Below are 66,554 nucleotides of genomic sequence, written 5' to 3'. Positions count from 1 at the left end.
TTTCTTATATCCTTCAAAGGAATAAAATCAACCATGAGAACTGTAAGCTTCTTGAATCCAGTCATGACAGTTTTGTTCATGTGTGTCTAGTACATGGAAAACTCTCAGTACAATCTTCCCTCAGAATCCACAAGGGACTTGCTCTAGGACACCTCCTACCCACACGAATATCAAAATCTGAGGAACCTCAAGTCCCTTATATAAAATAGTGTGAGTGAAAGTAAAAGTCGTTCAGTCGTGTCCAACTCTGCGACCCCAAGGAATTCCCCAGGCCAGAATACTGGAGTGGGTAGCCTTTCCCTTCTCCATGGGATCTTCCCAACCCAGGGATAGAACCCAGGTCTCCTGCGTTGAAGGTGGATTCTTTACCAGCTGAGCCACAATTTGCATATAACCTAAGCACCTCGTCTTGTCAATTTTAAATCATCTGCAGATTACTTATGACACTGAACACAATGTAAATGCTATGTAAATAGTTGACAGTTAGAGGCAGATTCAAGTTTTGCTTTTTGGAACTTTTTGGAATTTTGAGGGATGTGTTGAATCTGCAGATGTGGAACCCACAGATACAGAGCTGACTGCAAATGTTTTTGTTAAATAAATACTGCAATCCCTTAAATTTTCTTTAATTAGTGGCTTACCTGGTGTCTTAGGTGGTAAAGCATCTGCCTGCCATGCAGGAGACCTGGGTTTGATCCCTGGGTCAGGAAGATCCCCTGGAGAAGGGAATGTCTACCCACTCCAGTATTCTTGCCTGGGAAATCCCATGGACAGAGGAGTTCATGGGGTCACAAAGAGTCAGACATGACTAAGCAACTAACACACACACACGTACCTCTCAAACTACCTCCCTCTGTATGTCTATGAGAGGTAAAGTTTTATTAATTAAATCTTTTTCTTCCACTGGTTTGCAATTATTTTCTAGATTTCTCCATGTTTTCTTACTAACAAGATGGTCTGGACCCTAATCATCTTTGTTTGATATCAGTGCTGCACTGCTAAACACAGAAAATGAGAGGAAAATGTCTCTCTCCTGTTGATGCACGAATACGTTCTGTATATAATGTAGGATGGATAGCTAAAATCAGAGCTATAAAATTTCAGTTGGTAAGAAGAGTCTGGTGGAAACAAAAAAACCTGGTCATTGGAAAGGGTGGTGGGATTCAGATGCTAATTTATAACCATTGTCTGCTCTTGTCATTGCTGGAACTACTCAGATAGCCAAACTTGGCTGGGCTCCCTAATGCTACCCAAACCCTCTCCCCACATCCTCTCCCCATCCTTCCCTCGCTGTGGAGCAGGTGCTCCAGGGACTTAAGCAGGCCTGAGAGCAGGGCTGTAAAAAGTGTGGTTCCTTATGGCAATGAACTGCCTCTGACCCTAGCTTCCAGCATGGCAGCTGCCCACTTCAAGGAAAACTTAAACCTCCACCAAAGAAGCCACTTTGATGAATTACAAGCTGCCTCTCACACATTTCCTGAATACTAAAATAACACTTTTCTCTATACCTTGCATGACTCTAAGTTCCATTTTTATCACCAAATCAAAAAATGAAGGTGTACATTTTCTTGTTTAGTCACGAAGTCGTGTCCAACTCTTTTGCAACCCCATGGACTGTGGCTCGCCAGGCTTCTCTGTCCATGGGATTTCCCAGGCAAGAATGCTGATGTGGGTTGTCATTCCCTTTTCCAGAGGATCTTCCCAATTCAGGGATCAAACCCACATCTCCAACATTAGCAGGCAGATCTTTACTCCTGAACTACCAGGAAGACCTTGCTACTCACATATCATGAGTATGATCTGGGAGCTTCATTAGAAATGCAGAATCTCAAGCCTAACCCCTGACCCAGTAGGAGAGAATCTCAATTGTAACAAGATGTCCAGGAGATTTGTATGTAGAGTAAAATGTGAAAATCACTGCCCTAAGAGATATATGAGGGAGGGGGATATTCTCTAAAAGACGAAAACGGCACACTTTGGTGCAAGTCCTTTCTCCAAAATAAATGTCACTTGTTGGGTGCCCAAAGCACCTCTTCTTCGACTCTCTTTCTCTGTGTGTGTGTGATTAGCACACGAGCACCTATTTGACAGACTAGAGTTCAAACCTTTACTATCCTTTATTTTGTCAACTCCCTGTACTGGCTTCGTCTTTCAAATCTTTGGTTACTACCAATTGGTTTCTTCCTTCTGATCCCTACACACCTTTTCACCTCTAGTAAGAGGCAGTTATCAGGATTTCCTTGGTAGTCCAGTGGTTAAGAATATGCCTTGCTATGCAGGAGATGTGGATTCAATCCCTGGCTGGGGACCTAAGATCCCACACGCACAGAGCAACTAAGCACCGCCACCACAGCTACTGAGCTCGCGCGCCGCACAGAGCGAGTCTGTGCGCTGCAGGAAGCGATTCCGCAGGACACAGTGGCTGAGACTCCATGCAGGGAAATAACTACACAAATAAAATAAAAAACCCTCTCACTTCGGGGGAAAAACAAGAGGCAGTTATCTGGGGGATTTCTGCTTACAGATCAGATGTAAAGGGTTACAAGAGACTGTTGTTCTCACCCTAACAATCAAAACAAACCAGGAAAGCCCAAAATAATCATCAATTTTTAAAACCCATCAGAGAAATTGAGGCCACCAATTAACCTAAATGAACTAAACTCAAAATGACAAGCTGTACACAGGAGAGAAGAGACCCAGAGCCATTTTCGCCTCTGGTGAAATGGCAGAAGGAAAAAGAGTTTGTGGTTGGTGGAGATAAGGAGAATTCAGCTGAAGTTTCACCAAACTGGTCACAGCTGCCCATGGACTGAGAAGCTGTAGCCACAAAGCTAATCTACACCTACCTATCTAACCTGTCCCAGGAGACATCACACGGAGATAGAAGTAGTTCACTGAAGCTGGTGGCAGGGAAGAAGGGCTGAGAAGGAATCCCTGAGGCATTTGAGGCTTTCACAGAGATTAGGGAGCTGCTAAGACCTACAGGGAACAAAAAGTCTGGAAGACTTTAGGGGTGCAGAAAGCAGGAGGCAAAAGTCAAAGAGAAATAAAAAAGCTAGCAGTTGGGAAGTAAAGCAAAGAGCGACTTCCCACAAGTCTGAAATCTCCTAACTTGGTTTTGAAGAATAGGCAGGTCTCAAGAATCTTGACAGTGCTCAGATCCCAGGCCCTGATGAAGGGAAAGTCCTATCTTACCCTCAAAACACTTGAAAGTGGTAGTGAAGTGAATCAAAGTAAAGCTACAATTAAGCCCAGATCCTGATCAAGTATAGGTCACACTGACTCAGCCTCTCATATTAGAAAAGAATTGTTTTGGGAGGTCACTATTACTTACTTTGAGGTTTCCCAGGTGGTGCAGAATCTGCCTGCCAATGAAAGAGATCCCAGAGATGCAGGTTCAATCCCTGGGTCGGGGAGATCCCCTGGAGAAGGAAATGGCAACTTGCTCCAGTATTCTTGCCTGGAGAATTACATGGACAGAGGAACCTGGTGGGTGACAATCCATGGGGTCACAGAGTTGAACACGACTCAGCACGCATGCACACACACTCACTTTACTTACTCTGTACTCTTTTTTTTTTTTTCCTATAAATATTCAACGTGCAATAAGAAATTCAAGATCTATGGGAAAATAAGAAAATGCGTCTCATGGTTAATATAGAAGAGAAACAATAGAACCAGAGACAGCTCAGAGGCTGAAATGATCAAACTAGTATTACAGCACAAAATTCCTATGATATAAAACTATCAAAATATCTCATGGAAAGGAAGGCAATGTGCATGAAGAGATGGGGAATTTCATCAGAGTAATGGAAACCAGAAAAAAACAACCACATGGAAATGCTAGAAATGAAAGAGACATAATATCACAAATAAATTCATTACATAAGCTTAGTTGCTGACTCAACAGCAGAGGAAACTGAACATCTGATAACGTTTGGGCTGCTGCTGCTGCTGCTGCTAAGTCGCTTCAGTCATGTCCGACTCTGTGTGACCCCATAAACAGTAGCCCACCAGGCTCCCCCGTCCCTGGGATTCTCCAGGCAAGAACACAGGAGTGGGTTGCCATTTCCTTCTCCAATGCATGAAAATGAAAAGTGAAAGGGAAGTCGCTCAGTCTTGTCCGACTCTTAGCGACCCCATGGACTGTAGCCTACCAGACTTCTCCATCCATGGGATTTTCCAGAAAGAGTACTGGAGTGGGGTGCCACTGCCTTCTCCGAACGTTTGGGCTACTTTCCAACAATTCAACATACATGTAAATAGTGAAAAGAAATAAGAAAAGAAGGACAACGTGGCAGAAGAAATCATTGAAACTTTATTGGCTAACACTCACCCAAACTGGTGAAAAATATCAAGTCACAGAACCAAGAAACTCAGCACACCCCAAGTAGAATAAATATAGAGAAAACCACACCTAAATAAATCTAGCCAGACTGTTGAAAAGTAACAGCAAGTGAAACCTGAAAAGCAGCCAGAGGGGAACAGAAGACATAAATTTTAGGCTAAAGATATAAATAACAGGTGACTCTTGAGTAGAATCAATGGAGGCCAGAAGAAAATAGAACCTCTTTAAAATGCTAAAAGAATAACGCTGTCAAATTCCATATCCAGTGAAAATATATTTCAAATATACTTCAAAAATGAAATAAAGTCATTATCAGAAAGAAAATTTGGGAGAATTCATCTCCAGCAGACCAACACTACAAGAAAAGCTAACATTTGCTTTTCAGAATGAACAGAAAGGAAACCAGAAGGAAACTCATATCTGCAGGAAGAAGTGAAGAGTATCAAAAAGGATAAGTATATGGGTAAATGTCAAAGACCTTTTCAAAGTAATATGTTTTCATCTTTGTCTATCTATCTGTGTACGAAGAATATTTTAGAGGACTGCTGACTGTTTTGGGCTTCCCTGGTGGCTCTGATGGTAAAAGAATCTGCCTGCACTGAGGGAGACCCAAGTTTGATCCCTGGGTCAGGAAGATCCTCTGGAGAAGGGAACGGCTACCCACTCCAGTATTCTTGCCTGAAGAGCCTGGTGGGCTACAGTCCATGAGGTCAAAAACAGTTGGACACGACTGACTGACTGTTTAAAGCAAGTAACAATAGGGACTTCCCTGGCAATTCAGTGGTTAAGACTGTGCCTCTATTGTTGGGGGCATAGGTTCGATCCCTGGTTGGAGAACTAAGAGCCCACATACCACAAGCATGGCCAAAAATCAAACAAACACCAACATTTTGAAATTTATAGCATATTACAGGTAAAATGTAAAATAACAATAGCATAAGGGTCAAGAGGAAGAATAAAAAGAATTGTTATAAGGTTTTTACACAACCATCAAGTTGTATAGAAGCACTTTGTAGTGTATTATTTGAAGGTAGGCTGTGATAACTTCAAGATACAGAGCATAACCTTTAGAGCTGAAATATCTATCTTCAGCATCTGAGAACTTATCAGACATGCAAATTTTGAGCTCAATCACAGACCTACTGAATAAGAAACTTCGGGTATGGCCCAGAAATCTGTGTTTTAATAAGACCTCCAGCTGTTTCTAACACAGGTAAAATTTAAGAACCACTGCTCAACAATAGCCACTAGAATATACCATAAAGAAGTGTACTTAAACACAGAAGATAAGATGGAATGATTAAAAAAATTCAACATATCCAAAGGAGGCAGGAAAATCTGAATAGAAACAAAGCATAAATGAGATAAGCAGAAAACAAGTACCAAGATGGGAGATTTAAACCCAACCATATTAATAATTATCTCAAATATATTAAACACTCCAATCAAAAGGCAGATTGTTAAATTAATATAAAAACAAAATCCAACAATAGGCTGTTTATAAACATACAATTCAATTATAAAGACACAGGTTGAACTTCCCTGGTGGTGCAGTGGAGAAGAATCTGCCTGCCAATGCAGGGGACATGGGTTCGAATCCTGGTCCAGGAAGATTCTACATGCTGTGGGGAACTAAAGCCCATGTGCCACAACTACTGAGCCCCTGTGACACAGCTACTGAAACCCATGAGCTCCAGGGCCCAAACACCACAACTACTGAGCCCCTGTGCTGCAAGTACTGAAGCCCACGTGCCTGGAACCGGTGCTCCACAGCACGAGAAGCCACCACAGTGAGAAGCCTGTGCACAGCAAAAGAGAGTAGCCCCTTTCACTGCCATGAGAGAAACCCAGCATGCAGCAACAAAGACCCAAAGCAGCCAAAAATAAATAACGTGGTTTTTTTTTTAAAAAGACACAGGTTGAAAGCGTAAGGGGAGAAAGAACATACATTATGCCAACACTAAATATAAAAAAACACATAAAGCTATATTAATATCAGAAAAGGCATACTTCAGGACAAGAATATTACTGAAGGGACTTCCCTGGTGGTCCAACAGTTAAGAATCCGCCTTGGAAAGCAGCAAATGTGAGTTTCATCCTTGATTGAGAACTAAGATCCCACATGCCATAGAGCAACTAAGCTTGAGAGCTGCAACTACTGAACCCAAGCACCACAACGAGAGAGAAGGCCACACACCACAATAAAAAATCTCACACGCTGCAACTAAGACCCAAGGTAGCCATGAATAAATATTTTAAAAAGAGTATTACTGAAGAGAAAGAGGGAAACTTTTAATGAGAGAATAAAATTATCAAGAAGACTTATCAATCCAAAATGTGCAGGCAACTATGAACACAGTTCCAAGATGTATAAAGCGGAAGTTGACAGAAATGTACAAATCTACAATTATAGTTGGAGAGATTTTAACACTTCTATTTTGGACAAAAAAATCAGCATAGAGATATCTTTGCAACTCCGTGGACTGTAGCCGGCCAGGCTCCTCAGTCCATGGGATTTTCCAGGCAAGAATACTGGAGTAGGTTGCCATTTCCTTTTCCAGGGAATCGTCCCACCCCAGGGATCAAACCCAGGGCTCCTGCACTGCAGGCTGACTCTTTACCATCTGAGCCACTAGGGAAGCCCTTATTTGAACAGCACTATCAACCAACTTGACCCAAAAGACTTGATAAAGTATTGCACTCAACAACTACAGCATACATATTTTTTCCAAACCCACAGGAAACATTCATCAAGCTAGACTATATGCTCAGCAATGAAAGATAGCTTAATAAATGTCAAAGAATTAAAATCAAATTGAGTATACCTTCTGACTCAAAACTAATAAATTAGAAACCGATATAGAAAGATACCTGGCATTACACACCTATTTGGACAAGCTAAAGTTTAAAACATTAGTTGCTCAGTCGTGTCTGACTCTCTGCAACCTCATGGACTATAGCCCACCAGGCTTTACTGTTCATGGGATTCTCTAGTCAAGGATATTAGAGTGGGTTGCCATTCCCTTCTCCAGGGGATCTTCCCAACCCAGGGATGGAACCCTGGTCTCCTGCATTGCAGGCAGATTCTTTACTATTGGAAGGACTGATTTTGAAGCTGATATAAAGAGCCAACTCACAGGAAAAGACCCTGATGGTGGGAAAGACCGAGGGCAGGAGGAGAAGGGGGCAATAGAGGATGAGATGGTTGGATGGCATCATCGACTCAATGGACATTGAGTTTGAGCAAACTCTGGGAGATAGTAAAGGACCTGGAAGCTTGGCGTGCCGCAGTTCATGGGGTTGCAAAGAGTCAGAGATGACTGGGTGACTGAACAACAAGTTTAAAAAAAAACAATTGTGACAAGACCAAATACTGGTTGGGACACAGAGAAACTAGATCTCTCAAACATTGCAACTGGGAATGTAAAATGGTACAGCTACTCTGGCTAGTAGTTTGTCATTTTCTTAAAAACCAAATGCACATTACTATATGAGGAATTACACTCCTGGGCATTTATCCTAGAGAAGAAAGCTTTTTGTGTCTACCCAAAAGCATGTAGAAAAAGGTTCACAGTAGGTTTATTTCTAATAGCAGGAAAAAATGGAACTCAAATGACCTTGAGGGGATGAATAATTGAATAAATTGTGGCACATCTACAGCATGGAATATCACTCATCAATAACAAGGGAACTTCCTAGTGGGACTTTCTTGGTGGTCCAGTACCTAAGACTCTGTGCTCCCAATTCCTGTGCTCCATTCCTGGTCAGGGAACTAGATTCCACGTGCAGTAACAAAAAGATCCCACATGCCACAACTAAGACTTGGCACAGCCAAAAAAGTAAATGACAAAAAAATATTAAAAAAAAAAAAGAGACTTAATATTGATACACACAACCTCTTGGATGGATCTCAAGAGGCTTACACTGAGCAGAAAAAAATTCAACCTCAAACAGTTACATACCACAGGATTCCATGTTTATAACATTCTTAACATGATATTACAAATAGAGAACATTCTAGTGGTTGCCAGACACTAGGACTGGGAAAAGAGAACAGGTCTGATAACAAAGAGGCAGCAGCTGGGGACTTTGTAGTGATATGACAGTTTTGCATCTTGATGAGTTGGTTGTTACACTAATCAACACGTGTGATAAAATTACATAGAACTCTATACACACACACAAAAGTGAATGCATGGAAAACTGGTAAAAACTGAAAACTCTCTGTAATTTGTATGTATGTTAATTTCCTTGTTTGAATATTGTGTTATAGTTATGTAAGATGTTACCACTGGGGGAAATTGGGTGAAGGATACATGCAATTTCTCTATATTATTTTCATAACTTCCTGTGGCTCTCTAGTTATTTTAAAAGAAAAAGGAAAAAGTTATCTGGAAAATTTACAAATATTTGGGAATTAAACAATACCCTTCTAAATAACCTGTGAATCAAATAAAAGTCACAAAGACTAATATAACATATTTTGACCTGAATGATAAGGAAAACACAAATACTAACTACTGTGGAATGCTGGGAAAACAGGGCTTAGAGGAAATTTTCTAGCTTTGGATATTTATCATAAGAAGACAGGTTTAAGATCAATGATAATATTTTACATCTAAAGAAACTAGAAAAAGTAGAACAAGTTAAATATAAAATAACCAAAAGAAAAGGAATAAGAAAAATAAGAGGAAATTGATAAAATATAAGATAGCAGAGTAAATCAATAAATTCAAAATTCTGGATAATTGCAAAAATTAATATAATTAATTGATAAGTCTCTTGGTAAGATGATCTAGAAAAAAAGAAAAACATTTTAAAAGAAGTAAAAATGATTTGTGACTATAGATTACATAAACATTAAAAGGATAACACTATCCAATATACTGACAACTTTAAAGATAATAGACAAATTTCATGGAAAAAAATTACCAAAGCTGATAAAAGAAGAAATAAAAATGTTAAATAGCCTGAAATCTATTAAAATGTATTCATGGTAAAAGCATTCCCCCCCACAAAAAACCTCTAGGCCCAATGAGCTTCTCCTACTATTTAAGAAAGAAATAGTACCAACCCCACTTAATATCTTTCAGAAAAGAGATAGGATATTTCCCAAATTGTTTTATGAGACTAGCATTATTTTGATGCTAAAACCTGACAAAGATTACAAAAAAAAAAAAAAAGAAAGAAAGAAAAACTCAGGTAATTTCCCTTCACGATCATAGACATGAAAATCCTTAATATATATTATTAGCTAATTAAATCTAACCATAAAAATAAGGGTAACACATTGATCACAATAGGCTTACCTCAGGAATTCAAGGTTGATTGAACACTAAAATTGTAATTCATGATATTAACAGAATGAAAGAGAAAAGCCACATGGCTGTTCTGTTGGATGCAGAAAAAGTATCTGACAAATTCAACATCCTTTTATGATAAACTTTGTGAGCAAACTAACAATAGCAGAAAACTTCCTTAACTGGATGAAGGAACCAACACATAACATGATGCATATCAACAAAACTCTGAATATTTTACTCCTACAATTGAACATAAAGCAAGGATGTCCTGAAAGGAGACACCATTTGAACTCATTCATCTGAATACACCACTGAACTCATCCAGGACCAGCAGCTGTATTTAACATTTCTATAAGTGACGTGGAAGATATGCAAGTGTGTAGGTGCCATTGATGTCTTTCTGGTGGGACAAGACAAAATGTCAGCACTCTCTCAACTGCAGAGCATGTTTCCAAATTGTTGATCAGGATGTATTGATGGATCGAAAACTCAATTTAGTAAGTAAAGGCCAAAATATTCTTTAAAATTTACTAGACAAGACTAGAAAATGTTAGAATGAATATCAAAGAGAAATTATTTTGTAAATGTTTTGTCTGAAATCCATTAGGCTGGCTTTTTCCTAAATGGTGAAATTTTTTCAGCGAGCAATGGCTGCTCAGAGTATGGGAAAGAGAATAGTGGTTGTAAATATTGGTAGTGATCCCAACCAAGCCTTGACTGCCCTGTGTTTCAATATACTTCTGGGAGTGTGTGCAAGTGTTTGTACATGTTGAGTCATGATGTAAAATGTATTTCTTACTGTGAACTGTGGTAGAAAAAAAATTGTGAGACTTCATCAACTTGCAAAAAGTGATGATGTATGTATGTGTGGATATATGCAGGGGTCTGTGGGTTCTAATTGCCTGCTAGGAGGGGCCTGCCTAACTATTTCCAACACACAGCATCAGACCACCAAAATGTTGAGCCTCACTAGTAAAGAAAAATCTTGTCCTTACTTGTCCAAAAATATGATCTCTGCACACTGAGAAGAAACAAAACAGAGGCGAGGGCTACCAACTATCAGGATTACCCAGTGCAGCTGCCCAGTGCTGCCTGGCAACACTGTAGAGGATGCTTTCACACAGACTGCAATGTGAATGGCTCCCCCTGGAGTTGAGCAGTGCACAACCCAAAGAGCCCTACTAGGCAGCCTCAAGTATAGGGATTAAGAGCTCAAGCTTTGGAGTCCAACAAACCTGGGGTTCAATTCCAGATCTAATCTCAGGCTATATAACCTGAGGCAGGTAATTTAACCTCCCTGAGCCTCAAATTCCTCAAGAGGATACATTATATATTCCTGGGCATTGTTCAGTGCCCAGCACATTGTTGTTCTCATTAAATGTGTTAAACAAACATAAAAATGAGCTAATGACGGCCCAATAAGGTGGTGGTGAGAAGTAAATGAACGTGTACAGTGTTTTTACATTCAGTCTAAAAACTAGCACACGGTAAGCACTAAACCAACTATCTACAAAAGATGACAAACTGAAATATTAAGATTCTTCAGGATGAAAAGATGCATGAGGAGAAGGAATTATTTTGTTTATCTCAATAAAAAATAATCATAAGCTTTGAGAGAAGAGAAGCATTAAAAGTAATATAACCTGGTACAGTAGCACTTCAGTAAGGTGGGGATAATCCTTGATGCTTGAGAGTACATTTGGAACGAACAAAACGTAGGAAACGATCCATTTTGCTATTTCCCATTGTAGGTCAGGTAAGGGCAAAAAGTAAAGATAACTTCAAAGCATTCTAGGAATGACACTGAGCTCTGAGCCATGGAATCTGAACTGTTTGGGTTCACTCCTGGTTGGGGGGAGGGGTATGCTGGGGGAGAGTGACCGCTGGGGGGACATGTGTTCCATCCTTCCCCTGTACTTATTTCCTGGGGCAACTGTGGCTCAGACGCAGTCATGACAACTCTTCCTTCACCCCTATTAAATTCTCGCAATGGAGCAGGTCACCCTAGACTGAAAGCACAAACCCAGAACTGACTCCTGTCCCCTCCTGCCTGTGGTCCTGCTTGCCCCCTTCCTGGCAGGAAGCCGCATCACCTCCAGAGAAATGGCTGATAACACAAGCCAGCAAAAGTAAGTTCTAGGACAGAGGGATGCTGAGCCCCCAGGCGAGGTCAGGCCAGTCAGCACTTAGAAAAGGAGGCACTTCTCACACTTGCTAATGAGTTTGACGCTTGCGAAACACAAACAGGAAGTGGGAGCTCTCCAAAGCGACCTGAAGGAAATCCACTCCCAGTTTGGTCAACGTGTGAATCCCAGATCTCTAGGTTGTCAAGGACACTGCCAATTAAGACTGAGCCCACCCCTACCCGCCCCCTCAACTGCACCCGAGGCTGATCTTCACCAGGTTCCAGCACTGACCCCGTTTTGTTGTTGTTGTTGTTGTTTTTTCAATCCTTCCCACAGCCAGGTCACTCGGCAGCAGGGTGACTGACCCGAGGCGCGGTGGGAAAGGCTCACAGTCATCTCTCAACTCCCCGAACTTACAGGGCAGGGCAGCACAGAGGTCAGTGAAATCCCCAGCCAGGCCTTATTTTAGTCATGAATTTCCACTGGCTCCCTCCTCTGACAGCATCAGCGCTGCTCACAGAGCAGGCTTGGAGTTTCAGCTGTTTTCCCTGCTCCAGGCAGAGTTAGAAGGTCACAGAGGCCGGACTTTTCCGGGGGAGTAGGTGGGGGCCTCGGGCGGTCTCAGTGAGATTGCAGAGATCTGGAGCCGCTTGGAGGAGGCCCTTCTGCCCCAGGCTCCGGGCGATGGGTTAACGTCCTCCTCTCCTCCTCTGCCCAGACATTGTGGTTCACATTAAATTTTAAAAAAGAATTTTTTTTAATACCAAAAAAAATTTTTTAAGCCTACACTTTCTATCTTTTCTTCTTCCCTCTCTCTGCCAGCAGCACCGATACAATTTTCCCAGTACTGCCTTCCCTTCATTTCCCAGGGCAAGCCCTTCTCAGAGGCTCCTGTGAATTTAAGAGCGGCATCTGTGTTCGATTCACCTACAGTGTATCTGGCAGCGTATCTAAGCACAACGCCTGGCACAGGGTAGGGGGCTCAACCAATGCTTGTCGAGTGAATGAACACTAAGACGTCGGCGTGATGGGTAGTTTTTCCAAGTCTCTCTTTTCCATCCTGCCCCGGCTGCAGACCGCACAATGCGCTGCAGAAGTCCCCGGCAGGAGGGAGATGGCCGACCCCGACCCCCGGGAGCTCCTGTGCTTGGGGTCTCGGTCCCCGGCCGGGGCACAAGGGCTCGCAGTCAGGACCGCTGCGGCCCAAGCCCAGGCCAGGTGAAGTGTCACGCCCCGCGCTGCCGCAGGGCAAGCGCCGCTGCTGCGGTTGTGTAACGTTGCAGCCCAAGGGGAGGGGACCCGGGCGCCTCTGCTCCAGTGGGGGCAGAGGAGGGAGGAAACGCAGGGCACCGTGCCCGGTCTCTTTCTGTGCTTGATCAGCCTAAGTGTGGCCCGGGGAGGGGGGTGGGGGCACTGGGGCACCCTGGGGGGTGCGCAAGTGGGTGTCCGCCGGCACGCAGACTGTGCCCCGGGACCGCAGCTCCAAAGGAGCCAGGGACCCGCGGCGCACAGCCTAGCGGGTCAGGTGCGCGCAGCGTGCTCCGCGGCGGCCTCGCCTGCCCCTGCGCTTGGCTGCCAGCCCGCTTCCCATGGGGTGACATCCGCCCCGCCCCTCCTCGGCCCCTCCCCACGGCGGGCGATTCCTGGACTCGGGGCCGAGGGGTGGGGGCAGGGAAGCCGGCGCGGAAAGAAACCCCAGCCTCTGGGGAAGGCAGGGGGGCCGGGCGACTCCCTCCGCTGCGCGCTGGTTCCTCTGAGCGGGCCGCGCGGGGGGAGGAGGAGGAAGAGGGCTGGGCTGGAGCGAGCGAGGGGATATTCCTCTCCCGGCTTGAGTCAGACGCGGGCGGATCCGTCCTCCCCCGTTCCCTCCCAGGAGACGGGAACTTACTTCATTTCCCTGGGGCAGGTTCGCCCACGTTACCAACCTCCCCCCACCACCTCCCTGGCCCCCTGGCCCCCTCCAGCTTCCGCGCCCCCCGCCCAGCTAGGCAGGACCCAGACTGCCCTGCCAACCCCCTCTTCGGGGAAAGGCAGCCGCAGACACCTGGGGGCCGGGGCTGGGGGTGGGGGCTCCCTCGCAGCCGCGGGAGCGTTGTCCAACACGTGAGACTCATGTGATGAAGCCGGGGGAGGGCGGGCAGGTCGCTCCTTCCCTCCCCGGCAGCGGCCAGACGTGCCTGGAGTCACAGGGTAGAACACGTAGCTCCAACCCACCCACTCGCTCCCATTTAACCCAGCCCGCAGCCTCTCCATTACTCCTCGGCTCCCCCCCCATCCCCCCCCCCACTCCGCCCTAACCGCCCCCCCCCCCCCCTCGCGCTCCCTCCCGCCTCCCCGCCCGCCCCACTTCTCATTCACTTGGCTCGCACCGCGCAGACGGCACTGGGAGCACACACCGCCAGTCTGTGCGCAGAGCCGGAGCCAGAGGCCGCGGGTACACCATGCACGCCCCCAACTGAAGCAGCACCTCAAAGCCGCAGCTCTTCGCAGCCCAGCGGATTTCAGAGAGCTCTGACTCAGAGGAAACCCTGCGGAGAGACCCCCGAAACCTCCTCCACGACAGTCCTCACCCGACGCTCCACCACTGCAGACAGGAGCGCAGAGTGGCCCCGGCTCGCAGCGCAATGGAGCGGATCCCCAGCGCGCAACCGCCCCCCACTTGCCTGCCCAAAGCGCCAGGACTGGAGCCCGGAGACCTATCAGGGTAAGTTGGTACCCCTGGCCCCTTCAAGCCTCAACTCCAGTCCTGCCTTCTGCGCGGCTTTCAACTCCAAGTAGTTCTGGGTGCATCCGGGGGTTCTTGCCAGTCAGGGTTCCTGCAACCGATGCGCAAGTCATGACCCTTCCTCGTCCCTCTCCCTGCAGGATGGATTTTGCCCATATGTACCAAGTGTACAAGTCGAGGCGGGGAATAAAGCGGAGCGAGGACAGCAAGGTAAGAGCACCGCGCCCCTGTGGACCCCAGGCCCTCGCACGCGCTGAGTTTCCAATAAAAGTTTTCTCACTTTAAGGTTGGAGGGGGCTATGCAAGGTGTGGGCCCTGTGCCTCTACTGAGTGGCTTGGAGGAGAAGGAGCAGATAGGGTTCTGGGTGTGACTCTGCTCCACTGCCGGGACTCCTCTGCCGCGGGGTGGGGAAGGAGAAGCGCTTCTCACCTCCTTCCTCCCGCGCCCACCATCTCTCCGTGCGCTTTGCAGGAGACCTACAAACTGCCGCACCGGCTCATCGAGAAAAAGAGACGTGACCGGATTAATGAGTGCATCGCCCAGCTGAAGGATCTCCTCCCCGAACATCTCAAACTTACAGTAAGTGAGAAGCTGGCCCCTCTCCAAACCAGCTCCTCTGCCCAAAGGGCGGGCGAGGGTCACCCGCCGCCTGCAGGCTCCGCCAGGAACTGCAGACCAGATGGCTGGATCCTAGCTAGTGGCTGGCTCTGTTTGGGGGTACCCGTCTCCAGCCTCAGAATTTTCTGGCAACCTCGTGCAAATGAGATAAGAATCATTTGTACTTGTCCAGCTTGGCACCAACACCAGCCGGCCTTCCTTTGCTAGAGTTTAAGGTGATTCTCAGGGTTCTCCTTTTCCCACATTGGGCAAATCCAGCAACCCACTTTTTTTTTTTTTTTTTTAACCCCCTTCCCCGAATCCCTTTTTAAAATAAGAGGACTTGTTTTGATGTGTCACTTTTTTTTTTTTTTTTTTTACGTCCTGTCCCTTCTTGGCGATCCTCAATAGATTACTAGTGTGGCAGCCTTTGGTTGGGGAAAGAAGAAAAAAGTAGAATTTAGGAGAAAAACTAGTATTTAGGAAGGAACAAAAAAGCGTAGATGAGCTAGAAGTTATGACAGGGTGTCAGGAAAGAAACTAGGGAAAGCCTCTTGGCTGCCAGACACAGTAGAAGTCTCTACTAGGGTTGACACCACTGCAGAGAAATGTTATCTCCGGATTCCCCTGAGTTAAGGTCAGCAACGGCTGCTGGAAAAATTTATCTGTCAAAGCTTTCTCCTGAGCTAGCTGCTGCTTCCAAAATGCATCCAAAGATGGGGGACACTTGTTTGCTGTCCTCTAATCAAAAATATATGCATATATACGTATTTTTAAACATCATCTATAAACTTAAAACTTAATTTAGCCAACCAGGAACAGTTTTTTTATCCTCCTTTAGAGACATTCAGTGGTGGTGGTTTAGTCCCTTAGTAGTGTCCGACTCTTGCGACCCCATGGAGTGTAGCCCAGGCGACTGACAAATCTCATGGCTAATTAGTATCCCAGAGGTGGGACTTCTCTGAGCTCACTGCTGACCGAGGCTCTTTTTATTCCAGACTTTGGGTCACTTGGAAAAAGCAGTGGTTCTTGAACTTACCTTGAAGCATGTGAAAGCATTAACAAACCTAATTGATCAACAACAGCAGAAAATCATTGCCCTGCAGAGCGGTCTGCAAGCTGGTGAGTACCATGTCTGGCTATCATCTCCTTAGAGTTCTAGCACAAATAGAGAGCCTGTGAGCTCAACATCTGGTATAAGAAACATTCCTGCAACAAATTGCCTATGCATGTTAGTTGGGGGAGATGCTGTTTTATCTTTCCTAAAAGGTCAGACTTTTCATTTGGAATGCTGCTGTGTGCCACCTGGCATGAATACATATTAGTCAAATGGTGAAATATTTCTGTGGCATTTTGGCTTAAGAGTTTCTGGGGTTCTGGGAGTCCCCCCCCCACTTTGAAAATGCCAAGGCACCTATAATTTGCATCGTGGGTGTTTTACAGTTGTTTTCCTTAGCCCTGTTTCACTGGAGAATAAATCATGGGTATGCCCCAGTGTTTTAATGTTTCTCCACTTCCTTATCCCTCGGTGTGTGGTATGAACCTGGCAGGATGACAGCAGTAGTTTTTCCTGCATTTCATGTGGTTCCCTGAATAGCCACTAGGTATCTCGGTGAATTACACAATCTAACGAAACCACTGAAGTTTCATCACCCATTTCTACGGACTTCCAGAGAATCACAGTCATCTAACCGTCTGGTCTCACCCATTCCAAATAATCCTGTACAAACGAGGGAGAAATTCCTCTACCCACTCCCTCATTCCTCTCTCCCCTCCTTTCCAAACTAGTACACTGAGAATCACAAAAACCTAGCAAGTCGTTCTGCCAGTTGCCTCATTGAAAACAGAAAGATGATCATACCTAACTTCCTGGGGATCATGGACAGACTATATGAGAAAGACCTAGAAATAGCCTTTAAATATAGCAGCATGACTGCAACTTGTATAAGCCATTGAAAATAAGCATACTTTAGGTGACATGGTTCCTTCATTCTCATTTTTTGGCTGGTCACTGTCCATCTCGCTATGATGATGATGATGTTCTGTAAATTGACTCTGGTTATGAGCACACTAGGATGATTATGGCTGTGTCACTTATAATGAAAACTCAAGAATTCCTTATAAATGCAACAAGAGGGGGAACCATCTGTCTCTATTAAATGTGGTCTATGCCTATGATATTATACGGCCATTACAAATCATATTTTCTCTCTGACAGGTAGAATTATGGATGATTTTTAGTTTATTCTTTATACTTTTTGGTGTAATTCAAATTTCCCCCGATCATATTACTTTTGGAGTTAGAAATACAATCAGCAAATGCTATTAACGAAAAGGAAAGCCCCGGGATCTTTGGAACCTAGGTATCCATGTGAACCACAGAGCCTTCTGAAATGTCTTCCTTTGCATCTGTGTTGATCCAGGTGATCTGTCGGGGAGAAATGTGGAAGCAGGTCAAGAGATGTTCTGCTCAGGTTTCCAGACATGCGCCCGGGAGGTGCTTCAGTACCTGGCCAAGCATGAGAATACTCGGGACCTGAAATCTTCACAGCTTGTCACCCACCTCCACCGTGTGGTCTCCGAGCTTCTACAGGGCGGTACTTCCAGGAAGCCGTCAGACCCAGCCCCCAAAGCAATGGACTTTAAGGAGAAACCCAGCTCCCTGGCCAAAGGCTCCGAAGGCCCAGGCAAAAACTGTGTGCCAGTCATCCAGCGAACTTTCGCCCACTCGAGCGGCGAGCAGAGTGGCAGTGATACGGACACAGACAGCGGCTACGGAGGAGAATCGGAGAAGAGTGAGCTGCGTGTTGAGCAGCCATACTTCAAAAGCGATCATGGACGCAGGTTCACCATGGGAGAAAGGATCAGTGCTATTAAGCAAGAATCCGAAGAACCCCCCATGAAAAAGAGCAGAATGCAGCTCTCTGATGATGAAGGCCCTTTCACTAGCACTGACCTGATCAGCTCCCCGTTCCTGGGCCCACACCCGCACCAGCCTCCCTTCTGCCTGCCCTTCTACCTGATCCCACCGTCAGCAACTGCCTACTTGCCAATGCTGGAGAAGTGCTGGTACCCCACGTCTGTCCCAGTGTTATACCAAGGCCTCAATGCCTCTGCCGCAGCCCTCAGCAGCTTCATGAACCCAGACAAGATCTCGGCCCCCTTGCTCATGCCCCAGAGACTCCCTTCTCCCCTGCCGACCCATCCTGCCATCGACTCTTCTGCCCTGCTCCAAGCTCTGAAGCAGATCCCCCCTTTAAACTTAGAAACCAAAGACTAAACTATTTAGGGGATCCTGCTGCTTTGCTTTCCTTCCTCCCTACTTCCAAAAAAACAAAAAATGTGTTTGTGAGTGCAGCGAGATTGTTCCAGTGTGTATGCCAAGATCATTTGAGGCAGGGAGAGAAGATTCAGGTGTGTGTGTGTGTGTGTGCGTGCGTGTGTGACTATGCATTGTGTGTTGGTATGGGACGTTAAAGCTCCTTTGGGCGTAGGGAACTTGTGAAGGATTGCCTGACATCAGGAGACTTAGAGGGGATTGTCTCAGACCTCTGGGCCTTTCCCCTCCCAGAGAGTAGCCCCTTCTGATACAAAGCAGCTGAATCTCCAAAAGCTGCAAAGTCTTGATCTGTGAGTCAGTCTCCACTTTGGGAGCCGGGTCTGTGGCTTTGAGAAAAAGGTACTTTCAAAAGAGGGCTTTCCAGAGTGCTGTTCCCAGCCAGTTCTGATGACCCCACCCTTCTCCCTTATGTTGTCGCCGTGACTCACCGTATGGGCAGAGGGCAGCCAGACTGAACTTTCTCCAAAGTGGTGAGGTAGCAGACACTGGCATAGCACGGTAGTGGTTTGGGGAGGTTTCCGCAGGTCTGCTCCCCACCCCTGCCTCAGATGAATAAAGAGAATGTAGTTCCCTACTCAGGCTTTCCTAGTGATTTGCTTCCTAAGGAACTGAAAAGAGCCCCCTGGTACAAGCCTAGCTGCCAGAGGAGGAGGGAGGAATCCCCTGGGACTCTGGCACCTGCTTCTAGTCTCACCTGGAAACAAGCCTCGCTGTCCAGGGAACCAAACCAGGGTCTGAGAGATGCAGGCACCTGCTTGCCAAGCACCCTGAAGTGCACAAAAGCATTTCAGCAAGCAAAGCCAGACTCGGTTATCAGCTCTAACCTAAAACTCCTTTTAACCAAGCTTAGCTTCTTAAAAGCCTAACCAGCCCTTGGCACAGCAAGACCCTTTCTGCAGTCTAATTCCCCTCGCCCAATAGTACATGGAGTGTCCTTCCTGATTAAAGGATTCTGTCTCCTTGAAAAGATGTTTTATTTTTGGTCCAGAGTACTTTTCTGACTTGTCCAGCTAGCCCTGCACCAGCTTTTCGAAATGCACTATGCTTAATCGCTGATTGTGTTTTAACTTTTTCTTTTCCTGTTTTTATTTTGGTATAAAGTCATTGCCTTTATTTGTAAAACTGTTATAAATATATATTATATAAATATATTAAAAAGGAAAATGTTTCAGATGTTTATTTGTATAATTACTTGATCTACAAAAGTGAGAAAAATGAATGTATTCCTGTTTTTGAAGAGAAGAATAATTTTTTTTTTCTCTAGGGAGAGGTACAGTGTTTATATTTTGGAGCCTCCTGAAGGTGTGAAATTGTAAATATTTTTATCTATGAGTCAATGTTAAGTAGTTGTTTTAAAATACTTAATAAAATAATCCTTTTCCTGTGGAAGAGAAAGATGGTCTCCTGCATGTTTAAAATAACTCTTAAGGGTGTGATATGGCTATCTCTTGCTCTCCCCTCTTGACTGAAGGCAACAACTAGTTAACCTTGGTGTAATTTCATTCAGCTTTTCCTGTAACTCGCATTCAGACAGAATAAGCTTAGTCAATTTAGTAGGTAAATATTTGTTTCATTGTTTTCTTAAACTAACCCCTGCCAGATGTTCACAATCACCCTACACCTCTTTCCAAAGTTCAGCAAAAAGCTTGTTTCCCCCAGTCTGCTTTTGTCATGGTCCTTAGAACTTGACAGAAAATAAGCGTCTAAAATCATGGGCCTCAATGTCTGGGGAGCTTGCTGGAGGGGTAGGCACATTGAAAGAAGATTTAATGGGTTATTATGCAATAATAATTACTGCTGGGGATAGCACCTCTGCCAAGGAGGTCTAACTTGTTCAAGTTTAGCAAGGTCTAATGGATTTGCCATATCCTGTCCTATTGCTGCTGAAGGCAACATTCCATGATTATTTTCTACATCCTTCCTGGACTTCCTCTCACTGGGTGTGTTTGTGTGTGAATGAATATTGGTGTTCCTTAGTCAAGTGCTCTTAGGAAAAAGAAAAGAAAAAATTCCATGGGAAAAGAAGTGGGAAATGACCAGGTTGGTGAGTGTTTCTGCCTGCCGCTTTCTCCCTCTCAGAGGTGTCCTGATGTTTCCTGATGGCCAGTGCCCGGCTCACCACACTTCAGATCCCCAAGCATCTTCCAGAACCCTCTGGCTGTCTGGAGCCCATGCAGGGAACCTGCCCCCAGGGAGTTCTCAGCCAGGCAGAGACGCCACCTGCCCTTGGTGTCTGTCTGCTTCAAATGTCACCTTCCCTGTCTGCTGATGAGCCAGCAGAGGCGAGTGAGCGTTGCCTGGCTTGAGATGTCCCCAGGCAGCATGTGTCTTGGGAGGAGTCAGGAGATGAGCTGGTGGTCTGATCAATGAACTGGCAGTCTGGCATCTCCCCCCTCACTCCTGTCTTTGATTCACCAAAAAAGGACTCAGCCCCGTCTGACACATCTGTAGCAAGCAAACAGCAAACTCCGCACCGGCCTCTTTCTCCCAGTAACTTAGGGACTAGCGCTCCTGTTCTCCTGCTTATTAAGCTGTGAATTGCCCCGTGAGTTGCTAAGCTCTTCTGGATAGACATTTTGGGTAAAAACCTAAATAAATCAAGTTTATCTTGGGGATGGAGCAGGGGGTTGAAATCAAGGCCAGAATCTTTTTGCCTGTCCCCCTCTCCTCCCCAGTTGGTGACTCAAGGGAATAGCTGTGGGGGCAGAGGGAAGTGGTTGCGGCACCCTGAACTAAAAAGGGTTTGAGGGTTCCATACAGCGTCAACCCAGAATCCCCTGGCTGGAGTCTATCAGACACCCCTCAGAGGGGCAGCCCTCCCTCTGCCTTCTTCTCTGCTTCTAGCTTGCCCTTGACCTTCTTTCCAGGCCGGTGCCAGCAGGTTCCAAGCGGTTCAGAGAGAGATGCGGAAGGAGGGGTTCGCACTCCAAGTCTTTGGCCCCTTCAGGACAAAGAAGACCTCTGTGAAACAGGGGTGTGTGCGCGGGTGAGGGGGTGCAGCTCGGTCTCTGGGGCCGGGGAGCGGACACTGGGGATCTGGCCGCCTTCAGACAGGGCGTGAGCCTCCTCCGGGCTGCCGGGATGGGCTCACCCAGCGCTGACCCGCCTCGCCTGTTGACACAACGTCACGTTTCCGACTGCAGCCCTTTCATGTGCGGCCCGCGGCTAAATGCGGCTGCCGGTTCCTGGAAGCAGACGTGCCTGGCACCGCGTCAGCAGAAACCTGATCCCCGGGGAAGCTTGGCACGGCCACGGGCTCGCTCGGCCCCCAGAATAGGGCCTGGCAGCGGGCGCTGGGCAGCAACCCCCTCAGGCCCTGCAGGAGGGAATCCGAGCACTCTCCCGCGGGGGGAAGGGAGGGCTGGGTGGGGTACGGAGCTGGATTTAAGCAGGGCGTTGGAACAGGAGCCTAATTATCTAGAAGCTCGAAGCTTCCCACGGGTCATCGCTCATTAATGAAGCCTAACAACCGAGAAGTACCATTATGGTTGCTATTATACTTTACATTTTAGAGAGAAGTAAAAACGGGATCAGAGAGGGGAGTTAACTTGCAGACGGTCACACAGCTTCCGAGTCACTAAACCATTATTGGAATGGTGACTGTGTTGGTTTGTGGCTCTTCTTATTCAGAGCCAAAGGAAAGGCTTTCAGAGTCTGGTTGTGAACACTAGTAATAATACCAATACTGTTATTACTAACAGCAAACACTTTGTAGCACTTATTATTTCCCACTCTTCAAATCACTCCCTACACAAAAACTTGATTATCAGGGCAACTCCATGAGGTAGGTTTAATTATTATCTTCCTTATATGGTAGAGAAAAACAGAGAGGCTAAGTAACTTGCATAAAGTCACACAGCTCCAGAAGTGAACTGAAATTTAAAGCTAGGCAATTTGTCTCCAAAGTCTATGTGCTTAACTACTCAACCCCATTGCTCTTCCCTTTAAATAATAGCAATGCCAGCCATAATAATAATAGAAGTAGTGATAACTGTCACACTTACTACCAGATTTTGAGTACTACCCCTAAGCCAGGCAATATATTAAACACTTTATGTGAATTATCTCTACTTCCTATAACAACTGTGAGGGGTAGGTATTAATAAGAAGTGAAAAAACTGGAGCTAAGACAGGAGAAATTTGAGCCTCCTCAGAGGTGACACATTCTGTAAAGGACAGAGCCATGCCCTTTCTCTGGTGTAGAACTACTTCTAAACTGAGCTCTGTGACATGGGCTTGGACATGCAATATCCCATTTAATCCTCAGAATAGTCCCATGGAATAGGTACTAGGATCCCTAGTGCGTGAAGGAGATAACAGGCTCAGGATGAAGTTATTCACCTGAATTTTTATTTGCATCCTTACAAATGTGCCCACATACCATCTCTGATACTTCCCTGGTGGTCCAGTGGCTAAGACACTCTTCTCCCAATGCAGGAGGCCTGGGTTGGATCCCTAGTCAGGGAATTAGATCCCATATGCTGCAACCAAAGATCCTGCACACCGCAACTAGGACTTCATGCAGCCAAATAAATAAATATATTAAAAAAAAATAATTAGCCCCACAGGCAAACTGGGGCATGGTGAGGCGGGTAGGGTGGATGGGTGGGGGCACTTACCAGTTAACTGTGCTGAGAACTAGAATTTGGGTTTGAGGAAATTCTATGTTAAGTTTTCTGGAGTGGGAGGAGGGGGCATTCGTTTTCTCACATCTCTTTTAAGGTTAGGAGAGGGCCAGATAGAAGGGCCTGGGGCAGTAGCTACCTGCAGACCACTTGGGGTGAGACTGGAAGGAGGGAGGGAGGCCATGCTCCCAGCTCTCTTGCTGGAAGGACAACTGTGCCCCCACACCCTGGCTGATCTCTGCGGCCCGTGGTCAGCTCCCCAGTATGTGGCTGGCTAAGGAGGGGTAAGCAAGAGGCCACCTGTCTCTGTAGAAGGGGGCCAGCATCTCAGCTTCCCATGCTGCCAGGTTCCTCCTCAGGCCTTGGAGACCCTTGGAGCTGCCACGAGACAGACTGCGCAGAGCTCCCAAGTGGTTTCATGTAAAGACTCTGTGTTAATGGGATCGGTGTGTTCCCCAGAGACCCAGAACTCCCCAAGTGCCACGTGGCATGGAGGGAGGGAAACCTCTGGCCTTCTCACCCCGTTTTTAGCTGGAGCAGCTTCCTTTTTCTCTGTCCTAAATACCATAAAGGTTTGTTCGAACGAGAATTCCACTGCTAAAAAAAAAATCACAAACTGTTTGGAAGGTACCCAACTACAGCCCCTTCCTCGGGCATGGCCTTCACTTCACCCACTTCTTTCTCCAGCATCCAGGAGGAGGCTGGGGCCACTCAAAGCCCACCCCTCGACCCCCCACCCCCACCAACAGGCCAACACCCCCTGTTTATCCCAAGCCATCTGTTTGGCCCGACTACCACAGCAGAACATGAGCTGGGTGAAGCCTCTCCCATTGGCTATGGCAGCCAGCGACACACTGGGCCATCCAGTCTTGTGATGTGCCTGGACTGGGGCCCGGAAGGTTTCTTCCGCTATAGACGGGGCCCTCCCTTCCCGGAGGAATCTTAGCAAAGACACTGAGGTAGGGCAGCAGGGAATGAGTCACCAGGCTGCTAGGTAGGGGGCGGGGTGGATGGCCTCAGGCTGTGGCCAGAGTGTTAGGGACGGCAGGCCTTGGTTAATCCTAGGAGCCCTGCTCTCCCGCCCTACACCCCACCTGTAAGAGTGAAAAGGAAGATACTTGTGTTTGTTTGTTTGTTTGAAGAGCTAATATGGTTTTCTTGGAAACCCCATTATGGATAGTAGATGGAGGTTGAGATTATGCAGAGATCTTTGAGGAATTAAAGTAGGAGAAAAAGGAGAGAATACTACTCCCCTTCCAGGGGGGGGAAAATGTGTGTTTTTAATAAAATATCTAATATTTGGGTACCCTTTGTTTTTACTAAGGAGAATTTAAAACATCTATGAAAGTAGACAGAAACAAAAAGAAAAATGACCCAATTTTTTAAATGGGCAGAGGACTTGAACAGCCATTTCTCCAAGAAGATGTACAGATGGCCAAGAAGCACATGAAAAGATACTCAACATCATTAGTCATCAGGGAAATGCAAATCAAAACCACAATGAGATGCCACTTCACACCCACTAGGATGGCTGCAATAAAGAAAAAACAAAACAGAAAATAACAAGTGTTGTCGAGGATGTGGAGAAATTGGAACCTTCCTACATTGCTAGTGGGAATGTAAAACGGTTCAGCTGCTGTGAAGACAGTTTAGTGATGTCTCAAAAAGTTAAACATAGAACTACCATCTAACTCTGCCATTGCACTCCTAGGTATATACCTCCAAAATACTGACAACAGGTACTCCAACAAGGACACGTACAAGCACGCTCCTAACAGCACCATTTACAATAGCCCAAAGTGGAAACAGACCAAATGTATGTCAACAGAGGAATGGATAAACATAATGTGGTATATAAACACCATGGACTAAAAGGAAGAATGCGGTACATGCTGTATGCTACAATATGTGTACGTAGAATAATACATGCAATAACATGGATGAGCCTCCAAAACATTATGCTCAGTTAAAGAAGCCAGACACAGGAAGTCACAAATAGTATGATTCTACTGATATGACGTATAAAGAATAGATAAATCCATAGTGACAGAACACAGATGGATGGTTGCCAGGGGCTTGAAGGAGGAGGACATGGAGGAAAATTGCTTAATAGGTACAGGGTTTTAATTTGAAGTGATGGAAATGTTTTGGAATTAGAGGTGGCGGTGGTACAACACTGTAAATGTACTAAAAGCCACTGAATTGTTCACTTTAAAGTGCTTGATTTTATGTGAATTTCACCTCCGTAAATTATTTAAGTAGACAGAAGAGCATCATGAATCCTCTATCAACTTTCCAGCTTTAACAGTCATCAATTCATATCTAATGACTTTCATCTGTAATTTATATACCATTCTGTTTCTGCTGTTTATATATTACTCTGAAGCAAATCTGGACATTATACAATTTCATTTGTAAATATTTCACTCTCTCTCAAAAATAAGTATTCTATAAAAAATTAATAGCATTATCACACCTAAAAAAATTGAACACCAGAAGGCAATGTTTAAAGGTTCATTTTGTGAATAGAAGCACAGCATCATTTCAGAATCTAAAAGCACAAAAAGTGATCAGGGAAAAAAATTACTTTGTCTTAATTCATACTCTTTAATCCTGATCCCTTTGGTCCAGGCAAAATCTCCTGTAAGCTGGCAGGTAGGTACTGTTAGAACTTTTCTTAGAGCTTATCTGTGTTTATATGTGCAACTACAAATGAGGGTTATCATTTGCCTCCCTTTTTCATATAGAAATAGCATGCTACTTACATAATTCTGCACATGTTTTTTATTGAAGTATAGTTGATTTATAATATTCTATTAGTTTCATGTGTACAGCACAGTGATTCAGTATTTTTGCAGATTATACTCCATATTAAGTTATTACAGGGTAATACCTGTAATTCCCTGTGCTATTCAATATATCCTTATTGCTTATCTATTTTATACATAGTAGTTTGCATCTGATAATCCTGTACCTGTAATTTGTCCCTCCCTGCACTTATTTTTTGCACTTATTTTTTTTGGTAATAAAGGGAGAGAAGCCTTCATTTTTAATTTTATACTGAAGTATAGCCAATTCACAACGTTGTGATAGTTTCAACTTCACAACGTTTTTAACTTGCTGTATCTCGGGAAGCTAGTCCCATGAATACATAGAAAAGCTTTTAATTCTTTTTACAACTGCGTATTATTTCACTGTACAGATATACTGTTGTTTATTTGATCAGTTCCTTATTATGGACACTGGGGTTATTGCTGACCTTTCACTATTACCGACAGGGCTTCAATGACTAATTATATATGTATATCATTTTGTGTGTGTATAACATTGTTTATGGGATAAACCCCCCAGAAGCTAGATCATACCATGAGCCTCTGTCATTCTGATGGATATTACCATATTGTCCTCCACGGGACTGTGATAGTTCACATTCCTTTAGCATCCCATGAAGGTTGTCCCTCTGGGAGGCAATTTGCAAGTGATGCCAGAAGGTTTGGTACATGTACATCTTGAGTCCACTTCAAAGAGTTATCATAAGGGAGTAATTTGTCAGATTTTCAAAGATTAAGCTACAAGGATGGACATCTTCATGTCATTCATAGTTAAAAAAAAAACAAAACACTTGAAAGTTAGAAAAATGGGCTACAGGATACTGGTTGAGTAATTTATGGTATGTATAAAGTTTGGAATGCCAAAGAGTCATGAAAAAGGACACAGAATTGTTATTGTTAAGGGGGAGAAAGTAGGACACAAAACAGAATGATCCCATTTTTAAAGCGTAATGCGTATACTTTTAAATACTCTCTCTCTGCCTCAATTTCCGCACCTGTAAAATGAGGGCAATAAATATCAGCTCACTGAGCTGCCATGAGGAATAAATGAGTTAAATTATCTAACGTGCTTAGAACAGTATCTGGTACACAGGAAGCTCCAAGTCAGGGGTAGTTAAAATAAGTGGTAGAGTATTATTATTATTATCACAATTATATTCTAATTGCATAAGAGAAAGTTCTGGCAGACAATACAACAAAATTTTAGCCATCTTAGCAAGACCTGGAGTTACTGTTACTCTGAAAATTTTGCTCTTCTCTCTTCTCTTCTGTCTCTCTCTCTTTTACAATGAGACATGTGTTTCTGTAATATATATTATATCATGAAGTGCAAAAGAAGGGACAAGAATGGAATTCTGATGTAGACTTGGAAATCTGTACTCAGCAGAGCCCCAGGAGATGATGTGGAAAGAAAAGGCAGGAGGCTTTTTTGATCTGGTAGATCAGCCTCGGGCAGGGCCGGTCCTGCACACTAGGAAGAAAATGACTCTTTGGAACAGGCAATTGGAGGGAAGGTGAAGGCTCTCCCTGCCTATATGCACAAGGTTTACAGGGATCTGAACAATTAGAATGATGACAGAAACATTCAAATACAGCCAGTTACCCATGAGGGTCTTAAGATGAGGGGTCTGACTCACTGATCTCTGTGCTCCTAGTCCCCATCCTGAGGCAGGGCAGAAGTTCAATCAGTGTTTCCTGAATGAACGAGGTTCTGCTGTGTGACCTTGGGAGCGTTCTTTCACCTCCCTGAGTCCGTTTCCTCCATCACCAAATGAGAATATTAATGATCTTGCAGAAACTGTTGTGAGGTTAGAAAGAAAAATCTGCACAGAGTAGGTACAGGAGCTTATTCACACTAAAGTGTAAATGACTGACAGTATTTTTTCCTAAAAAGCAGCTTTGTAGGGCAATAAAGGGAGAAGCCAGAAGAGATCTAGTATGTCAGCCAGACTAGGTGCTGAGTGCTGTTCCAGGCACTCTGCATGCATTTATCTTGCGTACTTTCCATGTGACACGTACAGAAATTTAGTCACTTGAGATCAAGTGACTTACCTAAGGTCACACAGCAAGCAGATAGCATAGCCAGGATTTAAGCCAAATATGATTCAAAAAGTCCTTGCCAAAGAGCCCTGAAGGTCAACATGGACAAAGGCATGAGGAGAGAAGACAGTCTGGGGAGGGGGAGTGGGGATCCTTCACAGTCAGACTTTGCACTCTGAATGGTGTGGAATTACCCCATCGGCAGACAAACACATTCTCGGGACACTAGGAAAGCGGTCCCAGTTCCCCTCCCTCTTGCCCCAGACTGTAAAACAATTCCACTTTGATATTTCAAAGGAAAGTATTAAGATAACCTCATGAAGAAAATCAAGCCTGATTGGTTTTCTGTACATATACGTTCAGTGTTTTTTTATTTGCATGTCCTGTGAGGAGGAAGAACCATAATACTAATGTCTCAGGACATTAGGACTTAATTCCCCCTGGGTGGTAGGGCCCCTGCAGACTTTACCCAACTCGTGCTAGGCCAAGCCCCCAAGGAGGGAGGAAAGATAGGGACCTCCACCCTCTACTTGCCTCTGGCTCCTGGGGTTGAATGTGAGTGCTCCCCAGAGCTGTGGCCTCAGCTCCCCTGACCCGTGGCTTCTCACAGACCAGCCTTTCAGACAAGGCACTGACTGTCCAGGCATGTTCCAAGCCACTGACTCGAGTCCCAGCCAGCCCAGGCCTGTTGCAATGAGTCAGCCTTTCACTGGGGAAAAACATGGTGACTGGCCGGCAAGTCACTTTTTCCAACTTGGCCCTTGTCCTGGGCTGGGTCTGGGGAGGCCTTCCTTTTTCCCTTTGGGATTCTACTGGCTATGAGGTGTTCCCCAGGGGTCTTGGGAACCCTGGGGGCTGGAATTGCTTTGTGGGTGGGTAGGTTGAGTGGGTTCAACTGAGACAGATGAAGGTCTCTCGATGTAGCTACCTGGTCTCCTTACCCACACACAGGAGAGTAGAAGCTACAAAAGTTAAAGCTTCATTTCCTACACAGATGAGTGCAGGACCTGACAGTGTCCATGCTGTCACCTTCACAGGCCACGGTGGGACAGCAAACCCAGGTACCTGGAGCCTGGCCCACACTTGGCTCCTCACCAACTAGAGTGGTTTTCTGCAAGATGATGCTCCCTTGGGCCCCCTGAATTTTAAAGCAAGCACTGTTACCTTCTGCAAACCCGCCACCCCTCAGCTCAATGCCAAGGGTCGGGTTTCAGAGCTGTTCAATTTACCGGCCTTTCTGACTCACCTCCAGCTTCCCCAACATTCCTGAGGCCTTCCCTACAAAGCTACGCTGAGCGGATTCTCCCTGTGTGACAGGGTGGAAGGGAAAGCCATGACCATTAGTCAGGGAGTCAGGGGTGTGTGAGGGCAGGGGTTGGGCCCTTGGTGGATGCTGGAGCAAATCCTCTCTCTCCAAAAGGAATACTAATCTTTCTGCCTCTGAGACCCTTGCTTAAAATCGTCTCTTCACTTTTGTGATTAATGAAGATTAATCTGTCCTTCCCCGGTGGCTCAGTGGTAAAAGAACCCATCTGCCAGTGCAGGAGATGCGGGTTTGATCCTTGGGTCGTGAAGATCCCCTGAAGAAGGAAATGGCAACCCACTCCAGTATTGTTGCCTGGGAAATCCCATGGACAGAGGAGCCTGGTGGGCTATAGTCCATGTGGTTACAAAGAGTCAGACATGACTGAGCACATAATATTTCTTGCACATGAAGATTAACTTCTCAATTCTTCATTCATTCAGGCCACAGGCATTCACTGATACTCTTTGTCAATAGTCCAGGGTTTTGGGCTTTGGGGTTGCAGACAGAACAATCACGCTTCTGCTCTTATGAAGGGGAGTCTCTGAAGGCGACACAGGCACTGACCAGATCCTGACACAGCAGATACCAGCTATCCACAACAGATATGAGGGAAGAGCACGCGAGGGCAGACAGCAGGGCTGGGTGTGGTCTGGGGTGTTCAGAGAAGGCTCACCTGAGCTGGCATAGATAAGGAGGATGTCTCTTAGGGTGCAGCAGGGGATGAGAAATGGTGTTTGTTATGGGTGGAATTTGGAGAAGGAAATGGCAATCCACTCCAGTACTCCTGCCTGGAAAATCCCATGGAGAGAGGAGCCCAGCAGTCTACAGTCTATGGGGTCGCAAAGAGTCAAACACATGACTGAGCGCTGGAGCACATGGGTTGAACTGTGTCCTCCACAAAGAGATCTTGTGACCTTATTTGCAATCAGGGGGCCTTCACAGAGGTAAGCAAGTTAACATGAGGTCATGAGGGTGGGCCCTTGTGCCTGGTGTCCTTATAAAAAGGGGACATTTGGACAAGGAGACAGACATGGCACAGGGAGGATGCCCCGTGAAGGTAACGGCAGAGACTGGAGGGATGCAGCCACACGCCAAGGAATCAGAGATCGCTGGCAAACCACCCAAAGCTGGGGGAGAGGCCTGGGACAGACAGACCCAACCCTGAGACACCTTGATCCCAGACTTGCAGCCTCCAGAAATTGAGACCATAAATTTCTGTTGTTTCAGTCACCCAGTTTGTGGTCCTTAGTTACAACAGCCCTAGGAAAGTAATACTGTGTTCCAGGCAGAGGAAATTCCAAGTGCAGAAGCCTTGAAGGTAGGGGTAGGGGGCAGATTTGAGAAAGAAGTGCACCCTGGTCAGAATGCCGAGTCAAAAACTCCTTTATCTCTAATGAGAGGGAAGTGGATCAGTGCGGGTGCCTCCAGCGATGATAGGAATAGCAATAAAAATAATAACCACCTTGAAGACGTATAGAGTGCATAAGATAAGCCTGGGGAGGCAGGAAGTGACTGGGCTACACAGAGGCTTCCTTGTAAGAATGAGGATTGTAGCCTTTAACCCTAAGAGAAATTGCAGGGCAGGTGACCTGGTATCTAGTGTGAGCTGTGTGACCTTGGGCAAGTTGCTTTCTGTCTCTGTGCCTTACTTAGTTCCATGACCACGTAACTCGCAGTGTACTCAAGTTTGCCATCCTGCGTGTGATGGGCAGGGTGAAGGAGGAGAGAAAATGAAAGGAGTGTCCAATGTCCCTTTTTTGTTCTTTGGAGCTTATCATCTACATGGAGAAATGACAAATTTTCGAGATAGGACACAGGAAAAGTATCAAGCGTGGTAAGAGGGCAGCCTCAGACATACTCGCAGGCTGAGGTGGACACTCCCCTCCAGGGTCTTGATAGCTGCATAGGCCCCCAAGTGGCTGTGTCTGTGCTCTGAAACTCCATCTCCCCCTGCTGCCCTCCACCCCCCAGTAGCTGATTGATCCTGGAAATTAACATATGACCCAAGCTAAGCCAATCAGAATCTTCCCCGTAGATTTTTTCTTTTTTTTTTTTTTTTAATCTGGGGAAGAAAATTCAGTTTCTTCTCTAAGGAAACAGGATGCTGTTGGTGGCCACCTTTCCTGCCACCCAGAGGGAGCTGGTTTGAGGGAATGGAGCTGACAGGCAAAAAAGGAGATAAGACAGTGGAGAGAAACAGAGCAAGAGAGTGCATGAGTGAGCCCCTTAGCTGTCCTGAGGCCTTGGCCACACTCAGGCTTTTCCTGTGTGCACACCAGTTACCCCCAGAGTCATCATCTCACATTTCTATTTTTGCTTAGGCTGTTGGAGAGGAGTCTCCGCAGTTTGGAAGTTCTGACTCTGAGTACTGTGTGGAGTGTTTGTTAAGGAAATAACAGAGACCCTGCACTTGGCCTCCAGTGTGTGCTATCCTGTCAGAGACCAAGCAGCTTGCCCTGCCTTCCAAGGAAGCTTTCACTGGGATAGAGAGAGGCCACCCTCACCTTTATCCTATGCAAGGCGTTGGGGGCTCCACAATGCCTCCATGAGCCTTGCCTCATTTGTTTTGCTCTGCAAACCCTAAAAGGCAGAAGTGGCTACCTGTCTTCCCTTTTACTGTTGAGGAAACTGAGGCACAAGGGAAGAGAAATCACTTTGTATGTAAGTGGTAGAACCCTTTGTAAGCCCTCTGGTCCTTAATACAATGCACATGAGACAGAAGTAACCCTGGGCAGTTCAAGCTCTCATCAGGGAAGGAATAATTGTCCTCCTTTGATGAAATTATCAGTAAACATTTTCCTGCAGATAAAGAAGGGAAATGACCAAAGGTTGGTGTGGGGTATAAAGTGTGAGTTCAGGAAGGCAAGTGTTATCTTTTATCTCCATGAGCCTAGTAATAGTTCTACACATAGCATTGTGAAATGTTTAATATATGTTTGCTGAAAAAAGAATGGTATATTATTTATTGAGCACATACTATGTGCTAGGCACTGTTCTGTATGCTTATGGGTAGTCATTCAGCTAACCATCACCAAGCCCAGTGAGGTTGGCATTATTGTGCCCATTTTCTAGGTGAGAAGGCTGAGGTAAAGAGAAAAAGTGGGTCACTTACTGAACTCGCACAGGTGGTAATTGTCAGAACGACCTCCAGCTACCTGGCTGCCACGTGCACTGTTAACCACTGGGCTATCCTGCCTATTTCTGAATGAATGAATGGAAGCACACAAGCTGCTTTCAGACACACACATACACATGTGTTTAAGGAGAGCTTGCAGTGGAACAGAGCAGATAGGGAGGAGAGCCATGCAGTAGTGAAGCTGGGAGAAACCTAAGCTCCAGAAAATTCTCCAAATAAATGGACTGTGAATGAACCTTAAACATGGGTAGGGTTAGGGTTAGGGAATTGCCATACAACCCAGGAATCCCACTGCTGGGCATACAGACTGAGGAAACCAGAAATGAAAGAGAAACGTGTACCCCAATGTTCATTGCAGCACTGTTTACAATAGCCAGGACATGGAAGCAACCTAGATGTCCATTGGCAGATGAATGGATAAGAAAGCTGTGGTACATATACACAATGGAATATTACTCAGCTATTAAAAAGAATGCATTGGAATCAGTTCTAATGAGGTGGATGAAACTGGAGCCTATTATGTAGAGTGAAGTAAGTCAGAAAGAAAAACACCAATACAGTATATTAATGCATATATATGGAATCTAGGAAGATGGTAATGATGACCCTATATGCAAGACAGCAAAAGAGACACAGATGTAAAGAACAGACTGTTGGACTCTGTGGCAGAAGGCGAGGGTGGGATGATTTGAGAGAATAGCATTGAAACATGTATATTATCATATGTGAAATAGATTGCCAGTCCAGGTTCAATGCATGAGGCAGGGTGCTCAGGGCTGGTGCACTGGGATGACCCTGAGGGATGGGATGGGGTGGGAGGTGGGAGGGAGGGTCAGGATGGGGAACACGTGTACACCAATGGCTGATTCATGTGAATGTATGGCAAACCCCACCACAATATTGTAAAGTAATTAGCCTCCAATTAAAATTAAAAATATTAAAAAGTAAATAAATAAAATATAAAAAATAAAAATTAAAAAAAAATGGGTAGGACCTGAATGTCAAAAGAAAGATATGGACACTTAGGTCTGGAATCTCCTTATTTTCCAATCCATGTAATAATTGCCTTAATGAGTTGAGAGCTTTCTCTGTGCCCTGCACCCTATCTACTTCATCTTCTGAATCTTCCCACCCTCTCTATGTCAGAAGCCTCCCTCATCACCCTTCTGTACTGCTCCCTCGCCCTTGCAGTTCAAAGAAAGATTAGTCTTATTGGTCATTCTTTTCAAAACCAAAGTTGATGATGACCAATTGTTGCTAAGGCAACAACTAACCTACACTTATGGCATCTACAGGCCCGAAGAGTTAAGGCCAGAAAGACTGTGTGTGGGTCAAGACCCAGATGTGGACTAGATCCACTGATGAGGGTGAAAGGGCCTCAGTGACGATGGCAGAGCCCAGAGTGCACTTTATCTGCAGCTGCCTTTGCTGGAGAACTATATTTCACTCCCTATCTCTGCTGGAGATCTCGCAAGCACCCACTGCACCCTGGTGCAGAACGGCCTGCTGTGCGCTCTGAGGCCCCATCAACCATGAGACAAGAAAAGACACAGCCTAACTTCAAAGGGCTGCAGATGACAAGGGCGGCCCAGCAGAGCCCAGTGACCCCGCGGTGAATCCAGCTGCATCAGGATCCAGCCGGCGCAAGACAGCCGGCGACAGGGAGTTGCCCTGAAGGCTTCAGGAGTCCTGGCATTGTCCACGGAGATTTGATAGGAATTTATTGTCCACGCAGCCTCACCTTTCAGGAGAACAACCTCTAGGCTCTTTTGGGGGATTCCCAGGGATAAACAAGGGCTTCCTTGTAGTTCAGTTGGTAAGGAATCTGCCTGCAATGCAGGAGACCAGGGTTCGATTCCTGGTTTGGGAAGATCCCCTTGAGAAGGAAATGGCAACCCACTCCAGTGTTCTTGCCAGGAAAATCCCATGGACAGAGGAGCCTATCAGGGTACAGTTCATGGGGTCACAAGAGTTGGACACAACTTAGCAACTAAACCACCAGGAATAAAATTCCTTTGGAGAAAAGTGGCCTTTAAAAAACTGCACCCTCAAAAATAGACTCATAGATACAGAGAACAAACAAGTGGTTGCCTGGAGGGAGGGGTGGAGGTAGGGGAAATAGGTGAAGACATTACAGAGCTACAAACTTCCAGTTACACAATAAGTCGTGTACAGTCCTTATAGGTGAAATCTAAAAGGAAACAATACAAATGAACGTGTCTACAAAATAGAAACAGACTCACAGACTTACAGAATGAACTTATGATTGCCAGAGGGGAAGGAGGGAAGGAAGGGATAGTTGGGGAGTTTGGGATGGACATGTACACACTGCTATATTTAAAATGGATAACCAACAAGGACCTACTATATAGCACAGGGAACTCTGCTGAATGTTAAGCAGCAGTCTGGGTAGGAGGGGAGTTTTGGGGGAGAATGGACACTTATATATGTATGGCTAAGTCCCTTTGCTGTCCACCTGAAATGGTTACAACATTGTTAATCGGTTATATTCCAATATAAAATAAAGTTTAAAATAAATCAGAGATTTAATATGCAACATAAGAAATACGGTCAATGATGTTGAAATAACTTTGCATGAGGATAGATAGTTACTGAACTCATCATGATCATTTCAGAAAGCATGTGAATGTCAAATCTTTATATAAAACACATGGAACTAACAAATGATTATATGTCAACTATATTTTGATTTTGAAGAATTTTAAAGTATTTTTTTTAAATGCATCGTCACTCTTAGGTTTCCCTGGTGGCTCAAACAGTAAAGAATCAGACTAAAGAATCTGCCTGCAGTGCTGGAGACCCGGGTTAGATCCCTGGGTTGGAAAGATCTCCTGGAGAAGGGAACGGCAACACTCCACTATTCTTGCCTGGAGAACCCCCATGGATAGAGGAGCCTGATGGGCTACAGGTCATGGGGTCACAAAGAATCAGACACGACTGAGCAAGTAACACTTCACTTCACACTCTTAGACACAAGAACTTTTAAAACTTTGGAGCCTTTTCTTTGTTCCTGGAGCTATTCCAAGAACTTTGTTTGCACAACCTCACTTAATCCTCAGGACGTCTGGATGCAGAAGCAATGACACCCTTTAGTATAAGTACTGGGGAAACTGAGGCTCAGTGACATCCTCCAGGTTATAGATGTGGCAGAGCCAGAAGTCCAACTCAGCTCTGGCTTCAAATCCCTTGCTTTTCACCCTGATGCTACACATTCACAGAAAACTAGATGTTTGACTCCCATCTGTTCACCCAGCAAATACTTCTTAAGTCCCTACTCTGAGACAGGCACTGTTTTAATAGATGCTGGGGACATCATAGTGCATAAGTGAAATAGGAAAAAACCCCTGCCCTCAGGAAGCGTACAATGCATCAACAAAATCAAAACAGCATCAAAAGGCAGAAATTAGTCTTCATTGTTACTGGTAATGCAGTTGAGATATTACTGTCTGTCTACTCCACAGATCCATTCCTCCACGTTCTGTTATTGGACAAATAGTTGTTGAAATCGTACTAGGGGTCAGGTGCTGTTCCAGGCACAGGGACCTCAGGGGTAAGCCAAATACATGCGGCCCCTCCCTCATGGAATTGACACTCTGTTCCACTGTTCTTTCTAAGCTGTAGCTACTGCTCAGGGAACATGAGCTGTGCTGACTTGAGCCCCAGGGAAGCTGAGGCTGAAGTTGTGAGAAACAACCAAACAGCACAAGCGTAAGGGATCATAGATGTCCTCTGCCCTCTCCCCCACAACACACGGTGACCCCTGACCCACAGGGTGTTCAGAGAAGCTTGAGGGCAGAAGTCAGTAGCTCTGAGTCTTAACTAGCTGTGTGACTGAGCTAGTCATTTCAGCTTTCCCAGCTCCACCTTCCTCATTGTAAAGTGAAAACAGAAGCTCCTGACCTGCTGGCAGATTTGTAAGATGTGATGAATTCAAATGAAATAATGACTCTATGAGCACTTCTGGATTTATCTTCCAAGTCCTATTCTACTTCAGTCTTTCAGTTCTTCACTTCCCGTAACCATAATGCTTCAGAAAGGAGCCCATAAACTCATTCACATGAAGGTATAAATAACAAAGAAACTTGTTAAGCCTTGCTCCTCCCAGGCCTACAGGTTTTCTTGTAAAGAAAAACTGATTCTGGCCAAAATGGAGTAAGAGGCACCAGATTTACTCTCCCACCTGAAATAAAAAGCACCCTAACTGTGTCCTTAGGTAAAACTTGATAATATTCATAAGGTTGAAAAAATTCCAGTGCCCAAGAAGGAAAAATTCCTGATGTCTGTCATACAATCCAAAGAAGTCCCAGCTAGAAATATCTTGGACTAGAATGTAAGCTCCCTTAGGGCAGGAGTTTTTGCCTGCTTTATTCTCTGCTGTATCCCCAGTTCTTACAAGAGTACCTGACACATAGTAGGTACTCAGTAAGTACTTGTTGAGTAATGAATGAATGACTGTGCCTGTCACACATCAGTGAGGGAGAGTGGCAAGTCTGCACAGAGTCTCAGAAACCACCCTGTGCTCAAGGCCTGCCAGATGGATCAATTCCTCAAATCTTGGTAGGGGATGAGACCCTCTAAACAGTGACAGTCTTGAGGGGAGGGAACCCCTAGGACGAGCCCTATTTTCACGTAGGAAGGAAAAGGAAAGCTTGTACTCAGCGATAACCATCGCTGTGAACCACTGCTCCCCACAGCATCCCCTCCCTTCAGCCTGGCCTGTTTACTGGAAGGCGCGACCCTATTTTCTACATCCTGGACATTGAGAGCTTTCATCACTGGCTGAAGGCAAGGCCACGAAGGCTGGATGTCAGGGTCCTGGTGAGAAGTCATGTAGGAGCTGGGTGAATGGAGGTAGGCAGCAGTCGATGTTACCCCATGAGTAAAAGCAATCTGCTCATTCATTTGTTAATCCTCTCATTTCGCACAAAGTGATGTGGATCAGGCCTCACACTTGCATGGGGTCTCTGGAGATGAAAACGAAAATGGTGGTGATTAAAATAATTATAACAAGCTACCGTTTCCTGAGTGATGACTTCAAAAAGCAGTATGCTGGAGCGGCTCAGAGGACGGCTCTCAGCCAGTCTGCTTGGGCTCCTGGTCTTGGCTCTGCTCCTTACCAGGGGTGTGACTAGGCCAGTTACCTAACCTCTCTGATCTTCATTTTCTTGACCCTAAAACAAGCTGCTGTAATGCATTAACACACCTAAAGCACTTAGAACCATATGGGTATTTCTGGGGTTGGTGTCCTGTTAGACACTTTCCAGCTTTAGGCTGAAAAGGAGATGGTACTGTGCTTAAGAGCTCCGATTTGGATCTTGGGCACCCCCTTATTCACTGTGTGACATTGAGCAAATAATTTACCCTCTTTGACCCAAGTAATGCAAAGGAAACCCCATGGAGGTGAGCAATTCTGCTTTGTTCACTCCTCTCCAGGACCATATGCCATGCCTGGCTCCATAAATCTATCTTGAATGTATGAATGAATATATAATAATCAAGACCAGCTGCATCATTTGCAGAGCCCCATGCAAAATGAAAATGCAGGGCCTCATGCTGAAAAAGTATCAAGAATTTCCAGACAGCAATGACTGAATATAAAACCAAGTGTGGGGCCCTTGGAAGCGCGCAGTGGCTCTGCATGACTTCATGGGCCACGTGCTCTCAAAGCCGGCCCGATAACCATCGCTGCTCCATATCGTTCACATGACAGTAAAGTCAACTCCTGCACAGAAAGCAACGAGTGCACCCTTGGCGCAGAGCAGGCTCTGAGTTCATTAACAGCATCCCATCAGGTTTAATATTCACTCATAGCCTGAGGTGAGCAGACAGGTTTTGGCCCATTTCATAGGTGAGGGAAAAGGGGCCCAGAGGGCAATTAAATGACTTGTTCTCCATCCCACTGGTTCTGATGGTGGGGTCTGAGCTCAAGTGGGGCTGGTGCTGACTCCATGGTAAGGGAACTGTGAGTGGAGGAAAGGAGCGGGCCCAGAAGTCTGGGGGCAGCTGGCAAGGCGGAGTCCTGGGCTAAAATGGGGCTCCTTCCTCAGGGCTGATTGTCTGAACCCCCAGGGTCTGTTCCTGTTGTTCACTGGGGAACCCACAGGCTGACAGGCTGTGGAGCTGGAAAATGAGCTCTGCCTGTCCTACTACACACCGTGAGCACAGGGGGCCCCCGGCCGGCCTCTCTCCACACCAAGTCTAGCTCAGAATCAAGGCTGAGGCGAAGAGGGCAAGCCCGGGCTGAGTTTATGGATTTAAATCCAGCCTTTTCCACTGAGGCCCCTCATGCCTCCATTTCTTCCCTGGGGTCTAGAAAGCTGCTGTGACCCAGGCCCGCCTGCTTTCCCGGTGCCCCTCCTCCCACGCTCCTCGCTACTCACCTCTGCCCCTCCTCGGAGCTCTGGTCAACTCACCAGGCCTTTCCCACCCCAGGGGCCTTTGGTCTCCTGCTCAGAGCAAACTTCCCGGGGCTCCTTCTCGCCCATTCAACCCCAGCTCAAACATCATTGTGAAGAAAAGCCTGCCCTCAGCATCTTTTCTAAAACACCCCTTCCTTGGCTTTCTAAGGGTTAGGACTCAGCGCTTTCACTGTGGGGCCCTGTGTCCCATCCCTGATGAGGGAACTAATATACTGCAAGCCATGTGGCACAGCCAAAAGACACCACTATACCCCCAATGATTCTGTATCTCCTTGCCCTGTGTGCTCCCGACCCCAACCTGCAGGCACTGTCCTTGCTGATGCACTTATGTGCTCACAGCAGGACTCCTCCACAAGAACGTCTACCTGTAAATGGGAGGCAGGGACTGTGCTCTGAGCTCCCTCTGCTGCATCCAGGACAGTGGCCACTACACAGCAGGGACCCAGTAAGTAACTGTTGAGTCAGTGGATGAACAAGTAACTCAACAACTCTGGGAAAGTGACTTGTGGGTTCGAGCCTCAATTTTCCCATCTGTAAAATGAGACTAATACCTGCTTCTTCAGGTGGATGTGTTAGAATAAAGCTGCCATTGTGGGAAGGGATGGATTGGGAGTTTGGGATGGACGTATACACACTGCTATGTTTAAAAGAGATAACCAAGAAGGATCTACTGTATAGTGTAGGGAACTCTGCTCAATATTCCGTAATAACCTAAGTAGGAAAAGAATTAGAAAAAGAACAAATACAGGTATATGTATAGCTGAATCACTTTGCTGTACAACTGAAACTAACACATTGTTAATCAACTATATTCCAATACAGTCAATCAGCTCTGTGTGTGCGTGCTTAGTCGCTCAGTCATGTCTGACTCTTTGCAACCCCATGGGCTACAGCCCGCCAGGCTCCTTTGTCCATGTGGATTCTCCAGGCAAGAATACTGGAGAGGGTTGCCAGCTATACTCCAATATGAAATAAAAACTGTAAAAACAAAAAATAAAGTTGCGATCAATTGAGGGCTTACTGTGTGCTGGGTACCCTACTGCATACAGAATTTGCCATCTACAAACGACTTGATTAGTGACAACTACGGAGAAGGCAATGGCACCCCACTCCAGTACTCTTGCCTGGAAAATCCCATGGATGGAGGAGCCTGATGGGCTGCAGTCCATGGGGTAACGAAGAGTCAGATACGACTGGGCGACTTCACTTTCACTTTTCACTTTCATGCATTGGAGAAGGAAATGGCAACCCACTCCAATGTTCTTGCCTGGAGAATCCCAGGGACGCGGGAGTCTGGTGGGCTGCCATCTATGTATGGGGTTGCACAGAGTTGGACACGACTAAAGTGACTTAGCAGCAGCAGCAGCAGCAGCAATGACAACTATTACTTACATTCCTACCATCGCTACTACTACTAAACCACAGAAGTTGCAGTCCCTGAATTGAGGGGCTGGACTCAGAATCCTGAGATGTTCCCCAAGAAGACCCAATGCAGGGAGACAGACCTGGGGCTGGAAGCAAAGGCCACTTCAGAAAAGAAAACTGGCCGGAAACTGTCTGAGGGGTTCCTTCTTCTGGGATTTCTCTGTTCTCTCCTGACCATCCCTTGCCACTCTGTCCCCACGCCGCCCCACCCTCCCAACCACACACCAAGAATAACCCTCATGCCCTGGGAGCCTCGCTGTCATAGCTTCCTGCTGCTACGATCATGGGCTGCTAGGCGGACTCCAAGGGATTTTCCAGCTCAGAGCAATGCTTAGTGGGACCTGAAGCAATGTGACATAAAAGGAGCTGTGATGCAGACCCAGAGGCAGGAAAACCCCAAGCCGGCACCAACTGGGAACTGGAGTGGGGCCCTCAGAGGGCACCTGGGCCACAAGCCCCAGCGAGAGGAACCAGGCCTTCTCTCTGACCTTGCCTGGTGGCCATCCACAGCGGCTTGGTGACAATGAACACTGTCCTGGCCATTGGCCTGGACAAGAAAGTCAACTTCGTGTCTGAAAAGTCTATGGCCAGTAGGTTCTCATTAGTTATCTATTTTGTGTTTAGTAGTGTATATATGTCAATCCCAGTCGCCCAATTCCTACCACCCCCCCCATAAATGATTCACTTTGATGTGCAGCAGAACCTAAACACAACATCATAAAGCAACTATATACTACAATAAAACATTTCAGCTCGGTCCTCTGTGATGAGAGGACCTACCCTAGAGGGGTAGGACGTAGCGGGTGGGAGGGAGGCTGTAGAGGGAGGAGATATATGTATGCTGCTGCTAAGTCCCTTCAGTCATGTCCAACTCTGTGTGACCCCATAGACGGCAGCTCACCAGGCTCCTCTGTCCCTAGGATTCTCCAGGCAAGAATACTGGATATATGTATACTTATGGCTGTTTCACGTTGCCATACAGCACAAACTAACATAACATTAAAGCAATTATCCTCCAATTTAGAAAAAATTCAAAGAAAAAAACTTTAAAAGAAAGTCTATGGCCAGGCTGGATCCAAATGAATTCCAGTTTAGAGACCTGCTTAAGTCCTTGAGGAAGTTCTGTTTCCTCCGCCTGCTCTTCCCTTTCACACAGTCACCTAGGACTCTGTTGTCCTGAACTAACCCTGGGCTGCCTCACTGATACCCATCGCAGTCAGATACCATCCCTAGAGAGTGATCACTCCCTTGGTTTCTCTCTTCTAATCTCCACTTCTGATATCTATCTTTTTCTTCCAAACCTGTTAAGGGACCTGGTTCCTAGTTCTGCCCTGGCTCTGACTTAACTCAATGACATTTGAACAATTTCCAGGCCTTCTCTGAGGCACCGGGGGCCCATCTGTAACACGAGGCCCCAAGGGGTCCCTTTCAACTCTGACATTCTAAGATTCAAGGTTTAGAGATTCTACCGTAGACTCCTTATCAGAAGGCATGCCACCACCCCCTGCTCCCACCCACCCCCAAGACTTGATAGATTCATACACAGCACAATGAGCCTGTCAAGGATTTAGAAAGATCCCTGTTCACCTTCCCTAGCCATGTGACCCTGGCTTGGTCTCTATCAAATGGACAGAGGATAAGATGTTTAGAGGACTGAAAAGGTCAAGTGCCCAACAGTGCATCCTAACACCCAGCAGGTGTGTGTGAACAGGAAGCCACTATGAATTTAGAAGAAGAGAACAAGATGACAGAAAGTCTAAAGGGAAAAAAAAAAAAAAGGGCCAAAGAATTGATTCAGCAAACATTTGGAGCATCTACGTGCACTGGGGTTACAAACACGAATTTTGAGCTCAGGAACTCAGAATTCAAGGTGCTTGAAGAGGATGAGGCAGATTTGTCAGCAAATGTTCTACCGTCTTTTGATTCCTCTGTTCTCAGAGTCCATCCATGGCCATTGTGTACATTTGTACAAGTGGTTAACTGCACAGGGGTTCTGACTCAGAGTTAGTGGGCACCGAAATTCAGACCAGGTTCCATTCTGTAAGCATGTGTCTATAGACCTAAGTCTTTCTTGTGGGGGAAGGGGGTGGGGGTGGATACTTTCTCCTAATTCTCACAAATGTGACACATGAGCTGACCCAGGCCTGCTGCTGCTGCTGCTAAGTCGCTTCAGTCGTGTCTGACTCTGTGCGACCCCATAGACAGCAGCCCATCAGGCTCCTCCGCCCATGGGATTTTCCAGGCAAGAATACTGGAGTGGGTTGTCATTTCCTTCTCCAATGCATGAAAGTGAAAAGTGAAAGTGAAGTTGCTCAGTCGTGTCCGACTCTTCGCGACCCCATGGACTGCAGCCTACCAGGCTCCTATGCCCATGGGATTTTCCAGGCAAGAGTACTGGAGTGGGGTGCTCCGGGCTCAGGCCTGCAGCTTTTGCATTTTCCCTGCTCTGATCCACTCAGCACCCCACAGTAACCAGAGTGATCATTTTAGGTTCCAAAGGACAACATCACCTCCCCTGCCCAAAGACACATTCTTATGAGTTCTCCATCATCCTTGACTTACCCTTCATAATCTACCACCATCTCCTTCCCCCTCGTACTCACATACTCCACGGACAGTACACTGTCCCTCCATTTCCTTCAACAAGTCATGCCTGCCTGGCCTTTGAACACACTGTTCCCTCTGTCTGGAATAATTCCCTTTCCCTGTTTGCACATCAAATACCTCCAATCTCCAGATCTCAGTTTAGATATGATTCTTTCCAAACAGGCTTCTTTGAATCCTGAGTGCTCCCACTTCATCAGATCATGTTTTTTCTCATCTGCCCTCAAAGCCCCAAAGCTTCTCCAAAACACTTGTCAGAATTGTAATTAAATGATTAGTAGTATTAACAGTGGGTGACTGCCTGTCTCCCCTGAGAAATTAGAAGCTCTTGGAGCACGGATACCATGTGTGTTATATGCAGCACATGCCCGTCATGCTATCTATTTGCTCTGTGCTGTAACCCCAGTACATATAGTTGGTGTTCAATAAATCATTATTGAATAAATAAATGACACTTGCTCAATATAATGAAGGCCAGTGGAGAGCTGATGCCACTTGTCTGAGAAAGGAACAGTTGCAAACAGGAAAGACTGTCAACAGAGAAGGTCTCCTTGTTTCAGGGGGAATCTAGTGGGGAAGTGGAGCTCCTAGGGCACACTGGACAAAGGTAGGAGCACTGGCCCCCAGGGACACGCAGAGAGGGGCTACTTCCAGACATGTGGCCATCAAGTGAACATCAGAGGTCTCATCTTTTCCAATTTTCTGGGTGGCCCCGGACACAGGCAGCCACTGTGCCTTTGCTGGTAACATTTATAAAAGATTCCTCAAATCTCCTGACTGGCTGAACGTGAACCACATTCAGTGCCAGATTTCATCATAAAACCGCAGTGTGGCTGCGGGAACCCCGACATGCCATCTTCACTTGGCTGCCTATTTGGGGGCAGACTGTTCTCTTGGATGCAAAGAGGGACCTTGTGGTCCAGGGAGAGCAGACCCAGGAGGCTGTAATGAATGCCTTCTCCAAGTGACCTTAAAATGCTTTCAGCTGTGGGGCAGGCAACGTGCCCCCGTGCCTCTGAGCACACAGCCTGTCTCAGGCCAGTTCATTTATCCCGAATTCACTACTTTGCAAGCATTAAATTTAAACTAGATTTTTACCTGATCACGGACATTTTCAAACACGTTCACAATGGGAGAGAAAGTCTAGAGAACCTCAACTCAGCTTCTAGAACGATCAGTTCATGGACAATTTTGTTTTATTTATAGCCCTCCCCAAACTGGATTAGTTTAAATCAAATTCCAGATGACACAGCAAATTATCTGTAAATGCTTCCATTGGCTACTCCCTTTCAAAACGCCAAGCAATCCATATTCATTACAGGGGGAAAATGTTTTTAATTAAAAAAGAAAGAAAATGACAATCCATTTACTCAGGTGTTGATTTAAATGGAGCAGCTCTATCCAGAGGAGTCATTTAGAATGGGTTGGGATCTCTGCCTTTGCATGACCCTGGACAAAGTGCCTCTCTGAGCCCCAGCTTTCCATGGGTGTAATATGGGTATAAGAACTGTTTGCTTCATCGAGGGCTGTTGCACGGTGGGGAGAGGTGGTTACTGTTGAGTGCAGCCTGGCCCATCGAAGACGCTTATCACAGGCTGGGACAGTAATCCCTGATGGAAGATCCTGCCTGGTCTAAGAAATGCAACGAGCTTGGCACTGGAGCACTGCAGAAAGCACAGCTGCTTCCCCCACGAAATCAGAGCAGAATTGCTCAGGAAGGGAGGCAGCCTCGTGTGGGAGGGAATACTTCTGCTTGCTTGTGGGGGTGTGGAGCCTCAGATCCCTGGGCCATCTTAAATTGCTTCCAGAGGCTGACCTCAGGGCTGGGTTGTTGGCTAATCCACACCACTTGATTAGGTGACTTTTTACCTTAGAATTCCACACCCTTTGCTCAGGAGGGACGGAAGGACAGAAAGGAAAATAAGGCCTAAACACCTCTGCCTTTTACAAATGGGAAACCAGGTCAGGCTGTGAGCCACTGGGACCCAAGAGCTAGTAATGGCAGTGCTAGGGCCTGAGGCCAGGTTTAAACCTTAGTTTTCTCGTCTGTAAAATGGGTAAGGTGAAAGCACAGGCATGCCAACTCTCAGAGGCTGAAGGTCTACCAGGCAGAAGGTCAAGCCCTGGGTGCTGGTCAGAAAGTCAGAAAGCCGCTAAGTTGTTTATTGCATTGGGATGAGGGCAATTTCTAAGAATCGGGGCCATGAGTTTTCTCCCAAGAGAGTTTTGAAAGCAGAGCTTGCAGGGACCCTCTCCTTAGAGACAGGAGGTCACAGCTGAGGTATCTGGCCAGATGCAAACAACTTCCCTCTCTGTTCTTGTGAATGCTGATAAAAGGGCTTCCTTCCGCATTCTTGGGACCAGCGCTTCACCCCTCGCCGACGGCCAGCTCAGCCACCAGACCCCTCTTGTCACACAATCCTCCCACTGCCTCCACCCTCTCACCGACCTGGACCTGACCTTGCCCCAGACTGTCCTTCTGACAGGATTCGGGGCCACTGGCCAGTCCTCACCTCAGCTGGTTCCTTCTCCTCTTTCTTACCCTGGTGGGTTCGTGTTTCACTTCTCCCCCGGGGCAGCGGGTGGAGGCAGGGGTGGCCATACGTCACCTTATTTCTGGCAACTGTGGTGGGCCTCGGGAGCAGGGGGGTATCTAGTTAGGGTTCTGCCGACAGGCGCGCCTCCCCACCTGGCCGGCTCTGGTTTCCTCTTTTGCACCCTGGGGAGAGTCCTGTCTGCTTCAAGGGGTTAAGGGATGGAAACTAGTGATCACAGTTTACATACATTGAGGGTTTCCTCTGTGCCAGGGTCAGCCTGGGATGGATCTCCTTGAAACCTCATGACCACTCTCTTTTACACACAGAAAAACAAGCTCAGAGAGGCCAAGTAACTTGCCCAGGACCACACAGGAAGTAAGGGGTGGAGGCAGGATTTGAATCCAGGTATGGCGCCTCCAGAACAAGAACCCTTAACCACATAACCACACCGTCTTCCTAAAAAGTAACATCTGTACGACGCACCTGGAACTACCCGCCACAGAAGCTGCAGACTTTCCGAACATGAAAGTATCTCCTCCGTGTGCACTTCCCCTCACATATGAGTGACAGCTACAGACTGGATGCCCCCCACCTCCACCCCCAGACAGCTATCTTATTTCATGGCAGGAGGGTGATGTTGTTCCGAGTTTACACTTTTACTGGCCTTCTCCCATTGTACTGATGATGGAAGCGGCAGCTCAGACAGGTTAAGGGAATTGGGAAGGGTCACACAGTCAGTCAGGGGCAGCAGGGAGATTTGAAGGCACAGCTGACTCATTCCGTTATGGAGCATCTACTGGATCCCAGCCTTCGTGTCAAGTGCTGCGGATGCAGCGGGGTCCACAACAGGACTCCCGCCCTCTCAGGGCTTACAACTGAAGGGAGGTGGGTAACAAACTGTTAGGTGACAGTCCTTTCCAGCTAGGCTGATTGCCCTACAAGGCTTTCTCCCCTTGCACTGTTGACCTTGAAATTGCAAACCCTCAGCAGATGGCCAGATCAAATGGAGCCAGGAGAACCACAGGGCTCTGGAGCTGGACTCCGTGGCCACAGGTCATGTGGAGGGAATCTGAATGGCCTGTCAGGCCCCTGCTGCCCTGTTGCTCCTGATAACACCCAGCAGCTGCTGCCAGGCCTGTAGGCAAGAGGCCCCCCGGGGCTGCCAGGGCCCTGGGTGGGGCCCTGACTCACCGCCACCAGCCAACTCTGTCTGAACACTTCCCCTCCAGTGGCCAGAACACCCACTTGGAAACCAAGGTGAAAAGAGGGTGGGGCCCAGGCTGGGATTCGAGCCTGGCATCTGCAATTCTCTCCAGGTCACCTCCTCCTGCTCTCCTCAATAAAGGCACGATCCTTTGAGCACAGCCAACCAGGTGGCTGCCTAAGCCTGAAGCTGCTGACGTCTCACTGGGAATTTTGAAAAATCTGTCACCCCTTGCCTTCTTGGCCCCTTTCTCAGCACATCCTCCTGGGGCTGCCAAGGCCCCTGTTCAGTTTCCCTTCTCCTCTCTCTCCCCTTCTGCTGTGCTTTTCCCACAGTTCTTCACCCACTTTGCTTGGGAGGAGCATCACTCTCTCCCGTCCTCTTAAGAAACAGTTGCCCTCTTTCTTGCCTTCAAAACAATATTCCCAGATTGCCTTTTCCTTTCAAAAGACACTCATTTCACGTGGGGTGATCATCACCCAATTAGAGGCATGACTTATTGTGACCAATGTGCTCCAGTTACCGTCCCTCTGGCCAAACACAAAGATGTACCATTAACCTTCCCTATTGTCCATCTCCTGTAACGGAAGGCTGAGCCCAGCCCAGCTTCCCTATCGCAGGCATGTCCACTGAAAACCATCAAATGGTCCAGCCAGTTGTCTGTACCACAACAGGGGCCACAGCTGGGGTGTGAAGGGGGCGGCCCAACCGCTGGATTCTGATCTCACGGTGGGGGCCTTCGTATCTCTGTACACAATGAGAGAGTCTAGCGAGACTAAGAGAAAGACAGAGACGGTTCAAAAGCAAGCCATGGAGATACACAAAGATGGAGAGATGGAGAACCAGCAAGAGGTAGTGTGACAGTGAGGGGTAGGTGGGAGTCAGAAGGAAGAGAGAGAGAAGGAAACACTAGTCAGAGAAAGAAGAACAAGAGAAGAGGAGGGAGAGACTTGGGCGAGGAAGGAGAAGACAAACGGAAGGGAAAGGAAAGGAAAAGAACCACAGATTTTTTTAAATAAACATTCCCAATACAGGGGCCCCAGGTTTGATCCCTGGTCGGGGATCCCACATGACACCACTAAAGATGCCGCATACCACAACCAAGATCAAAAATCTGCAACTGAGATCTGACACAGCCGAATAAATCCATCAAGATAATTAAAAAAAACAAACAAAAAACAAGAACCACAGGTTCTCAGAGCTGGGACGACTCTTTTTTGTTGTTGTTGTTGGTATTATCCATTTTATAAATGAAGGAGAGAGTATAATCAAGTAAGGCTCATGAAATTGCATCCTCCAACAAATACATGTTCAAAATAACTGGAACCTCATGTCCAATATACTTTATTTTCTATTTTTTTTAATTTAATTTTATTTCTTTTTAGGTTTTTTTTTTTTGACGACTCTTAAGAGGAGATTGTTGATTTAGCCAACACATAGGCTTCTAGACTCAGACTGCCTGGGTTTCCCCTTCCCACCTGTGTGGGGGAGACAGGTTACTAACACATCCTGCCTCAGCGTCCCCACCTCAGTTCTTAGGAGGCCTGCATGAGTGAACATGTGAAACAACCCCTCCAGAAATGCTAGTTGTGTGCACTGTCACTTACTGGGCATTTCTATGGCAGGAAATGTGTGATGTGAGAGGCAAAGGTGCCAGGCCCCTCCCTTACAGTGAAGGGGCGTGTGTGCTTATTGCCCCTGGGCTGTCTACCTCATTTGTGGTTAAAAATAGCACCCCCATCTACTCCCCAGAGTTTCCTAATTTAGATGATAGGCTTGTATCACCACCTTATTTCTGGGGCAGAGTGTGTGAGCAGATCAGGGTGGGTCAGGCCTGCAGGTGCCTGCCTGAAAATGACATTCCTGCAGGTGGAGGCAATGTCGGGGACTGCGTCAGCAGCGTTCCTGACTGTCCAAAGGCAATCCAGGTTTTTGTGTGAAAATCGTCTTATTTTTTAAAGGAGCTTTCTTAGATGCTTCTCCTAGATGTAAGTTTTTAGAGAATCATCCTCTTTTCAAAGTTCAGCAGCATGTGACAATGTTTCCAGATTCCCCTCTACACCAGCTCATCCACACCTGTGTTTTAGACCAGCAGGTGATCCGTTTCCAACCTCTCAACGAGAGGAAGTGACAGTGTGTGGAGGGGAGTGAGCCAAACATATAGGAGTTACCACCCGGGTGACAGGGTGGTAACACCGCTGAGGCCAGGGTGAGTCACAACACCCAGGAGGGGCAGCTACCTCAGCTGACAGGTGGGCAATCAGGGAAGGCGCCCTGAAGAGGGTGACAAGTGAGCTGATTCCAGAGACATGAGTGAGAACGGGTTCTAGACGTGATACAAACGGCAGCAGGGACTGTTTTCTTGGTTGCTTTCTAGGTCTGGGGCAGTGTTGTTAACAAGCATTAGCTCATTTAACAGGCACAATGACCTTAGAAATCAGGTGCCAATGTTATCGTCATTGGCCAAAAGAGGAGACAGAGGCACAGAGAGGGTGAGAAACTTCTCCAAGGGCACACAGCCTGTGCCATGGGATCCACCAAGCATGCTTTTAAGCTCTACACTGGAACACTCCATGGAAGGGCAGAACGACACACGCCAAGACCAGAAAACAAGAGATAGCAAGGTGCACTAACAAAGCCAAAGGCAGGTCACCTAGGCCGAAGCTTGGGATGTATTTCCCACCATATGAGGCAAGAAATTGGATTGCAGGTCAAGAGGCAGGAAAGTGACAGTGAAGCCAGGCTGTGCTAAGGAGCTGGGGCTTTTTCTTGCAGACTATGGGGAAGCATTGAAAGCTCTCAAGACCACACGATTCACACTCCTCTCGCCTCTCTCCCCTCCGCCCTCTTAGAGGGGAGAAAACAGAGGCCCAGGAGGCTGGCCTCACTTCCCCAGGATCACACAGCCCACCTCTGGGGCCAAGCCTGGACTCCCAGCTTCCACCAGGCCTGGGCCCCACCCCAGGGAGTGACAAGTGAGAAAGGGAGAAGGCCCAGAACCAGCTTGCAAGACTTTACATCGAAGATTAAAGAGTTATCTGAACAAGAGAAATTAATCTGTCCCGACTCTGTTCCCTTGCACGCCCTGGGTGGACCCGAGTTGCTTTTTTTTGCCTCGCCCTCCCCACCCACCAGCCTGTTGCGAAGGGAGACAGCTGGGAGATGACTCTTCCTCAAAAATCCTGGGTCTGGGCTTCCACAGGCTCGGCAACCAAGAAAAGGCAACCAATCAGATGGCCTGAGTCAGGCCTTTCAAACCACTGGGTAGTAAATAAAGTCACTGGGAACCAAAGCAGCCTGTGCTGTGAAAGGCCTGTCAGGGTGGGGCGGCAGCCTCGCACAGACAATTACTACTTCTGCTCCCAGGGTTAGTACCTGCCACCGATCGACTGATGAGTATGCACGCAGTCAGGTAGCAGTGCCAACCAGCCGAGGCGTTTAGAATGTGCGCGTCCGGGCGTGATTTCAGGGCAGAGTGGTCTCACTGCCCTCTGAGGCCCATCCCTGGATGGTGGGCCTGTGTTCACTTCCATGGATGAATTCAAACCACTTGTTTGGCTCAGGTACTTAGAGAGATGCTGTCTTATTAATACGCTGTATTAATACGAACGAGGATTACAGAATATCGTTCCTACCTCATGCCAGGCGCTGGTCCCAGAGACTCGGGCAGGCAACGTCCCTCATTTCATGAGACTCATACACTGGTAGAGGGGAAAAAAGCGATGCATAGTCATAAAATAAATCATTTCGGAGACACCAAGGATGACTTGAAACCAGATTTCCCAATCTTGGCACTATGGACATTTGGGGCTGGACAAGTCTTGGTTGTAAGGGGCTGAACTGTGCACTGCGGGATATTCAGCAACATCCCTGGCCTCTGCTCATCGGATGCCAGCAGCCACCCCTGCCTCCCCACCCCCCCGCCACCCTCCAGGTATGACAACCAAACCTATCCTCCAGACACTGCCAAATATTCCCTGGGGTGGGGGTGCTGAGAAGGCAGGCAAAATCACCCCTGCCTGGCTGAGAGATCTAGAGAGGAGCTCTTTGATGAAAATATAACACAATCCCCGTGCATAGTGTAAAATTTTCTAGTACTCATACTAAAAAAGTAAAGAGGTGCAGGTGAAATAAATTTTAAAATAGCTTTCCTTTTACCCAGGATAGCTAGCATCATATCATTTTGACATGTAATGAAGAGAAACAGTTATTCAAGAGATAGTGTACATCATTTTATTCTACACCTACAAAACTCAATGGATATTTTATACTCACAGCACATCTCAAGCTGGAGAGCCCAGTGCCAGGCCTCCTCTCCATGCCGCTGGAGCTGTGAGTTGAAGCTCACTCTGCTGGGAGCTCCGCGGAAAGACTGCCTGAAACTGAGGCCTCGCTCTTCACGTGGCCCTAAACCTGCGAGCAGGTTAGAAATGAGGCTCTCAGATGCTGGATCAGAAATTGCATCTTAACAAGCTCCCCCAGGTGATGCGTAAGCACATTCAAGTGTGAGAAGCCCAGAGTGAGGAACTCAGGGTGCCCAGGTGCCTGGTCCTGTCGGGGTGACTGAAGCCCGTGAAATGAAACCACTCAGGTAGCAGGTTCCTTCCCGGACTCCCAGTTTCCCCATCTATAAAACGGGGGTTCATGAGTACTCTGTTTCTGAGGTCAGGCTGGTACTTAGTGAGCACGAGCTTTGCCACGCTTGCCCCCTTGCTGCCCGCGTCGCCCCTCTGCTCTCCAGAGCCTCCCTCTAGGTGAACCAGTGCTGCCAGCATGCTGCCCCCAAACGGAGGCCCTCAATCCTGCTCCAGGGCCCGCCTCGGGGCGGAACCCACAGGGAGTGGCCAGAGGGGCTTGGGCAGGGGTGAGGCCCTCCAACAGCACACATGGCTGCATGCACAATGACTCACACACTCTCAAACACAGTCAGTGAGCCTTCAGGAGCGAGTGTGCGGATTGCAGAGAGGGGGCAAAACCCTCTCATGTCGGTCACCTATGCAGACTTCCTATCTCTAAGGCCAGAACAGTACAGGACCTGGTCATTAAGGAGCTAAAGGTTCAATGTTTTCCAAGCCCCCTTCCTTAAGAAAGCAATCTTCCAGATCTCACCCCCGAGTCTGCCCAGGAGGGTGGGGCGCAGGCGGCAGCCCCACCCCCACCCCAGCCTAGGATCAGAGTAGAGCCCAGCTCCCCGTTCTGAGTGTCAACTCCTCCTGATTTCTAGTTACGACAAGTCCAAATTAAAGGAGCTTATCGCAAAACCCTAAGGCTGTCTTGCCTGGTGCTTGCTTCCTTTCTCTTTCATCAGGCCTCTGAGCGGGCTCCCCAGGCAAGCAGGAGGGGGTGATGGGGAGGTCAGGCAAGGGTCCCGGGGAGAGAAGATGCCCTGCACCTGTGCCACCTTGGCCAGAGGGGAGATTCAGATTAAACAAATCAGTAGGGCTTTCAAGCAGAGATTGGTGAGCACGTGAGCATGCGTGCTTGAGGGGGCGGGGGGGGGGGGGGGGCGGTGGTGGAAAGAATCCCATTTGCCTTGATTTCTGCTTCCTAAGTGAAATTAGAACCTGATCTTGGCCAGGCCCAGGTGGGCTGGCCACTTCTTGCCTCCGGCCCTCAGTTCACGGCTGTGGGTTCTGCTGGGGGTGGGGACACAGGGTGCTGAGTGCTGCAAAAATGAAGAAAGCCCCAGCATCTATCCTGCCCCCTTGGTGATGCAGAAATGTCCCCTGGACCAGGAGAGGACTTTAAAATTAAAAAGAAAAATGGACGGAAGGAAGGGAGAGGGTCACAGAAGGAAGGAAAAATGTGTGTGTGTGTGGGGGAGGTAAATCCAGGACCCTAATACAGGATCAAAAAAAAGAAAAAGAGAAAAGAAGTAAGGAAAAAATAGAGGGGGTGGGGGGACAGCTGCAGAGAACTAGATTTACTGCATATGTAATATGTTGTTGGCATTTTATTATTCCTATTCCTCTTTTTCTTCCACCTCCTTCTCTTCCTCCGTCTCAGGCCCAGAGAGATCATGTGGAAGCAGAGTGCCCTTGGCTGTAGTGCCCACTACCAGCTTAGTAACCACAGGTAGACCGCTTCTTGCCTCTGGCCCTCAGCTTCCTCATCTGTAAGATGGGGCAATGTTAACTCCTCTGCAGAGCTGCTGAGCAAATAGACCGAATGCCTAGCATATGTCTCACCTTCAAAACATGGTAGTTATTAGCATGATTACTGCAAAGTGAGTTGCTGGAGACCACACAGCGAGTGAAGAGCCAGTTTCGACTCCGGTCTGCTGAGTCCAGAGCACACACATTTCGCCACCCAGGGCTGACTCAGGGACAAGCCCAGGAAAGCAGCACCTGAGCTGTAACCCCTCTCTCCCACAGGCAGACATTTACATACAGGGAGTGGACACCTATTGTTTTTGCCTGCCCAGCAACCATTCCCTTTGATTATGGAAACAGCATCCACCTCTTTCTCAGACTGTAAGGTTCTCAGCCTGTGAGACATTTATGATGGGAGAGAAGATATACCAGGCAAATGTAAGCCCAGAGCTCCTGGGAAGATTCTTGGGTACCTCACAGGCCCATGAAGGCGGAGTTGAGAAATATAGAATAACAGATCCCTAACATTATCATTTGGGCTCTTGGATACAGCTGTGCCTGAAGTCACTCCCTGAATTTCTCCCCTTCCAGCTGATTTGAACCTAGTTCAACCAAGAGTCACTGACTGACTAATACAGGGCTTGTCTGATGCTGACACCCATGTGCCTTCAACCATACTGGATTGACTCAACAGCACACAGATGAAAGAGAAAAAAGGCAAAATAAATAAATCAAAAACTTTCTCTTTCTCATTCTCTTTCACCTTAAATACATAATGGCACCTCTGCTAATGGTTGCTAGATTAGTGTACAAATATGTCCAAGAAAGTCCCTTCGTATTACCACTTCTTAATAACCTAGTTACCTGCCTAAATATTATGATTTTTTGTGTTAATACCATAGTTGTCTGCATGAAACCTGTGTCAATGCCAGGAAAATACATCAAGCCCCCATTCTGGGGCCCCCTGTGAGAAAATCAAGGTTGGTAGAAAGTTAAGTATTATAGGAATATCTATTTTTCTACTTGTAGTTTGGGATTGTCTTTGCAGTTGAACTCCTCCAAAGTAAGAATCATTCAGCAAATATTTACTGTCCCTTTCCCTGCGCCATTTTCCTAAGTTGTCTTAATCAGGATAATCAAGATAAGTAGAACCATTCCACCATTTCTTAGATAGTTAGCATTCCACCAAACAGAAAACAAGCTCTTCCTCTCCCTTCCCAAGGATGTACGTCTTCCCTCTTTTACTTATAGAGTCTGACTTGGCAGTCTGGGGTCTTGACCTCGGAGCTGGCTTTGGTTACCGGAGGCTTTATGAGCCCATCTGCTGGGGTGTTGAATCACTGAGTCATAAAGAGGAATGTCTCCCAGAGCACATCACACTGGAGCAGCTCGACTTCCAGCTAAGCTGGCTGGTGACCTGGCCACCCCTGAGGGGAGAAGATGGGAGAAGTGGGAGGTGAGGAGCCTGCCTGACGCAGACGGTCACCCCACGGTGACCTCACCTGCCAAACCGGTGACTCACTCCTGCTTCTGCCCCCTCCCGGCCAGATCTTGCTCATGTGGAATACCTGAGGGGAATACCAGGCTCCTGTAGTTAGCAAAAACGCACGATTATGAGCTATTTTTAAAGGTGTGATGTTTTCTTACTTTCGAGTGGTGGCAGCAGTCCCTGTGAAGCTAAGACACGGGTCTGGGTTTAAGCCACTTCTGCTTTAATAAACACGTGAGAATTCCCTTCTGAAAAGAAAAGGTCACCTAAGAATGGGGAGTGCTAAGGCAGTTTCCTCTTTCTAAACAATTATTTTCATTGTGATAAAACATACAAAGTTGGTCATTTTGATCATTTTTAAGCATACACTTCAAGGGCAGTACATATATTTACAGTGTTGTACCATTATCATCATCATCTATTTCTAGAACTTTTTCACTCTTCCAGACAAAAGCTCTGTACCCATGAAATAGGAACTCCCTTTTTCCTCCTCCACTGAGCCCCTGATAACCTCTATATCTTTGTATTTCTATTAGTTTGTCTACCATACATCATTTAAGTGGAATCACACACAATTTATCCTTTGTGATTGGTTTATATCACTTAGCATAATGTCCTCAGGGTTCACCCTTGATATAGGCTGTGTCAGACATTCGTTCCTATTTAAGATTAAATAAGTCCATTGTATGTATACACTACATTTTATCTATCCATCTATTTGTTAATGGACATTTGGATTGCTTCCACTTTTTATCTCTTGTGGGTGGTTTACTTTTGCAACCTTAAAGATTACTTGTTTTCTTTAACAGTTAAAAAGTTTTCTCTGCAAAGCCTCTTGCAGTTCACCTGTAACCTGGGACTAAAGTGACTGGTTCTGACTACTTCTCAGGAGTGTCGTAAAGATGAAGTTAGATCCTGGGTACAAAGTGCATTCTAAATTCTAAAATGTCCCACAGAAATATTCTCAGCATGTTTATATTACTTGCTTAGCAATGCTTTTTCCCCCCAGGGGAGTAAAAGGAACCCTACCCTAGCCTGCTTTCAAATTTAATATATCTTAGATGGAAATGGTCTGAATGAATGAGGCTTTCCTGAGGTGTTTGTGTTTTCTGTCTTCCTTTCTCTCCCAGGCAGAGTGCGATTTTACCGAATGCCTACTTTAGATCAGCACACAATTCTGTTAATTACTAAGTGTTAATCTACCAGATGTTCAAGGACAAGTCACTTCATGTCTTTGTGACTCAATTTCCTTGTCTGCAAAGTGGGGACCCAAGTAACAGAACTGACTTTAAAGAGTTCTATCAAATGTGGTAATGATTGTAGAGGTTTCCTGGCATAATGGGTATTCAGCCAATGTTAGCTGCATTTATTGGAGAAGGAAATGGCAACCCATTCCAGTGTTCTTGCTTGGAGAATCCCAGGGACGGGGGAGTCTGGTGGGCTGCCATCTATGGGGTTGCACAGAGTCGGACATGACTGAAGCGACTTAGCAGCAGCTGCTGCATTTATATTATGATTATAGAATTCTTATTCATTCTTTAGGTTTATTTTTGTCCTGACTTTCCCAGTTGTTATATATTTACACACAAAAATTAAATGCATGGTCTCAGTGCAGTAAAAATGCATTAATTCCAGAGATTAAAGGTCATAGCCACCATTTTAACTGATGCTTTGAGAGGCTGCTTGGTAATGGTTAAGATCCCTGGTTTAGGGTTCAGATCTGATTTGGCTTCCAAGCTGGTCTCCGATTCATCGGATAATCTGAGTTCCCTTTTCTAGAACTGGACAAGACCTACCTCCTATGCTTGCAGGGAAGGTTAAGTGAGTTTACCTCTCTGCGTGCTTGAAAGTGTTAAAGGCACACTGGCTAGTACTATTTGTAGAATCACCCCCTATTCTCTCTGCCTGGCACATTCTAAGTGGCACAAGCTTGCCAAAGCGAATTAAAACAAACATTGCTTCATTCAAAGTGAAGCTGTAGCCAGAGAATCTTTTGAAGAGAATCATAAGAAAATGCTCTCTGGAAAGAAAGGTAAGGAAAAATCTTAGAGAGGATTCATTCTAAGGTCTGTCTGGTATGTGCTGTTTTAGGGCTCTTCTTTGGGCTTCGATTTTTTTTTTTTTTAAGGGTTGTTTCTAAGACCCTTGGCGACAGTGCTTTGAGATCTTGATAATCCTGTGGAATTAGGAAGGTGGCCCAACAGGGCGCCCCCAGGGGAGAATCCGGGACGCGCAGCTCCATGTCCTAGGGCGGGCATCCTAGAGCCAGTGGTTTCCTGAGTGGGCCGAGCTCCGGGTCATTTCTCGAGGACGGGTTGGCCTTGCCAAGGCTACCAGGATGCTGTCATCTCCATGACAACAGAGTGCGGGCGAGGAGACGCAGCGAGAGAGTGGTGTCATCCTCTGAAACCAAAAGCCCCCGCCCCCACAGAGGCCGGGCCCCTGGCCACAGGCGGTGGAATTCTTCTGGGAAGGCGGCTGACATCGCGGGCGGCCCCTGCCCCGGTCCTGGCAGCGCTGATGCAAGCGCGCCCCGCGCCTGCAGGCAGGCAGCCCCAGGGGAGAGCTGGCGCAGTGCTCCGTCTTGTTCCCTTCCGGCCACCCCACCCGGTTTTCCCAGCGAGGAGTCAACAGCTCCTGGGTGGTTCCGCATCGACCAGCCCAGTAGGAGGGTAGAGGCAGGGTGGGGAATGTCTTTGCCCAAACCAGTTCCTTCCCTCTGCTCTTCCCAGACATACTTCTAGGGAGAATCCGAGCATCCCAACCTGGCCACGTTTAGAGCAATGTGAAGGGCTCTAGCGGCTCGGAGTCATCCCCCGGGGACAGCCCAGGTTGCCCAAGATACCTGGTGCCAGCTGGCGCCAAGGAAACCGCCCCGATCACGAGGGAACCTTCTGTCTGGGTGGTGAAGGCAGCGAAGGGCCTCCGGGGTGGAGGTGATCCAGCCAGGGATGGTCTCCATCGCCCTCTGCTGGGCAAATTAGAGGGTTGCTCTAATGTTCCCGCTGGGACCTCCTAGATGCTTGGAGGGTGGGGTGGGGACTTGAACATTAGAGATCACCCTCCTCATACAACAGACCAGGAAACTGAGGCTCAGAGAGGATAAGGGAACTGTCATTACTTTTGCAGCTACTCTAGGACCAAGTCAGGACCAGAATAGAGACAGACCAGCATAGAGATCTCACTGCACGATCTCTATGCTGTTGAAAGTGGGAAGTCTTCCCGTTAGGACTCTTTTTCATTCAGAGCACCCTTTTAAACGCCACCCCACTGGGAGGCCTTTCTCCACTGCTAGATCACTTTGCGTCTCCAGTTCTAAGTGTGGTCTGCGTCGGACCCTCTGTGTGTGTTGGCGGGTGGGGCCGGGCCGACGATAGGCAAAGTCAGAACTATCTTTGTTACAATACGTGGTGGGTATTTGTCTTTTTCACTATTTCTTTCCCATATATGCGGTGGAGTTTTCCAAAGTCCACATGACATGTGATGTTGCAAAAGATTGAATGTAGAAGCAGATATGAAATCCAGACATCTTCTCTTAAGGTAAATATTTAAAGAGATCAGCAAACGTGAAACTATGCCACTCATTAATTCATTTGGTTTTAGGGAATATAGCTACTTTAATAAAATATATGTTAATAGGTAATGTCTACTATTTTAAAATGAATTACAATATTTAAAAATATTTTTCATTTTAGTTTCTAATATGGCAAATACTAACAGATATAACCCACATTAAGACTTCCCTGGTGGCTCGGTGGTAAAGAATCCACCTGCAATGCAAGAGACGTGGGCTCCATCCCTGGGTCGAGAAGATCCCCTGGAGGAGGAAATGGCAACCCACTCAGTATTCTTGCCTGGGAAATCCCGTGGACAGCGGAGCCTAGCAGGCTACAGTCCATGGTGTCACAAAGAGTAGGACATTTCTTGGTATCTGAGCACACACGCACATAACCCACATAAAAAAAAAAAAACAAAAACAACTCAGCACTCTTTAAGAGTGTAGGTGAATCCTGATACCAAAAGATTTGAGAACAGCTGATCTTTATAGTCTATTCCCAGTCACTCTCATGTCACTCTCTCTTTTATTTACTTCGAGGTCCTTTTCACTAAAGAAATTACCTGGTTTTATTGGGTTGGCCAAAATGTTCCACCTTATGGAACAACCCAAACAAATTTTTTGGCCAACCCAATATTTATCAGTGAGTCAACTGGAGATTTTATTCAAATGCAGATTGGGATTCCACAGGTCTAGGCTGTGGTCCAGAATGTGCATTTCTAACAAGCTCCCAAATGTGTGATGCTAGCTGATGTTACTGGCCCAGGGACCACACTTGGAGCCACACTTCACTAGGGTTTGATCTGTTCTTTCAGATGGTGCTTGTTGGGGACGCCTTAGGTGAAAACAGATCAGGTGGCCGGTCCCTGTGCAGTGAGGGAGAAAGTTTACACAGTGAGGACCACCCCCTCTTTGCTCGGTGCTCAGGGGCCTTGGAAGAAATTGAGGGTCATCTAATTTGCAAAGTGGGAAAGGCAGAAAAAATGGTGTCAAGAGTTTAAGAGGAACTTAACTGCCTTTGAAAATATGCATTGAACTTCAAACAATAAACTAAAGAGCAATTCAACTAATGAGCTTTAAATCAGATGACACTAGGGACTACATTGCTGAACGTTAGGCTTCTTCAGTTCCAGTTCTGGAATCAGCTAGAATCACCTCCAAATCTTTAAGCACATGGTAGGTAGTCGAATAATGGGAATTTCAGTTGTCATGAAAAAAAAAAAAAACCTTTACTGTGAGATGGGGAAAGATTCTAAATATGCCATATAACATTTTTGCATTGGGGTGGAAAATATGTTGAAAACCAAACTGCATGTAACTGCTTCTGCTATCTAATTTGGGGTGGTAGTATAATTTACATCAGTGGAAAATGAATCTCTAAAACTGGGTCTTTCCACTTAGAGAAGGGAAGAAAGAAGACTGACGTAAAACCTCTGCCAGTTGGGTTACACAGCCAGAGCAGGGATTACAACCTCAAATCCTTCCAGAGGGCAGACAAGTCACGCGAACTTGGGAGCCTGGTGGATTCTGGCGCAGAGTAGCAGTCTGAGCTGGCTACCGGGGCAGCCATGTCTCTACTTGGGCTTCTTGCTGCTGTGTTTGACCCAGGAGCCTTTGTTGCCCAATCTTCCCCATTTTTTTTCTTTTTTTGAGAGAACCCAGAAACCAGGGTTTTCGTGAAATTTATTTTTTATTTGAATTTCAGGAAGAAAATAAAATTAAGCACACCATCGAACAAATTTTTGTGCTGGGCAAACACAGCAAATCTTCCCAGCTCTGAGTTAAATGAGGCAAGAGACAGGTTAGGGGGGGTCTTTCTCTGAGCACTGGTCTCTGGGTCCTATTGAGCAGGGTGGCGGTGGTGGAGGGTCAAGTGCTTTGCTTAATCAAATGATATTTCAGTATTTTTGTGGGAAAGGATCAGCTCAGAGGGAGGGGCATCTTGGGAAATAGAGGAGCAGAAAGTGTGAAGGAGAGAAAAAGGGTGTAGTTGTGTGTGCGCGCAAGTGTGCACATGCAGGGGCGAGGGGAGAGGGGAGGATCATACCTCTGTTAGGTGCAGGAGATTTGACTGGGGGCGGCCGGGGATGGGAACTTGAGAGGAGGCTGGGTTCCACCTGTCAGGGGCCTTCAGTCACTTTCATGTCCAAGGAGCAGGCAAGACCCCAGCAAGTACCCTTTGTAGGGTGCTGAACTGTTTCAGGTTTGACCCCTGGTGCCACTGTTCACCTTCTCTGCAATTTGGGTGAGATCATTTAGCTTCTCTGGACCTCAGCTTCCTTTTAAAACGGGTAATAATAATATCTGTTTCACTTCCCGCATGGTTCTTGCAAAGGGCAACTACGGTACTTATTATATGAGCGATGCTTGGCAAGAAGAGGAGAACCAGATAAATGTGAGGTTTTGGCTGACAGTTGATATTCAACCAATCTGAATGACAATGCCAGTCCAATAGTAATAATAAAGCTGATAATAATAGTGACACACCCGCTGTGTGCTGGTTCCATACTGAGCACATCCCATGCTTTATCTGATGGATGCTTCATAACAATGACCCAATGCCATCACCTCCATTACAGGGAGAAGAAAACGGAGGTTCAGAGAGATAATGTAACCTGCCCAGGGTTACTTAGCTGGCAACTGGTAGAACCAGGTCTGAATGCCTGTAAATATTATATCCTTAACCGCTTATGTGACATGCTATTTCAAAAATCACTCTTAACATTATAGTTGCCTGCATATTGGAAAATATTAATTATGTGTGGAGTTTTTTCCGTGATAAAGTATTAGTATAGAAGTGGTGCTTGTTCAGTAGTTTTTAAAATATCATTTTGGTCCTTCATTCAAACTCATATCTAGTGAACACCTACCAAGTGCCAGACTTGGGACTCCAGATTAGGACTACCTTCAGCTGTAGAAGACATAGGGCCTCTTGCCTTCATGAAATTTACAAGGTAAGAGTAGAGAAAACGTATTAAACAATTACAATACTGGGTGCCAACGGGAAACCCCTTGGTTTGAGGAAGGAGGGGACATCTTAGCCAAAAGATTCAAGAGGAGTCAGACCAGAAGAGAAGGTGGAGGGTGAGACAGCTTTCCTCCAGGTGGAGGAAACACAGAGCAAATGAGAAAGCCAAGGGGTGAGAGACGGCACAAGGCCAGGGAGGAAACGAGAGTAATGACACTCTGTGCCCAACTGGGAGGGTAAAGGGTGGGTGGTGAGACATGATGCTGGGCAGAAGGTCATGGATCAGATCACACAGGACCTTGTGAGTCACATTGTCATGCATATATCTGTTTGCTAAAGTGTTAGTCGCTCAATCATGTCTGACACTTTGCGACCCCATAGACTCCTCTGTCCATGGATTCTCAAAGCAAGAATACTGAACTGGGTAGCCATTCCCTTTTCCAGATGATCTTCCTGACAAAGTGATCGAACCCAGCCCTCCCGCATTACAGGAGAGCAATTTACTGTCTGAGCCATGAGGGAAGCCCCATGTATCTGATTACGTATATATGTGTATGTGTGTTTAAAATGTTTTCCTTAAAAACCAGACCAGAATCATGCCCAATCCTGCTTTTTAGGCTTTATTAAGATATAATTGATGCACAATAGACTACACACATTTAAAGGATATAGCTTGATGAGTTTTGACATTCATATACACCTAGAAAACCATCACCAGAATCAAGAGACTGAATTCTATCATCCTCCCAGGTCCTCATGCCCTTATAATCCCTCCCTCCTGCCACTCATGGCCGCTGACCTGCTTTCTGTTACTGTCAGTTTGTATTTTCTAGAATTTCATCAATTCCAGGTATCACATCAATGAAATCATACAGCATATATACTTTTATCGGATTTCTTTTACTCAGCATAATTATCATGAGATTCATCCACATAACTTGGCTTGGTTCCTTTTCATTGCTGAAGAGTATCCTATACTGTTTTCAGATCTGCCTTTATCACTTAATATATTAGGACAGCTGGCTCTAGGTCAGATTGCCAGAGTTCAAATATCAACCGTGCCATTTACAAATAAACCTCAGTATGTTACCCCTCAGACCCCAGTGACCACATCTGTAAAACTGAGATCACTGTAGTGGCTGCTTGGTAGGCATGTTGTGGGTGTTGAAGGAGATGTTCTGTGTGCCTGTGTCTAGCAATTGCTCTATGAAAGTCGTCAGGGACGTTATTACTGTTGAGTTCACAGCTGGTACAGTTTGAGAAAGCATCAGGTGCAGCTGTGGAACACTGACACTGAAGCTAGAAAGCAGGAAACGGAGGCCAAGTGCCCTTTGTGGTCCGCTCCAGGGCGGACCAAGCCCATTCCCGCACCTCTTTGCTCCCCAGACCCTCTCCCTTGAGCCCACAGTGACCCAAAATGGGAAAGAGCTTAAAGGGACTCGATGGGCAAGAGAAAAGGGAAGCTGGGTTAACTGTCATCAATTTGGTCACACAGACAGTTATGCTTCATCATCCCAGCCCCAGAGACCCACGTCTTCCTTGGTGGCTTGCTCTAATAACAGATTATATCATCTCCACACATAATGAGCGTGTTATATTTAAAAAGAGGTTTCTCTAAGGCTTGCCTGCAAAGAAGTGTCTGCCTTGTGTCCTGACCACAGTAATATAAAGTCTGCAAAAAATTATCTACATCAGGACTTGGCTGGTGGTCCAGTGGTTAAGACGCCACCCTTCCACACAGGGGTGCAGGTTCCACCCCTGGTCAGGAAACAGATCCTACCTGTTGCATGGCCAAAGAAAAAAAGAAAAGAAAAAAAATTAACTACACTGATGTATTCCTTCCAGTGCTACATCATATCATCTTCTAGAACTTGCTGGTCAGTAGCAAAGAGGGCTATGTATCCTACTAGAAATATACCTAAAAGGCCCAGCTTTAGAGTCAAGTTGAGATCTGAGTTCAAATCCCAGTTCTACCAAATATTAGCTCTTGACTTTGAGCCAGTTATTTTAATTCCTCTGGTCTTCATCTTTTAAATGGGGGTACAAATTATCCCTAAAATCATGTGTGGGTTGTCAGGGCCAAAGGGGAAAGAAGAAGGGGTGTGTATAGGCCCAAGCACAGTGCCCTGACCCGGGGAAAAATGGTAGCCGTGGGAAGTAATGGGGCTGTCAGAAACCTCTGTGTGTTTTTCTTTCCTTTTCTTCTTCTCCTTATGTTTTTTTAAAGAATAAAATAAACACCTTCTTTAACTGTAAGCCTTCTGTCTTTCTGTCCCAGCTTAAGTCACACCTTGTACAGAAGTCTGTCTACTTTAGGCATCTCATCAGCTGGACATGAGGTCCCACGAGGAAGAAACTGAGGATGCTTTAGAAGGGAAGTTAAGTGGGACAGGAAAATTGTCTTCAGGAAGGGCTGCCCATCAGAAAGGTGTATTAATTTAGCTCTGTTTCACCCCCAGGGACTCAGATCCGTGGGTGGGTGTGGGTGTTACCACAAGGCTGATGAGGAACTATGTTGGTATCAGAAGAGTCTGCAAAAGGAAGTGGACTGCCTCGTGTCTTCATCAGCTGCCTGTTGTAAATGTGTCTGAGGCTCGATGACCAAGTATCAGAGATGTGATCAAGGTGATTTCTGATGTAGGAAGCTGGACCAGACACTGACTTTGAGATGGATGCAGGGGAGGTAGATAGAATCAGGATGGGGTGGGCAGGGTGGAGGGTCTCCCACAATTTCACAGCAACAAGGGCACTTCCTCTTTTATCTGTGTTATATATTTGGGTTTCTGAAGATGTGAAAAGAATGCTTTGGCTTCTTCAAAGTTTCTTATTGTTGCCTTTTTTTAAGCCACTGTCCTGGATGACCTTTGAGGCCTCTTTGAACTTTGGGCTCTAAGATGTTGGTTCAGAACTGCCGGTGACACTGTCGGCTGTGTGATTTGTCAGAACTCTTGGTTGCAAGTCTCAAAACTCCTCTCAACTTGGCTACAGAGAGCTGGGGAATGAGTGACTAGAGAAATTTGTTGCAGGGCAGTGGAGGTAGTTTGCAGAATTATAAAAAATAAAGGCAGCTGTGACAACCATGGCCTCAGGGACCGGGACCTGCCGCTCTTTGCTGCCCAAATGCTGGCAAGTTCAGGGCTCATTGCTTCCTGAGTGCCAGCCTCCTCCGTGAGCATGGCTAGCAGCAGTGTGAGCCATGGGAGGGAGAAAATGCCTTGCTCACAGCATCTTTGTATTGATCTCAGGCAAGGATTATGAATCGTCCCTTAAAATCAATAGCCCACCCCTTGACGGGGATGGAGAGCTAGGATTGGCCAGGCCTGGGTCACCTGGCCCTTTCTATAGCCAGGGCAAGGACCAGCCTTACCAGACTGAAAGTACAAAAAGCAGTGGCTCCTTCTATCTTGGAAAACCTTGAGAAAGTGTGTACCAAAAAAAAAAAAAAAAAAAAAAACCATGTAGGGAAAACTTCAGCAAAACTCTTTGGCACCCCCTTGGAGAGGGGTATTCCAATGAAAAGAGTTCCTATTCACTGGGTATTGGTTTTAGGTCATAGGTCATACACAATGCATTGCAGTCAATATAATGCCTTACATATATTATCTTTTAAATCTGTCACAACCTTGATCTGAGATGGACTTTTTTATGTATTAGTTTTTGCCATTTACCTATTTTTAATAGAAGGATAATTGGTTTACAATATTGTGTTGGTTGCTGCCGTACATCAACATGAATCAGCCATAGGTTCCATTCCTCTTGAACCTCCCTCCCACCTCCCACTCCTTCCCACCTCTCTAGGTTGTTACAGAGCCCCAATTTGAGTTCCCTGAGTCATACAGCACATTTCCATTGGTTATCTATTTTACATATGGTAGTGTTTATGCTTCCATGCTACTCTCTCCATTCGTCTTGAGGTAGACTTTTATGATCATTTTGCAGATGAAAAACTAATGCCCAGAGATGTTTATCAGCTTTCCCAAGAGAAAGTAAGAAGCTAGAAGTAAGAGCTGGGGACTAGCTCAGGCCATCCTGTGGGCCTGCATTTTGAGCTCTCTTTCACCTCAAATGATGCAGAAGATGAGGAAGTGGGTAACTGGGCTTGGACACACATGGAACAGGCTTCCTTAAACACAAATGCTGAGAGCAGGGCTCATGTTCTGAGACTGATGAAGAAGAAACAGAAAAAGAAAAAAGAGACAAGAGACCTGAAATCGAGGCCCAACTCTGACTCTGTTACTGATTAGCTGGAGCTGGAAGAATCTTTTCAAAATGCAGTTCCAGCTGTGTCATCCTGCTGCTTAAAATGCTTCCCTGTTCTCCAGAGAACACCCAAATCTTTCACTAAGGCCGACAAGCTCCGGCGTGTCTGCCTTTCCCTGGAGCAGCTCTGCACCTCTGCGCCCTCATGACTCTGACAGTTTCTTACAGGTTTGATGGGTTTTTTTTTGTTGTTGTTGTTGTAAATGCATCCCCTGTGCTTGTAATATCTCTTCTCTGCCTGCCTTCTGAAGCAGCACCAGTTTTTTTCTTCTGGTTGCAGGTTTCACACATCACCTCTTAGATAGAGGCCTCCTTGCTTGCCAGTGGGTCACAGTCCTCTGATAAACACCCAGCTTACTGCTTATACTTCTTTTCTTTCTTTCTTTCTGGTCACACTGTAAGGAATGTGGGATCTTAATTCCCAGACCAAAGATAGAACCTGTGCCCCCTGCATTAGGAGCACAGGGTTTTAACCACTGGACCACTAGGGAAATCCCTCTTTATTTTTAAAATTTATTTAAAAAATTTTTAAATTGAAGCATAGTTGCTTTACAATGTTGGGCTTCAGTTCAGTCAGTTCAGTTGCTCAGTCATGTCCAACTCTTTGTGAACCCATGAACAGCAGCACGCCAGGCCTCCCTGTCCATCACCAACTCCTGGAGTCGACCCAAACCCATGTCCATCGAGTCGGTGATGCCATCCAACCATCTCATCCTCTGTCATCCCCTTCTCCTCCTGCCCTCAATCTTTCCCAGCATCAGGGTCTTTTCCAATGAGTCAGCTCTTCTCATCAGGTGGCCAAAGTATTGGAATTTCAGCTTCAACATCAGTCCTTCCAATGAACACCCAGGACTGATCTCCTTTAGGATGGACTGGTTGGATCTCCTTGCTGTCCAAGGGACTCTCAAGAGTCTTCTCCAACACCACAGTTCATTTACTGCTAAATAGCAGAGTGATTCAGTTATTCATTTATATATACATTATTTTTTTAATACTTTTCCATTATGCTTTATCATAGCATATTGAATATGGTTCTCTGTGCCATACAGTAAGGCCTTGCTCCTTATCCAATCCACATATAAAAACCCACACCTGCTAACCCCAATCTCCAACTCCATCCCTCTCTTGCCCCCCACCCCTTGGCAACCACAGGTCTGTTCTCTATGCCCGTGATTCTGTTTCTGTGTGATAGGTTCATTTGTGTCATATTTTAGATTCCACATACAAGTGATAACAGGGCTTCCCCTGAAGTTGGTAAAGAATCTGCCTGCAATGCAGGAGACCCTGGTTCGATTCCTGGGTCGGGAAGATCCACTAGAGAAGGGTTGGCTACCCACTCCAGTATTCTTAGGCTTCCCTTGTGGCTCAGCTGGTAGAGAATCTGCCTGAGATGTGATTTGATCCCTGCGTTGGGAAGATCCCCTGGAGAAGGGAAAGGCTACCCACTCCAGTATTCTGGCCTGGAGGATTCCATGGACTGTATAGTCTATGGGGTCGCAAAGAGTCAGACACAACTGAGCGACTTTCGCTTTCACAAGTGATATCATATGGTATTTGTCTTTCTCTTTCTGACTTACTTCACTTGGTATGATCATCTCTAT

At 46.4% G+C, this 66,554-nt stretch overlaps 1 protein-coding gene and 1 long non-coding RNA gene across 3 annotated transcripts; one reads left to right on the top strand and one right to left on the bottom strand.

The window, feature by feature from the left end:
- Positions 1–14,119: 14,119 nt before the first annotated feature.
- Positions 14,120–19,835, top strand: BHLHE40 (basic helix-loop-helix family member e40). The gene is made up of 5 exons (XM_006074601.3): positions 14,120–14,481; positions 14,643–14,712; positions 14,975–15,082; positions 16,099–16,222; positions 17,524–19,835. Exons 1-5 carry the CDS (start codon positions 14,402–14,404, stop codon positions 18,378–18,380), a joined length of 1,239 nt encoding a protein of 412 aa, XP_006074663.1. The 5' UTR covers positions 14,120–14,401; the 3' UTR covers positions 18,381–19,835.
- LOC112581281 lies at positions 17,320–51,851 on the bottom strand. 2 transcript variants are annotated; one of them, XR_006547525.1, is made up of 4 exons: positions 51,499–51,851; positions 50,864–51,001; positions 50,224–50,289; positions 17,320–17,528 (listed from the first exon to the last, which is right to left on the bottom strand). It is a non-coding gene; the product is annotated as an uncharacterized LOC112581281 (long non-coding RNA). The 2 variants fall into 2 exon arrangements; XR_006547524.1 differs by lacking the exon at positions 17,320–17,528 and adding an exon at positions 35,374–37,363 and having other exon boundaries at positions 51,499–51,848.
- Between the last annotated feature and the right edge of the window lie 14,703 nt (positions 51,852–66,554).

The sequence above is a fragment of the Bubalus bubalis genome, chromosome 21, assembly GCF_019923935.1.
Source record: "Bubalus bubalis isolate 160015118507 breed Murrah chromosome 21, NDDB_SH_1, whole genome shotgun sequence".
Lineage (NCBI taxonomy): Eukaryota > Metazoa > Chordata > Mammalia > Artiodactyla > Bovidae > Bubalus > Bubalus bubalis.
Note: the sequence above shows the minus strand (reverse complement) of the source record. Positions and strands in the feature narration are given on the sequence as shown.

Bases quoted from the DNA above. Each gene is read 5' to 3' on its own strand.
- BHLHE40 (XM_006074601.3), top strand. From the start codon at position 14,402: ATGGAGCGGATCCCCAGCGCGCAACCGCCCCCCACTTGCCTGCCCAAA. The intron at 14,482-14,642 runs GTAAGTTGGTAC...CTCTCCCTGCAG, and splicing joins GAGCCCGGAGACCTATCAGG to GATGGATTTTGCCCATATGT. The intron at 15,083-16,098 runs GTAAGTGAGAAG...TTTTTATTCCAG, and splicing joins CCGAACATCTCAAACTTACA to ACTTTGGGTCACTTGGAAAA.